We start from the raw sequence: 66928 nt of genomic DNA, 5'->3' as shown, positions 1-66928 counted from the left end.
GCACTGTGCCTGTATAGCGGTGTAGAGCACTGTGCCTGTATAGCGGTGTAGAGCACTGTGCCTGTATAGCGGTGTAGAGCACTGTGCCTGTATAGCGGTGTAGAGCACTGTGCCTGTATAGCGGTGTAGAGCACTGTGCCTGTATAGCGGTGTAGAGCACTGTGCCTGTATAGCGGTGTAGAGCACTGTGCCTGTATAGCGGTGTAGAACACTGTGCCTGTATAGCGGTGTAGAACACTGTGCCTGTATAGCGGCGTCACTCTTACAATCACTGCACACTGCACTTATTCACGGGGCCAAAACTGACCAAATAACTCCAGTGTGACCTCAGCCTCACAGGTCGATGTTAGCGCCAAGAAGAAGCGCACTCCTGTTACACCGCCGTCAGCTGATTCCACATAGATGTCTACAGAACCTGTTCTGTTAACCCCTTATACAAGTGGAGCCCCCGACAGAGTGGAGAGGGGGTCAGTGGTAAGGTTGTGGTGACCTCACTGATTATTTTGCCCGTCCTCTGATCCGTCAGAATAATAACCGACAGAAAACGGATCCCGTCTGTGGAGCCTCCGCCTTCACTCGGTCAGTATCTGGTCAGTAATCCATCAGTATTGGTAATGCCTAAAAAACAGGAGTAGATCCAAAACAGAGATGACCGAGTCAACCATTCAAGAACCTCTGGGTTGCTGGTCAGGACACGGCGGCTAGCTGACACCGGGAGCTCAGGCCTCTCGCTGCCACGACCCCTTACTCTGCTGCGACCTCTGCCTGTGCCAGAAACATTGAGGCCTCTGCCCCCATCCTCTGTGCCGGGCACGTCTCTGCCTGACATACTGTTAGATCAAATACATGAATAAAAAGGAAATTAAAGCCCTTTTTCCCACTAATAGAAGCCAAAGAAATGCTGTAGAACATAGAACTGCCCCGCACATAAGACATAGACATATCTCCTGTAATAACCCTGTTATTGGCGGTATCACACTGCACCTGCACCCCAATAAGAACGGTTTGCTGGAATCACAGAGCTGTATGATGGCAATGTGGCTGCGCAGTCGGTGCAGCAAGGTGTAATAGGATTGCTCCTGTTCCCCCAGGCTGTGACCTCCCCTACTGATCCCTGTTCTACATAATGATGTGGATGATTCCTCCCTGTCCTTTCCCTGCACCTTTACTAATCTTTCCCTGTACTTGTAAATCGTTGTTTTCAGCACCAAGAAGTCTTCCCTCGCACTGTCCCTAGCGCCTGCCGACGTCTCTCCCTGCACTAAGTGCACTGGAAAATGGCAGAATCCAAGATGGCTGAGGCTATTTATAGGGCTGTGACATCACAGGGCTGGCTGCTGATTGGCTGCATGCATGGCATTGTGGGTGATCCCGCCTTCCCAGAGCTCCTTGCTCCATGTCCTCACACGTGCAGCAGCCATTTTAGGACAAAAAGGCGATTCGTTACCACGAAGTGTGAGGAAATGAACCTTCGGTGCAAATTGAATTTTTCCTGAAATTCGGATCAAATTCCACTTCGTCAACTTCAATTCGCTCATCTCTAATGATGACGTGTGTGTCATGGTGACATGTGTGTGTGCAATGGTGACGTGACGTGTGTGTCATGGTGATGTGTTTGCAATGGTGACGTGTGTGTGTGTGTGTGTGTCATGGTGACGTGTGTCATGGTGATGTGTGTGTCATGGTGACGTGTGTGTGTGTGTCATGGTGACGTGTGTGTGTGTGTCATGGTGATGTGTGTGTGTGTGTCATGGTGATGTGTGTGTGTGTGTGTCATGGTGATGTGTGTGTGTGTGTCATGGTGATGTGTGTGTGTGTCATGGTGACGTGTGTCATGGTGACGTGTGTGTGTGTCATGGTGACGTGTGTGTGTGTGTGTCATGGTGATGTGTGTGTGTCATGGTGATGTGTGTGTGTCATGGTGACGTGTGTGTGTGTCATGGTGACGTGTGTGTGTGTGTGTCATGGTGATGTGTGTGTGTGTCATGGTGATGTGTGTGTGTGTGTGTGTGTCATGGTGATGTGTGTGTGTGTCATGGTGATGTGTGTGTGTGTGTGTGTCATGGTGACGTGTGTGTGTGTGTGTCATGGTGACGTGTGTGTGTGTCATGGTGATGTGTGTGTGTGTCATGGTGATGTGTGTGTGTGTGTGTCATGGTGACGTGTGTCATGGTGACGCGTGTGTGTGTCATGGTGACGTGTGTGTGTCATGGTGACGTGTGTGTGCAATGGTGACGTGTGTGTGCAATGGTGACGTGTGTGTGCAATGGTGACGTGTGTGTGCAATGGTGACGTGTTTGTCATGGTGACATGTGTGTGTGCAATGGTGATGTGTGTGTGTGTCATGGTGATGTGTGTGTGTGTCATGGTGACGTGTGTGTCATGGTGACGTGTGTGCAATGGTGACGTGTTTGTCATGGTGACGTGTGTGTGTGCAATGGTGACGTGTGTGTGTGTCATGGTGATGTGTGTGTCATGGTGACGTGTGTGTGTGTGTGTCATGGTGATGTGTGTGTGTGTGTGTGTCATGGTGACGCGTGTGTGTCATGGTGACGTGTGTGTGTGTGTGTGTGTGTGTGTGTCATGGTGACGTGTGTGTGCAATGGTGACGTGTTTGTCATGGTGACATGTGTGTGTGCAATGGTGATGTGTGTGTGTGTCATGGTGACGTGTGTGTGTGCAATGGTGATGTGTGTGTGTGTGTCATGGTGATGTGTGTGTGTGTGTGTCATGGTGACGTGTTTGTCATGGTGACGTGTGTCATGGTGACGTGTGTGTGTCATGGTGACGTGTGTGTGTCATGGTGACGTGTGTGTGTGTGTGTGTGTCTTGGTGACGTGTGTGTGTGTGTGTGTCATGGTGACGTGTGTGTGTGTGTCATGGTGACGTGTGCGTCATGGTGGTGTGTGTGTGTGTGTGTCATGGTGACGTGAGTGTGTGTGTCATGGTGGTGTGTGTGTGTGTGTGTGTGTCATGGTGACTTGTGTGTCATGGTCACGAGTGTTAATCGGCCGTGGACATCTGTATAATATGCACAGTCTCATCACTCTGTGCTATGAAATGTAGAACAGCTGCAGTGCAGACGGAAAGTGCGTCTCTCATGTAGTAAGACTGCCGGGTGTCCGGGCGCCTACACCGCACACGCTCCACCACTGATCACATGTGGCACCCGGAGCTGCGCCTGCGTGTTTCCCTCACACGTCACCCCCACATGCCCATACTAGAGCTCGCCGGGGAGACCATCTGCGCATGCGTTGTCCAGTGATGTGCTCAATGCATTACTGTGACCAAGATGTGTGACACAATCAGGTGATGGCTGTAAATAGATTCATTATATATCATGTGACGGTACGTTTATGACAACTGCCCTCAGGTGTCACCTTCTTAGCTCCGACAATCAGTGTATGTTATACATTACCGCCTCCACCTGATGACAGTTGGTGTTACATGAGATTTTCTATATATTTGTGCCATCAAAAGAGCCCAAGCGGCTTGGAGTCTGCCGTTCTAACCCCGATGATCCTCCAGCTGCATGTCAGCATCCTGGCCAGGTTCAGTGACCCAGGCTCGCCAACCAAGGAAGCGTGACCACACGGTGACACCGTCAGTGTCACAGTGGGTCCCATTAACTATATTACAGTTGTGGAACATAATCATGGTGTCACCAACTCATTTACCACCATAGATTAACGTAAGTCTTGTCAGGAGGTAGTGAGAACAGAGCAATCTTCTGAAGATGATTAGAGAGGTCAATGGGTAATAATCTGCAGGTTACGGTATATCACTATGTCAAGAGGTGGAGAGGATGGAGTGATGTTCTGCAGATCTCCAGATCTTCCTCAGACTCCACTCATCATTGTGGACAAGCTCATTAGGAACACCAAGGTGAGGACTATAAGAAAGGTCTGTGTAACGGATCTCCTAGCACCCCGACCGGGTACCTCAGTCGATAGATGCTCCTAGTGCTTTCCGAGGACTCCAAGCACTCCACTTGACACCGTACGCCCTACAGACCCCACGAACCGCTGCAGCTTGGTTGGGGTCTCACCGTCCTCCACCCACGCTGGACCTACGACAAGGCTCCAGGCTCCAGTGGGTGAACCTCTCCTACAGCCAGAGAGCAGGAACAGCTCTTACAAGAGCTAGTAGTTATGCAGGGGGAGTATAGCAAATCTTCAGCGTATAGCAATCCCCCAGTTTGATCAGTTATCCAAACACCAGTCTCAGCATGATGAAGGATAAAACAGGAACACTTTATTGAGGGCTACCCGCCCGTATTTATGCAGGTCCCCATCTGGTGGCCACGCCCTTAGGGGACCAGAATGGAGACTGCGACACAGGACAGATATGCAGAAATTCAGGATACACAGACACAACACATCCCCACAATGCATCATGGTTTCCTCCTCTCTGCCTGGCGACACCCGAGGAGCAATCCAATTATGTCTCAGGACAAAGGGAAAACACCAATACACACGTGGAGACAACAGGACAGGAATCACCACCCAAACACACAATGGCACACCCCCACAGCAAACACAGACATTTAACATATCCCCAGATAGCTCAAGTCTGAGTGCATATCATTAGGTGACTGGCACTCAGAATACACGAATACAATAATATTAGCTATCTGGGTGCCCTCACATAACATACAATTTAACTGAACGCATAATAACATAAAATCAATTCCAAAGACAGATTTAAGCTGTGCGGCCGGCCTGTTTTCTTTAAAGTTAGTATGGGCCATAATCCTGAGGCAAGAGGCTAGAAACCAGCCCCCTCCAAAACACCGTGGCGAGGTTGGTTTCGTCACACATCTCCCCCTTCCAGGGAAGACTAACCAGATACCTGACCTCACGGTCAGTACCTGAGTTAGTCTGGCAGTCCAACCACAACCCCATACTGGACCTGTTGAATTTTGGGGCCTGGCTCTGTTCCGTATGTCCCCAGCTGTTTAGTGGGCATCTGCGACTCCTTGCTGCCTTGTGGTTCTCCAGCTTGGAGCTGTAGGTACTTGGTGGGCAGGGGCTGACTGCGCTCTGCCCAGATGCCAGCTCTTCCGCTGGGGTAGCCGGTGGGGAGTCCAGCTCTGGAGAAGAGGATAAGGGAGGGCAGAGGCCGACTGCACTCTGCCCAGATGCCAGCACTTCCGCTGGGGTAGCCTGTGGGATGTCCGGCTCTGGAGAAGAGGATAGAGAAGGGCAGAGGCCGACTGCGCTCTGCCCTGATGCCAGCTCTTTCGCTGGGAAGAAATCAGTGGGTAGCGCAGGCTCATCCCCTGCCCCCAGAACTCTGTTGGGAAGTAGCTGGGAAGGGGAGGGCTCGCTTACCTCCTCCTCCTGGTATCCCTGCGGAGATGGATGGGGATCTGGACCGACTGTCCAGCATCCCTGTAGGACTGGCACCGAGCCCGCGGTCTCATCTGCGCCCATGCAGAGGGGCTTGTGTTCCCCTTTTCCCGGTATCTCCGGCTGCTGGTGGAAGGTGAGGCCGGTTGCCTCTCCTCCCCAGGACTCTGGTTGCTGTAAGGCAGAGGGACCCCGCATCTCCTCCCCCTGGAACTCAGGTTGCCGCTAGGGAGAGAGACCGGTTGTCTCCTCTCCCTGTGATATGCACTGCCGCTGGAGATCTGGGCAGGCGGCCCAGCATCCCTGTAGGGCCAGTAGAGAGACCTCGGTCCCATCTCCACCTGCCATCTGTGGGTCCTCCCAGGACCAGTCTGTGAGGTCGCTCAACATTTGCGAGTCAGGATCACCTGCGTCCACACCTGGCAACTCCGGCTGCTGCTGAGGGTCTGGGCCAGCATCCCAGCATCCCAGTGGAGAGACCTCGGTCCCGTCTCCACCTGCCTGTTGTGGTTCCTCACCGGACCAGTCTATGAGGACCCCTACCTCTGTAGCTGGTACTGAAGCAGGGGATACTTCAGCCGGGTCTTCCCAGCTGTAGGGTTTTAGGTCTGGGACTGCCACCCAGCTCTCTGGCAGTGTATATTGGGACCGAATTGAGCTGAAGAAGTATTGGTAGTCCTGCTCCAGCTCCCACTCCTTTGTCACTAGAGATGCCAGGTCTTGTCTCACCTCTCTTGCTGTAGCCCAATCATGCATAGCCTCTCTGTAGTCATAGATATCCCAGAACCGGGACCCTCCAGCATCTCCGAACTCCGGTTCTGCGAAGGCCTCAAACAGGCCAGGGCCATCATAATCCTCACCCTCGGGTCTGTCGTGCTCAGCCCTCCAGGGAGAGTGCCGAATCACATACCACCAGAGTGCCTGGTAGGCGTCCTCTAGCCAAAGCTCCTTCCATACCAGGCTCTCCAGTTCTGTCACCCACTCATTCAGGGGCTCCTCTCCCAGAAGGGGCATTCGCAGGGCCACTCGCATCCGCAACTGCTGCTCCTCACTGGGGAGACACTCGCCCCGCCGACGCTGTACATCTTCCAGGGCCTCGTGCCAGACGCCTTTCCGGACTGCATCCCTCCAGTCCGGGTCATCATCCTCCTCGTAGTGGAACGCTGTTCGAAGACTAGCCGTTTCCATCCTGCTGTAGCCAGGGGCGCTGTACGGATACTAGCGTTGCCCTCAATATACTCCACGAACGGTGTCTCCGAGCTGCTTCTCCTCACACTAGGATGCCATCCCACTGCTTGCCACCAATGTAACGGATCTCCTAGCACCCCGACCGGGTACCTCCGTCGATAGATGCTCCTAGTGCTTTCCGAGGACTCCAAGCACTCCACTTGACACCGTACGCCCTACAGACCCCACGAACCGCTGCAGCTTGGTTGGGGTCTCACCGTCCTCCACCCACGCTGGACCTACGACAAGGCTCCAGGCTCCAGTGGGTGAACCTCTCCTCCAGCCAGAGAGCAGGAACAGCTCTTACAAGAGCTAGTAGTTATGCAGGGGGAGTATAGCAAATCTTCAGCGTATAGCAATCCCCCAGTTTGATCAGTTATCCAAACACCAGTCTCAGCATGATGAAGGATAAAACAGGAACACTTTATTGAGGGCTACCCGCCCGTATTTATGCAGGTCCCCATCTGGTGGCCACGCCCTTAGGGGACCAGAATGGAGACTGCGACACAGGACAGATATGCAGAAATTCAGGATACACAGACACAACACATCCCCACAATGCATCATGGTTTCCTCCTCTCTGCCTGGCGACACCCGAGGAGCAATCCAATTATGTCTCAGGACAAAGGGAAAACACCAATACACACGTGGAGACAACAGGACAGGAATCACCACCCAAACACACAATGTCACACCCCCACAGCAAACACAGACATTTAACATATCCCCAGATAGCTCAAGTCTGAGTGCATATCATTAGGTGAATGGCACTCAGAATACACGAATACAATAATATTAGCTATCTGGGTGCCCTCACATAACATACAATTTAACTGAATGCATAATAACATAAAATCAATTCCAAAGACAGATTTAAGCTGTGCGGCCGGCCTGTTTTCTTTAAAGTTAGTATGGGCCATAATCCTGAGGCAAGAGGCTAGCAACCAGCCCCCTCCAAAACACCGTGGCGAGGTTGGTTTCGTCACAGTCTGAGCCTCTCAAAAGGTCTCCAGCCTGGGGAAAGGAGCAGGTCTATAAGAAGGTCTCCAGCCTGGGGGAAAAAGCAGGTCTATAAGAAGGTCTCCAGCCTGGGGAAAGGAGCAGGTCTATAAGAAGGTCTCCAGCCTGGGTAAAGGAGCAGGCCTATAAGAAGGTCTCCAGCCTGGGGAAAGGAGCAGGCCTATAAGAAGGTCTCCAGCCTGGGGAAAGGAGCAGGTCTATAAGAAGGTCTCCAGCCTGGGGAAAGGAGCAGGTCTATAAGAAGGTCTCCAGCCTGGGGAAAGGAGCAGGTCTATAAGAAGGTCTCCAGCCTGGGGAAAGGAGCAGGTCTATAAGAAGGTCTCCAGCCTGGGGAAAGGAGCAGGTCTATAAGAAGGTCTCCAGCCTGGGGAAAGGAGCAGGTCTATAAGAAGGTCTCCAGCCTGGGGAAAGGAGCAGGTCTATAAGAAGGTCTCCAGCCTGGGGAAAGGAGCAGGTCTATAAGAAGGTCTCCAGCCTGGGGAAAGGAGCAGGTCTATAAGAAGGTCTCCAGCCTGGGGAAAGGAGCAGGCCTATAAGAAGGTCTCCAGCCTGGGGAAAGGAGCAGGCCTGTGGCGAAACCAACCTCGCCACTGGGTTTTGGAGGGGGCTGTTTAAAAGCCTCTTGCCTCAGGATTATGGCCCATAGTAACTTTAAAGGAGAAGACAGACCGGCCGCACAGCTTAAATCTGTCTGTAGAATTGTATTTTATGTTATTATGCGTTCGGTTAAATTGTATGTTATGTGAGCATACCCAGATAGCTAATATTTTTGTATTTGTGTGGTCTGAGTGCCATTCACCTAATGATATGCACTCAGACTTGAGCTATCTGGGGATATGTTAAATGTCTGTGTTTGCTGTGGGGGTGTGCCATTGTGTGTTTAAATGGTGATGTCTGTCCTGTTGTCTCCACATGTGTATTGGCGATCTCCCTTTGTCCTGAGAGATAATTGGATTGCCTTCGGTTGTCTCTGGGACAGAGAGGAGGAAACCATGATGCATTGTGGGGATGTGTTGTATCTGTTCTGTATTTGCAGAACTGTAATAAAAACCAGGCTGGGTGTGCCAGCACATCAGACCACTGCTGACCCTCAACACGGAGCCTTGTCTCGTTATTGGGGGGATTCCCTGTATGCTGTTGGAGACTGATTGCCAGGAGTGTAAGCTGATTGGATGCTTTTCCTGTTCGTCTGCTAGCAGGTATTTGTGAGGTTCCAGTTTGGAGTGCTATTTTGTATCCAGTTCGGGAGGTTGGTATTCTGCAGTAGCTGTGCCTGTCTCTCAGAAAGGGGCATATCGCCTAAACTGATTTTAACCCCTTGTCTGCTGAAACGGTCCGTTACAAGGCCTATAAGAAGGTCTCCAGCCTGGGGAAAGGAGCAGGTCTATAAGAAGGTCTCCAGCCTGGGGAAAGGAGCAGGTCTATAAAAAGGTCTCCAGCCTGGGGAAAGGAGCAGGCCTATAAGAAAGATCTGATCTGCTATTGCTATTTGTATAAACTGCATCTATCTACAGTTAGTACTGCCTTAACAGCAGCTGCTCCTCTGTATACTATATTGTAATGCGATCTTTTGCATGAATTTTCTGACATTTTTATACATGTTACTAATTGATTTTACTGCAAACTATATCTAGGAATGTTCAATTGATTATGCATAAAATACCCATGTATACTATTTTTACTTTACCCCAGGCCGTGAACAAGGTCCTGTGATAGGACCGATACGTTGGCCAGTTTATATATTATTTATTCCTGGATGGATTTATGATTAAAATGCACAATTGATTCAACTTACAATAACGAGTGCCGTGGTTTATCTTTAACCATATAAGAAAGGTCTAAGCCTCTCAGAAGGTCTCCAGTCTGGGGAAAGGAGCAGTTCTATAAGAATGGTCTGAGCCTCTCAGAATGTCTCCAGCCTGGGGGAAAGGAGCAGGTAAAAAAAAATAATAATAATGTCTGAGCCTCTTAGATGGTATCCAGTCTGGCGAAAGTAGCAGGTCTACAAGAAAGGTCTGAGCCTCTCAGAAGGTCTCTAGCCTGGGGGAAAGGAGCAGGTCTATAAGAAAGGTCTGAGCCTCTCAGAAGGTCTCAGTCTGGGGGAAGGAGCAGTTCTATAAGATTGTTCTGAACCTCTCAGAGGGTCTCCAGCCTGGGGGAAAGGAGCCGGTCTATAAAAAAGGTCTGAGCCTCTTAGATGGTATCCAGTCTGGGGAAAGGACCAGGTCTACAAGAAAGGTCTGAGCCTCTCAGAAGGTCTCCGTCTTGGGGAAGGAGCAGTTCTATAAGATTGTTCTGAACCTCTCAGAGGGTCTCCAGCCTGGGGGAAAGGAGCCGGTCTATAAAAAAAGGTCTGAGCCTCTTAGATGGTACCCAGTCTGGGAAAAAGGAGCAGGTCTACAAGAAAGGTCTGAGCCTCTAAAAAGGTCTCCAGCCTGGGGGAAAGGACCAGTTCTATAAGATTGTGCTAAGACTCTCAGAGGGTCTCCAGTCTGGGGGAAAGGAGCCGGTTTATAAAAAAGATCTGAGCCTCTTAGATGGTATCCAGTCTGGGGAAAGGACCATGTCTAAAAGAAAGATCCGAGCCTCTCAGAAGGTCTCCAACCTGGGGAAAGCAGCAGGTCTATAAAAAAGGTCTGAGCCTCTCAGAAGGTCTCCAGTCTGGGGAAAGGAGACGATGTTGTGAAGCTGTGAGAACAGGGACCTGAACAGATCAGGTTGCATGGATTGTGTGGTGGATGATTTTCCCATATGGTCCCCGATACGAGGCCGACACTGTATCAGTCAGGAGCTGTGGGCGTTTAGTCAGTGCCGGATCAGCAGAGGTTTTCTTATCTGTTTGTTTTGCTTTATTTTAACCCCATAATGAAACTGGCTGCAGTCAGCGTCCACAAAGCTGCCATGTGAACTGTGACTTATTGCGCCGGTTGCAGAGAGAGAGACACGTCCTCCCCAGGAGACGGCCGTCCTGCTACCTTATCCCTTACAGAAGGGATTGTAGATCTTTGTGGCCCATACAGTAGATTTCAGAAGAGGTCCATGTGCAGCACGCCAGACTTGCAGAGTATTGCGATAGTGAGGTCACGGATATGGGCAATCGAGGGTTACTCACTTTTCTGAGGAGACCCCTGGGCAGGCATGCGGCAGTGAAGGAGAGGTAGACACAAGTTCCTCTGGGGCACACTCTGGATGTAGAGACCAGACCTGATGGTGGATGAGGTGCCCTGGATGTTGCAGGTATTTTGAGTGCCTGAGGTAAGGTCCCTTTAAGTATTGTGACGCCAGTGCCTGTAACGGTGGCACACTGATTTATAGGAGTATTAAGAGAGTACACAGATGGTAAACCAAACGTTGCTTTACTTTGGGAAAACAGTCCAACTTTGTACATACAGTAGATAATGATGATGAAGTCCCTTGTAACAATATTCCACAAGCAGGCTTACTTCCTAATATGGCAGGTATAAATCTTGCAAGATACTTGGAGGGTAAACAGTTAATGCTTTGCAGTGCAATGCTGCTCTATCCCCTCAGCTATTCTAGCTGGCTGGGTCCCAAGGCCCGGATGCCTAAATGATGGCTTTAATCCTTGGTACTTAATCTTCCTCCAGTATTGACCCTTGCTCTTATTTTATAGTACCTCTGCCCCTCAGCTTACTTCTCTGAGCTGGTTGTACTGTTCCTGTTGTGAGGGAAGCTGCAGGTTTCTCCCAGGAGGTAGATTCTTCTTCTGGGGTGTCTCTACTGAGCTAAGCTTAGCCTCAGGAGCTTCAGGCTGACTAGGTGACTCCTCTAGTCCCCTGGAATTAGTGATGTCCGGATCATGAACAAATCGTTCTTTTGAACCGATTCAGTTCACTGATCCGGAAGAGTCGGTTCCTCTGACTGAGCCGATCCGTGTGAACCAGCTCAGTCAGATCATCATAGAGGCAGCAGCAGGCAGTGAAATAGGAGCCGGCAGTGGACGCTAGCCCCGCCCCTCCCCGCCCTCCAACCAATCAGAGGCAGCAGCACTGCCTACCAGCACAGGAGGAGTCGCAGGGACTCAGAGAATCGGCTGAGTCTATTAGTTAAAAGAATCGAATGTGTCAGAGACTGAGTCACCGAGTCCCTGCCAGGCTCCCTGCTCTGCAGCTCCCTGTAAGTCCCTCCGGGGGGAAGGGGGGCATTGATCTAGCATGTAGCAGAGCAGGAAGTCTGGTAGGGACTCGGTGACACGATTCTTTTAACTAAAACTCTCAGACAATTATCACAGTCTGCTCCACTGCAGCAGAGCTGTGTTTGCCAGGAGCCAGTCCCTCCTGACCTTCGGTTCACTTGAGAGCCGACTCAGCAAGTGAACCGAAGATTCGATGAGCTGAGCATGCGCATTGATCTTCAGTTCACTTGCCTCTGCCGGCTCAGGAAGTGAACCGAAGATCCGATTCATGAATCGGTTCATTTGAATGAGCTGATTCAAATGAACCGATTCAGCTCAAAGATCCGAACTTCCCATCACTCCATCACTACCTGGAATACACTGCCTCTCCCCTGTCTGGGCCTACCTATATATACTCAGGGCTCTCTAGCTCCCTCTAACGTCTGGGAGGCTAAACTACACCCTGACAGGCCTGACACCCAGATAATACAGGGAAATGAACAGTAAACATCACATTAATGCAATAGACATGTTAACCCTTGTGTAGTGCCCACCTTTACCTAGTGGGACACTACATATGTCATGGGTCGGTTGTGTTTTGAGAAGGGTCCGATAATGTCTTTTAATTTTAAACGTGGCGATTATGTCGGGGGGAAGTAAGTGGGGAAAGAAGCAGGTCTACAAAAAAGGTCTGAGCCTCTCAGAAGGTATCCAGTCTGGGGAAAGGAGCAGGTCTATAAAAAAGGTCTGAGCCTCTTAGAAGGTCTCCAACCTGGGGAAAGGAGCAGGTCTATAAGAAAGGTCTGAGCCTCTCAGAAGGTCTCCGTCTTGGGGAAGAAGCAGTTCTATAAGATTGTTCTGAACCTCTCAGAGGATCTCTAGCCTGGGGGAAAGGAGCCGGTCAATAAAAAATGGTCTAAACCTCTTAGATGGTATCCAGTCTGGGAAAAAGGAGCAGGTCTACAAGAAAGGTCTGAGCCTCTCAAAAGGTCTCCAGCCCGGGAAAAGGACCAGTTCTATAAGATTGTTCTGAGCCTCTCAGAGGGTCTCCAGCCTGGGGAAAGGAGCCGGTCTATAAAAAAGGTCTGAGCCTCTTAGATGGTATCCAGTCTGGGGAAAGGACCAGGTCTAAAAGAAAGGTCTGAGCCTCTCAGAAGGTCTCTAACCTGGGGAAAGCAGCAGGTCTATAAAAAAGGTCTGAGCCTCTCAGAAGGTCTCCAGTCTGGGGAAAGGAGCAGTTCTATAAGATTGTTCTGAGCCTCTCAGAGGGTCTCCAGCCTGGGGAAAGGAGCCGGTCTATAAAAAAGGTCTGAGCCTCTTAGATGGTATCCAGTCTGGGGAAAGGACCAGGTCTAAAAGAAAGGTCTGAGCCTCTCAGAAGGTCTCTAACCTGGGGAAAGCAGCAGGTCTATAAAAAAGGTCTGAGCCTCTCAGAAGGTCTCCAGTCTGGGGAAAGGAGCAGTTCTATAAGATTGTTCTGAGCCTCTCAGAGGGTCTCCAGCCTGGGGAAAGGAGCCGGTCTATAAAAAAGGTCTGAGCCTCTTAGATGGTATCCAGTCTGGGGAAAGGACCAGGTCTAAAAGAAAGGTCTGAGCCTCTCAGAAGGTCTCCAGTCTGGGGAAAGTAGCAGATGTTGTGAAGCTGTGAGAACAGGGACCTGAACAGATCAGGTTGCATGGATTGAGTGGTGGATGATTTTCCCATATGGTCCCCGATACGAGGCCGACACTGTATCAGTCAGGAGCTGTGGACGTTAAGTCAGTGCCGGATCAGCAGAGGTTTTCTTATCTGTTTGTTTTGCTTTATTTTAACCCCATAATGAAACTGGCTGCAGTCAGCGTCCACAAAGCTGCCATGTGAACTGTGAATTATTGCGCCGGTTGCAGAGAGAGACACGTCCTCCCCAGGAGACGGCCGTCCTGCTACCTTATCCCTTACAGAAGGGATTGTAGATCTTCGTGGCCCATACAGTAGATTTCAGAAGAGGTCCATGTCATGGGGCTGTGGTGTTTTGAGAAGAGTCCAATAATGTCTATTAATTTTAAACGTGGTGATTATGTCGGGGGGAAGTAAGTGGTAGAACTTGGTGAGGCCTGTAGCCCTGGAGAGTCTTGCCCTGGGGGAAGTAAAGGGAGGAGAATGGGATTAATAAGAAAAGGCCGAGAGCAGGGGCATTACTAAAAGACCCGGGGCCAAAGCCCCAATATGGACCAATTATCTAAGTCGCACTCAAACCCCTCCCCCGCATTGCACTGTACTCGCTCTACAGCAGCACCTACCTCTCACACCAGGGCCTCCAGGTGATGTCTCCTCGTTCACCTCACATTAGCAGTAAGTAACCCCATCGTGTACCTCACATTAACAGTAAGTAACCTCATCGTGTACCTCACATTAACAGTAAGTGACCCCATCGTGTACCTCACATTAACAGTAAGTAACCCCATCGTGTACCTCACATTAACAGTAAGTGACCCCATCGTGTACCTCACATTAACAGTAAGTAACCCCATCGTATACCTCACATTAACAGTAAGTAAGCCCATCGTGTACCTCACATTAACAGTAAGTGACCCCATCGTGTACCTCACATTAACAGTAAGTGACCCCATCGTGTACCTCACATTAACAGTAAGTGACCCCATCGTGTACCTCACATTAACAGTAAGTAACCCCATCGTGTACCTCACATTAACAGTAAGTAACCCCATCGTGTACCTCACATTAGCAGTAAGTAACCCCATCGTGTACCTCACATTAACAGTAAGTGACCCCATCGTGTACCTCACATTAACAGCAAGTAACCCCATCGTGTACCTCACATTAACAGTAAGTAACCCCATCGTGTACCTCACATAAGCAGTAAGTAACCTCATCATGTACCTCACATTAACAGTAAGTAACCCCATCGTGTACCTCACATTAGCAGTAAGTAACCTCATCGTGTACCTCACATTAACAGTAAGTAACCTCATCGTGTACCTCACATTAACAGTAAGTGACCCCATCGTGTACCTCACATTAACAGTAAGTGACCCCATCGTGTACCTCACATTAACAGTAAGTAACCCCATCGTGTACCTCACATTAACAGTAAGTAACCCCATCGTGTACCTCACATTAACAGTAAGTGACCCCATCGTGTACCTCACATTAACAGTAAGTGACCCCATCGTGTACCTCACATTAACAGTAAGTAACCCCATCGTGTACCTCACATTAACAGTAAGTGACCCCATTGTGTACCTCACATTAACAGTAAGTGACCCCATTGTGTACCTCACATTAACAGTAAGTGACCCCATTGTGTACCTCACATTAACAGTAAGTAACCCCATCGTGTACCTCACATTAACAGTAAGTAACCCCATCGTGTACTTCACATTAACAGTAAGTAACCTCATTGTGTACCTCACATAAGCAGTAAGTGACCCCATCGTGTACCTCACATTAACAGCAAGTAACCCCATCGTGTACCTCACATTAACAGCAAGTAACCCCATCGTGTACCTCACATTAACAGTAAGTAACCTCATCGTGTACCTCACATTAACAGTAAGTAACCCCATCGTGTACCTCACATTAACAGCAAGTAACCCCATCGTGTACCTCACATTAACAGTAAGTAACCCCATCGTGTACCTCACATTAACAGCAAGTAACCCCATCGTGTACCTCACATTAACAGTAAGTAACCCCATCGTGTACCTCACATAAGCAGTAAGTAACCTCATCATGTACCTCACATTAACAGTAAGTGACCCCATCGTGTACCTCACATTAACAGCAAGTAACCCCATCGTGTACCTCACATTAACAGTAAGTAACCCCATCGTGTACCTCACATAAGCAGTAATTAACCTCATTGTGTACCTCACATTAACAGTAAGTAACCTCATCGTGTACCTCACATAAGCAGTAAGTGACCCCATCGTGTACCTCACATTAGCAGTAAGTGACCCCATCGTGTACCTCACATTAGCAGTAAGTGACCCCATCGTGTACCTCACATTAACAGTAAGTAACCCCATCGTGTACCTCACATTAACAGTAAGTGACCCCATCGTGTACCTCACATTAGCAGTAAGTGACCCCATCGTGTACCTCACATTAGCAGTAAGTATATCAGATTTCCAAGTGCCTCAATTTTGCGGATCGGGTGCCGACCCATTCATTTTCAATGCTGCCCGCATCCGCACTTCCGTTCCGCGGCCCCACATAGAACACGTCCTATTCTCGGCGGCTGCCAAGCCACAAGACTTGCGGACATGTGACTGGACCCTTAGTGACCCCATCAAGTAATGGGCAAAGACACACACAAGTACCCATTAACCCCTTGCTTCCTGACAAGAGGAGGCTGATGTGTGGGTATGAAGTGTGGTACGGATTATTGCAATATCTTTTCTTGATATCAAAATCGAATCAAATTCTGTTATCGGGACGACTCCAGTGGGATGTGGTTCGCACCAAATATCCACCAAGTGGCGCCCCGTGGTCTGAGAAGGGGGTAAGGAGGGTGAGAAGATTTAGTTTAGTGTGAGAATGGACTTGGAATCTCCTGGGCCCCTGCGTCCACCAACACAAACAGATCTGCTGAGTGTTAGGGGCCACAATCAGCGGCCCTCAGGCAGAATGGGGCCACCTTGGCAATACAGATGTTGACGCCTTTTGTTTTGGCGCCAGCCGTAGACATTTGGGGAGAGATAACGAGGGGCCGACATGTGGGAGATGCTCCTCTAATACCGGAAAGCCCTGGATCTATCGGGTGAGTGAGTGAAGCCAGAGGGTGTGAAAGGGGTGCTATTACTTACACAACACAGAGGGGACTGTGCTGTATGAGACATTACAGCGGGGGGTGTCCCCCTGGACCACTGGTTGTCTCAGCCCTTGTTCCCCTCACAGAAGTGATTTCAGATGATTCCTCCATCCCTTCCCCTGGCTGGGACACTATACAGACCTGAATAATTCATAGAAGCAATACAGCATTAAAAACCTCAAGCGCCAGAGCAGGTGCGGCTGCAGATCGAGTGCCTGGCGGCGGATAGAAAGAAGATTCCATACATTGTAGACATGAGCGGCGGGAGGAGGAGCAGGAATCTCTAGATTCCTGTAAACCACAGTGAGACTCCTCATCTGATCCAGAAGAAAGAAAGGACCACGATGGGGAACCCTGGGCTTATGACCCATCTATAGGGCTCAGATCAAGTCTTCCTCTAGAGACCCGCACAGTGAGACCACTAACATTATGGAGCAGTACAGTACACAGGGGCAGCAGAAAGAGTGGGGCCGTACACAGGGGCTGCAGGAGGAAGAGAGGGGCCGTACACAGGGGCAGCAGGAGGAGTGGGACCGTACACAGGGACAGCAGGAGGAAGAGAGGGGCCGTACACAGGGACAGCAGGAGGAAGAGAGGGGCCGTACACAGGGGCAGCAGAAAGAGTGGGACCGTACACAGGGGCAGCAGGAGGAAGAGAGGGGCCGTACACAGGGGCAGCAGGAAGAGAGGGGCCGTACACAGGGGCAGCAGGAAGAGAGGGGCCGTACACAGGGGCAGCAGGAAGAGAGGGACCGTACACAGGGGCAGCAGGAGGAAGAGGGGGGCCGTACACAGGGGCAGCAGGAAGAAGAGAGGGGCCGTACACAGGGGCAGCAGGAGGAAGAGGGGGGCCGTACACAGGGGCAGCAGGAGGAAGAGGGGGGCCGTACACAGGGGCAGCAGGAAGAGAGGGACCGTACACAGGGACAGCAGGAGGAAGAGTGGGGCCGTACACAGGGGCTGCAGGAGGAAGAGAGGGGCCGTACACAGGGACAGCAGGAGGAAGAGAGGGGCCGTACACAGGGGCAGCAGAAAGAGTGGGACCGTACACAGGGGCAGCAGGAGGAAGAGAGGGGCCGTACACAGGGGCAGCAGGAAGAGAGGGGCCGTACACAGGGGCAGCAGGAGGAAGAGAGGGGCCGTACACAGGGGCAGCAGGAAGAGAGGGGCCGTACACAGGGGCAGCAGGAAGAGAGGGACCGTACACAGGGGCAGCAGGAGGAAGAGGGGGGCCGTACACAGGGGCAGCAGGAAGAGAGGGACCGTACACAGGGACAGCAGGAGGAAGAGTGGGGCCGTACACAGGGGCTGCAGGAGGAAGAGAGGGGCCGTACACAGGGACAGCAGGAGGAAGAGAGGGGCCGTACACAGGGGCAGCAGAAAGAGTGGGACCGTACACAGGGGCAGCAGGAGGAAGAGAGGGGCCGTACACAGGGGCAGCAGGAGGAGAGGGACCGTACACAGGGGCAGCAGGAGGAGTGGGGCCGTACACAGGGGCAGCAGGAGGAGAGGGGCCGTACACAGGGGCAGCAGGAGGAGTGGGACTGTACACAGGGGCAGCAGGAGGAGCGGGGCCGTACACAGGGGCAGCAGGAGGAGCGGGACCGTACACAGGGGCAGCAGGAGGAGTGGGACTGTACACAGGGACAGCAGGAGGAGCGGGACTGTACAGAGGGGCAGCAGGAGGAGCGGGACCATACACAGGGGCAGCAGGAGGAGAGGGGCCGTACACAGGGACAGCAGGAGGAGCGGGACCGTACACAGGGGCAGCAGGAGGAGAGGGGCCTTACACAGGGGCAGCAGGAGGAGTGGGACCGTACAGAGGGGCAGCAGGAGGACCGTACACCGTAATACAGACACTTCACAGTGTAATATTGATAATCATGTGTAATGTCACACGCTGTACTATATATTTGATCTTATACTTATTTGAGGCTCCTATAGTCCTTTTTGGGGGGGATTCGTCGTCTCTATTTCTCTGTGGTGTTCTTTATGGTTGATCTAGATATGAGGCTTTGTGTAGGATGATGAGTGTAATAATTGTTCCGGGAATCCTGCTGCTCTGTCATTATGATAATGGATGATGACGATTACTCTAATTGTCTCTATCACCCCATTCAACCTGGAGGACACGGAGATCACTTCCTGTTCTGTATCATCAGTGGGAGGGTGGACATAGACTACGGAATGGACACTGTCTATGTAGTAGTGTTAGCTAGTGGAGATGTTAGGTGCTGCTAGCAGGACACAGTCAGAGGGGCATCACAGTCAATGAGGCCAGTGGAAGCTGGTAGGTCAGCTCACTAACCTGCTGTTATAGGGATGAAACTTCACCACCATAGTAAAGCCTAGTAGAGGAGGGAGTTAAAAAGTAAAGGTCCATTGTGATGAAGAAGTGGAAGGCAGCAGGTTAAAGTCCACCACAATGGTGGTGCCATGAAGAAATGGGAGACAGCAGGTGAAGGTCCACCATAATGAAGAGGTAGGAGACTACAGGAGAAGATCCAACACAATGAAGAGGAGGGAGAGAGCAGTTGAAGATCCACCACCATGATAGTATTATGAAGAAGAGTAAGATAGCTGGTGAAGGTCCACCACCATGATAGTACCATGAAGAAGAGTAAGAGAGCCGGTGAAGGTCCACCGCAATGGTAGTGCCAGGAAATAGAGGGAGCTAGTTGATGAAGGCTGACCAACATGGTAAAGCTTAATTTATAAAAGGGGAAATGGTAAGTGAAGGTTCACCACAATGGCAGTACCACGAAGAAAAGGCAGACAGAAGGTGAAGCTCCAACACAGTGGTCAGGGCCGTCTTTACCAAGGGGCAAAAGGGGCAGCTGCCTCTTGAGCCCTGATAGCTACTGCCCCGGGTGTCAGGCTGTCGGCTACACAGGCATCATGATCGTACTGTGCTAATGATCTTAATTCTAGGACCTTAATGAGTTTTGCTCTAGGACCTTAATGACATCATTACCATGTGACCAGTAACCTAGCAATATTACTGGTCACATGGCTATGAGGTCATCACAGGTCCTAGCAGGAGTGTTGCAGAAGTTAACTGTGGAGCTTTTTTGTGTGAAGATTACATCAGAAAAAGGTGACAGGGGCTGTTATGTTAATATACTGTAAACTACTGTATAGTGGGGTGCTGTATACTGTGTGGTGGGCTGTATACTGTGTGGTGGGCTGTATATTGTGTGGTGGGCTGTATACTGTGGGGGGGGGGGGTGGCCTGTATACTGTGTGGGGGCCTGTATACTGTGTGGTGGGCTGTATACTGTGGGGGGCCTGTATAGTGTGGGGGGGCCTGTATAGTGGGGGGAAGTGCTATTCTGCTGTACTGTATAGTGTGGGGGGCTGTATCGTGTATAGTTTGGGGTGCTGTATACAGTGAGGTGCTGTATACTGTGGGCTGCTATACTGCTCTACTATATACTGTGGGGTACTGTATAGTGTGGGGTGCTATACTGCATACTGTGTGGTGCTGTATACTATAGGGTGCTATACTGCATACTGTGGGGTGCTGGGGTGCACTGTAACACTAGGGTGAGCCGAGCCCTGGTCTCCTTCCTGCAGAGCGGTGCCCACTTCCAGCCTGAGCCCAGCTGCCCAGAGCACTGATCCTGAGCCTCGGTCTCCTTCCTGCAGAGCGGTGCCCACTTCCAGCCTGAGCCCAGCTGCCCAGAGCACTGATCCTGAGCCGCTGGAGTCTTCAGAACTGGAAGTATTTACAGTCATTCACTGGACTCTACCAGATGTGAGGATTTTTTTGTGTGTTGTGGTGGAGGCCGTGATTGCCTGCTAAGGTGTGGGAAGGCGGGATCCAGGGGGCCCAAGTAAATTTTTGCCCAGGGTCCAATCAATATTAAAGATGGCCCTGACAGTGGTAGTGCCAAGAAGAACAAAGTGAGAAGAGTTAAAGGACTACCATCATGCTAGTGCCAATATCAAAATGAAGAGAGTGGGTGAAGTTCCCTGCAGTGGAGGGAGAGAGGGAGTTAAGGTCCACCACAGTGGTAGTGCCAAGATGTTAAAGGGGAGGGGAGGTGAATATCCAACACAATGGAGTGCTAAGAAGAGGAGGTAGAGGACAGGTGAAGATCCACAGTGATGACAACACAGTGAAGAGGAGAGAGAGAGGAACTGAAGAAGCATCACTATGGCAGTGTCAAGAAGAGGAGGGAGAGAACAGGCAACAGGCGGAAATTCAACTCTGTGGTAGTACCAAGAAAAGGAAGACGAGAACAGGTGAAGGTCCACCACAATGGTAGTACTATGACTAGGAGAGAGAGGAACTGAAGATACACTACAATAGCCATAGTCCCTCACCTCACAGCAGTGTCTTTAAAGGGGTTCTCTGGGAATTAAGAAAATGAACATCCTTAAATACTACTTTCTAATAAAACTATTCCCAAATACCTTTCATTAGTTTCATTAGCACTGAGCTGAAGAGCTGCCTCATCCTCCTCTCTACTTGTCAGGGATTATGATCCTGAATACAACTGATAAGATCTTCAGCTGAATCTCTGTAGGAATGGAGTCCATGAGGAGACATGAAGTACAGAGGGGATGGACCGGACAGACTGTGGTAATGTAGACTGCATACAAGAGCTGCTGCTCACCAGCCACATCCCCACCTCCTCTCTGTCCTACATGTCTCCTCATGGACTCCATTCCGACAGGGATTCAGCTGAAGATCGTATCAGCTGTAGCAGGACCATAATCCCTGAGGAGCAGAGAGGAGGAGGAGGCAGCTCTTCAGCTGTGAAGTAACTTGTCCTCCTGTGTGATTAGGATGGGACTTGTGTGCACTAATAGGACAGCGGCCATTTTACTTCTCCTAATGATCGCTCCCTATATATAAATCGAGCCGTTATAACTAATGAAAGGTATATGGGAATCTATACTAATGTGTGCATGCTCAGGGCTGGTGTCCATGCGTGTGTGGCGATTATTGATGTGCGCATGTGCGGCGCACTGGACAATCAACACACGGCGCACCAAGCACTGCCCACACCAGCGCGCCGTTCTATCACAGCTGCCCCACACACCGCGGGTACTGCCCACACCTGCGCCGGCCAATCAACACACGGCGCACCAAGCACTGCCCACAGCAAGGTGCCATCCTATCACAGCTGCCCCACACACCGCAGGTACTGCCCACACCTGCGCCGGCCAATCAATGCACGGCGCACCACACACCACTCACAGCAGGGTGCCATCCTATCACAGCTGCCCCACACTTCGCCCGTACCACCCACACCTGCCCCGGCCAATCAACGCACGGCGCACCACACACCACCCACAGCAGGGTGCCATCCTATCACAGCTGCCCCACACTTCGCCCGTACCACCCACACCTGCCCCGGCCAATCAACGCACGGCACACCACACACCACCCACAGCAGGGTGCCATCCTATCACAGCTGCCCCACACTTCGCCCGTACCACCCACATCTGCGCGCCGGCCAATCACCATCTCCTATGGTGTGCTCTTATCAGAGCGCCGCTATTACATCCGTCAGAGTCACACAAATTCCAGTACTGTCTGACACACAGCGGCTGCTGCCAGCAGTATCAGCCACCAGTCAGTGCCAGCAGTCTCAGACACCAGTCACAGGGCCAGCAGTCTCAGCCACAGTCGCAGTCTCTGCACCACCAGTCAGTGCCAGCAGTCTCAGACACCAGCCTCAGTCAGCAGTCTCAGCCACAGTCGCAGTCTCTGCACCACCAGTCAGTGCCAGCAGTCTCAGACACCAGCCTCAGTCAGCAGTCTCAGCCACAGTCGCAGTCTCTGCACCACCAGTCAGTGCCAGCAGTCTCAGACACCAGCCTCAGTCAGCAGTCTCAGCCACAGTCGCAGTCTCTGCACCACCAGTCAGTGCCAGTAGTCTCAGACACCAGCCTCAGTCAGCAGTCTCAGCACCACCAGTCACTGCCAGCCATCTCAGCCACCAGTCACAGGGCCAGCAGTCTCAGCCACCAGTCAGTGCCATCAGCCACAGTGCCAGCCATCTCAGCCACCAGTCGGTTCCACCAGCCACAGCCACCAGTCACAGTGCCAGCAGTCTCAGCCACAGCCAACAGTCTCTGCCACAGCCACCAGTCTCAGCCTCCAGTTAGTGCCAGCATTCTCAGCTGCAGCCAGCACTCAATGTGAGCAGTCTCAGCCACAAGCCGTAGCCAGCAGTCTCAGCACCACCAGTCACTGCCAGCCATCTCAGCCACCAGTCACAGGGCCAGCGGTCTCAGCCACCAGTCAGTGCGATCAGCCACAGTGCCAGCCATCTCAGCCATCAGTCAGTTCCACCAGTCACAGTGCCAGCAGCCACAGCCAACAGTCTCTGCCACAGCCACCAGTCTCAGCCACCAGTCAGTGCCAGCAGTCACAGCCACCAGTCTCAGCCTCCAGTTAGTACCAGCATTCTCAGCTGCAGCCAGCACTCAATGTGAGCAGTCTCAGCCACAAGCCGTAGCCAGCAGTCTCAGCTACAGCCACCAGTCAGTGCCAGCAGTCTCAGCCACAGTCGCAGTCTCTGCACCACCAGTCAGTGCCAGCCATTTCAGCCACCACTCACAGTGCCAGCAGTCTCAGCCACAGCCAACAGTCTCTGCCACCAGCCACAGCCACCAGTCTCAGCCTCCAGTCAGTGCCAGCAGTCACAGCCACCAGTCTCAGCCTCCAGTTAGTGCCAGCATTCTCAGCTGCAGCCAGCACTCAATGTCAGCAGTCTCAGCCACAAGCCGTAGCCAGCAGTCTCAGCTACAGCCACCAGTCAGTGCCAGCAGTCTCAGCCACAGCCACCAGTCAGTGCCAGCAGTCTCAGCCACAGTCGCAGTCTCTGCACCACCAGTCAGTGCCAGCCATTTCAGCCACCAGTCACAGTGCCAGTCGTCTCAGCCATAAGTCGTGCCAGCAGTCTCAGCCACAGCCTACAGTCCCGGCCACCAGCCATGACAATTAATAAAGCTCAGGGACAAACCTTAGAAAAAACCTTACTTGCCAGAACCAGTATTCAGCCACGGTCAGCTATATGTTGTATTATCAAGCGTTCAAACTTTTTCAGATGTGGTTGTAAAGGTTGTAGATTGTCCTGAACAAGGCAAACTGTTGCCAAATTCAGACAGAATATTTACAAGAAATGATGTCTATAAAGAAATTTTATAGAAAACTTTCCTATAGGTAAAAAAAAATGCAACATTTTTCTTGAATATCTGCTTCATATATTGTATATTGCAGATTGTTACAAAGTTTTACACTAAGGCAATACAAAATTATAATTACTGCATTGTGATACATACGTTTCCATTTTATTTCTATTATTTACTTTTGACTTCTTGGCAAAATATTTTTGGAAAAAAAGAAATACAATGTGGTCAAATTCCCTTGCAATTTATTAGACTGCTCCTACTAATGTTTATTGTAAGGGGCTTAATGTCTAGTATATTTATAATAAAGACAGGATTTTCTTAATTCCTAGAAAACCCTTTTAACCTCTTGGGGACACATGACGTACTGGTACGTCATGTGTATTTCCGATCACCGATGTGCGACAGGTGGTGATCGGAACTGGGTGTCTGCTGGGACAATGCCGAGGGGTGTCCGGTGACCCCCTCATATTGGCGATCGCTACAAACTGCATGTTAACTCAGACCTGCTGTTTGCAGTGCTTTCGGAAGTTTCTGATCCTCGCGATCTGTGACCGCGGGGATCACAAACTTCAAAATGACCTAAATTTTATTTTTAACCCGGGCAGGCGGTGCTCGGGGGGGGGGGGGGCGGTCAGACGCATGATCATCCCGCCCGCCACTTCTCATTTCCAGGATGGCTGAGCGGTTAGCAAGCAGAGTGTCAGCACATTGCTGACACTCTGCTTGAAATGGCTGACATTTGTGCTGTGATGTCAGCCGTTTAACCCCTTCCATGCCGCGGTCCATAGGAACCGCTGTATGGTGGGGGTTAACTGGGAGGGAGCTCCCTCCGTCTCCCATTGGGGGCTGCTGTGCCATTTCAGCCCCCGATTCTTGATGGGATCACAGAGGGAGGAGGCTCCCCATCACCTGCTGCTCTGTTGTAGCAGCGGGTGATGGTTACCATGGCAACTGGACGCCTTCACAGGCCTCAAGCTTTCCATGGTGCTGATCAGACTTCTGCTAAAGGTAGAAGTCTGATCAGACTAAGTGTAAAGTGAAAATACAGTACAGTACACTATATAGAGTACTGTACTGTATTGTACAAAGCCTAATGGGGGAATTCATATGGAAAGGTTCTATCCCCAGGTTAAAAAAAGAAGTACTTCAGCTCCCAGTGAGAGAAGGTGGGTTGGCGGTTCCTAACTGGTTTATGTATTATTTGATAACACAATATAGCCAGATAAGAGATAGTTTGAATAGTTTAGTGGGAAGACAGGAATTAAATAAAATGGGTTGGGGAGGGGAACTCAATCACTTAGAGATAATGGAATCCGGTACACTCGATAAAAATAATACAGGAAATAGAATTATGAACACAATGGATCACATTTGGGGGCAGATTAAAAAATTACTTGGGATAAAAGGTTTTCTTCAATATACACCTATTTGGAAAAATTTAAACCTGAAGGAACTTCAAACGATTAGGAGCTATATTGACTGGAAAAAAAAGGGGATAAATTACTTAGTTCAGGTATTTGAGGATGATAAACTGAAGGACTTCAATACACTGGTTAGGGAGTTTGGGATCCCCCAAAAGGATATTTATAAATACTTCCAGTTCAGGAACGCTCTAAGGACAGGGGTAAATGTAGATAAATACAGAAAGGAACAAACAGATCGAATATATAAATGTACTGATGCCGGAGAAAAAAGGGTACAACTAAACACAGATATGGGCTACTGATGGAGGGAAAGAAGGAACGGATTACAATACTAGCTAAAAAAAGGTGGGAAGAAGAACTCCAACCCTTTTTTTCCGACGAGAAATGGAAAGATGCCCTTAGAAGTTATCCAATGGTATCGGATAGGGGTTCACACAAAATATCACAGTTCTTTATAGTACATAGATTACACCGATCCCCTAAGATGTTAAAGAAAATGGGGGTCAGAAGCTTGGATAATTGTCCAAAATGTAGGGAGAATGATGCAGATTAAATTCATTGCTTTTGGAGATGTCCCAGACTTATCAGATACTGGAGGGAGATCGCAGAGATTCTATCGGTGTTCCTGGATGTTCAGGTGATTGACGATCCTCTAGTTTGTATATTGGGAGCAACTGAACATCTGAAATTAAAGAAGGAAGTGCGACTGGTTTTGGGGAAAGTACTATTCCAGGCTGGACTTCTTATACTTAGGTAATGGCTAAAAGACGATCCGCCTACAGTGAGACAGTGGCGAGTAGCAGTCTTATTAAGATCCATCGGATTCCTGGGTGCTACGCTAAAGATTCTGTGGGACTAGACGAGATTTGGAATAAATGGCCATACTAGCTTGACTTTTTTTTTTTTGTTGTTTTTCTCTTCCTCTCTCTCTATCACATGAACCAACCGCTTAGTTAAATACCGTAAAAAAATCAAAACAGTGTACAAAAAGCTATTTTTTTCACCTTACAGCACAAAAAGTGTAATAGCAAGCGATCAAAAAATCATACGCACCCCAAAATAGTGCCAATAAAACCGTCATCTCATCCCGTAAAAATCATACCATACCCAAGATAATCGCCCAAAAACTGAAAAAACTATGGCTCTCGGACTATGGAGACACTAAAACATGATTTTTAACCCCTTAAGGTATGTATCATCTGTAGAGTCAGCGTGTCAGCAGCCATGGACACTGCATGTGTTATCTATAGAGTCAGCGTGTCAGCAGCCATGGACACTGCACGTGTTATCTATAGAGTCAGCGTGTCAGCAGTCATGGACACTGCATGTGTTATCTATAGAGTCAGCGTGTCAGCAGCCATGGACACTGCATGTGTTATCTGTAGAGTCAGCGTGTCAGCAGCCATGGGCACTGCATGTGTTATCTATAGAGTCAGCGTGTCAGCAGCCATGGACACTGCACGTGTTATCTATAGAGTCAGCGTGTCAGCAGCCATGGACACTGCATGTGTTATCTATAGAGTCAGCGTGTCAGCAGCCATGGGCACTGCATGTGTTATCTGTAGAGTCAGCGTGTCAGCAGCCATGGATACTGCATGTGTTATCTATAGAGTCAGCGTGTCAGCAGCCATGGACACTGCATGTGTTATCTATAGAGTCAGGGTGTCAGCAGCCATGGTCACTGCACGTGTTATCTATAGAGTCAGCGTGTCAGCAGCCATGGACACTGCATGTGTTATCTATAGAGTCAGCGTGTCAGCAGCCATGGACACTGCATGTGATATCTATAGAGTCAGCGTGTCAGCAGCCATGGGCACTGCACGTGTTATCTATAGAGTCAGCGTGTCAGCAGTCATGGACACTGCATGTGTTATCTATAGAGTCAGCGTGTCAGCAGCCATGGATACTGCATGTGTTATCTATAGAGTCAGCGTGTCAGCAGCCATGGACACTGCATGTGTTATCTATAGAGTCAGCAGCCATGGGCACTGCATGTGTTATCTGTAGAGTCAGCGTGTCAGCAGCCATGGATACTGCATGTGTTATCTATAGAGTCAGCGTGTCAGCAGCCATGGACACTGCATGTGTTATCTATTGTCACTGCCTACCCGGTGAGAGATGTGAGAAGATCGGATATACTTTGCAGCACATGATTATCTGACAGGTCTTTCTGTGTTTCCCTTCTGTTTGTTGTTGTGGGCAGGATCCCACCTCTCCACAGGTTCTGCTCGTTCGCTGTTTTTGAGGTTCTATTTATGTCCGCCTCTTACTGCTGACTTTGCAGTTGCTATTTTCCTTCTGGAGTTCTATACTGGTTGTTTATGGATCCTCTACTTCCCGCTCGTCTCAAGCTATGTCCTCCTGTATTTCCTTTGTGCGTGTTTTGCTTCTAGGTCTCAGGGAGACGCTGGTTTCTTTACTTGGTGTTCCTCTTATCCCCACTTGCCGTGACATTATCAACTGCCCCTACCGTCATTATATTCCTTGCTTTGCGCAGATATGGATACTGTTGATGCACTGGTGGATCGCATGCAGGGATTATCTTTGGAGGTAGCTGACCTCCGTAATTCAGTTGCACAGTTTCACAAGTCTCAGAAGTCTGGTTCCGTCAGTGGGATCCAGGGCAGCCTTGAACCTAAGGTCGCCCTCCCAGATAGGTTTTATGGGGGAGTGATAATTTTGTTTGCTTCAGAGAATCTTGTAAACTGTATTTTCGACTGCGTTTAAAGGGACACTGACAGGCAAATTCAGCATATTGTGTTATATATCTGACATTACAGGTCTTATACAGTCTATTAAAATCATCTATGTATCCTCCCTGTCCACCTTTTAAATACCGAAAAATAAAGATTTATAACTTGCCTGTCTCCTCACCAATCTGCCCAAGGGGCGGCGTTTCATCTCAAAATGCGCCCAGCCAGCCACTCCCAACTGCCGCTCTGAAGCCCCGCCCAGCTCATCAATATTCACTTCACTGGGCGGCGGCTACAACTCTCCCCAGTCACGATCCTGCGCATGGGTAATAGAATCCTCCTGGCATCGTTCATGTCTAATCTTCTGCGCCTGCGCCCCGCCGTGGTTAGATCGCGCCTGCGTACACACCCTGCCTGCGTCCCCGAAGCCGCTGCAGCCTCTGCCTCATGCGCATGCGATGATGATGATACGATGCCAGGAGGATTCGATTGCCCATGCGCAGGATCGTGACTGGGGAGAGTTGTAGCCGCCGCCCAGTGAAGTGAATATTGATGAGCTGGGCGGGGCTTCAGAGCGGCAGTTGGGAGCGGCTGGCTGGGCGCATTTTGAGATGAAACGCCGCCCCTTGGGCAGATTGGTGAGGAGACAGGCAGGTTATATAGCTTTATTTTTCGGTATTTAGAAGGTGGACAGGGGGGCTACTTAGATGCTTTTAATAGACTGTATAAGACCTGTAATGTCAGATATATAACTAAATATGCTGAATTTGCTTGTCAGTGTCCCTTTAATCTCCTCTGGGGACGAAAATCAAAGAGTGGGGATTATTTCTCTGCTGAAAGGTGATGCTCGGTCCTGGGCCTTTTCTCTCCCGATCGGTTCCAAATCCCTCTGATCGGCGTAGTTTGTGTCAGAGAGAACGTTCTGCAGTCATATTGCTCTGAATTTAGGAGATGGGCGACTGATTCGGAGTGGAATGACCCAGCTCTCCGTAGTCAGTTCTGTCTGAGAGACTAAAAGACGCCCTGGCATTCCACAAAAACCCTGATTCTTTGGAGGCGGCCATGTCCCTGGCCATACGGATTGATAGACGCCTGAGAGAGATGCAAGGTTCCCCTCACTCGGGATGCACTACCATATGGGGAAGCAGTCTCTTCTCTCCGCGGGGTACAGGGACATTCGAGCTCGTATCTGGTGATGAGCCTATGCATTTGGGACAGGTCTCTTCATGCCCTGGTAATAGGAACTTCAGGGTTCAGAGAAGACTTTGTTTCTTCTGTGGAAAAGAAGGACATTTTATTAACGTATGTCCTTATATGAAACCTCAAGGTGAAAAAGGAAAAAAAAAGGTTGTAACTAATGGGTCTAGTTCTCTTACCCTTGGCAGTGTGGGTGGGCAGTCTGAGAAGGTATTTTTGTCTTTTACCGGTAGTACCCGATTTCTCCTGCCTGCCAGAGTGGCGCTAGACTCCAAAAAATATTGAATTAGAAGTATTTGTTGACAGTGGTGCAGGGGTTAACCTTGTGAAATATCAGTTCGTTCAGAGTCATGGTTTAAAAACAAGCGCATTAATCAAGGGAATAACTGTTTGCTATTGATTCCGCTCCTCTCTCGCAAAAGTCTCTGACTCATATGGGGCACGATATTCATTTGAGGGTGGGTGATTCCCATGTTGAGGCCATTTCCTGTTTTGTACTGAAGGGTTTGCCTGCCCCTCTTAGTGCTGGGTTTACCATGGTTGACCCGACATAATCCTACCATAGATTGGTAAGCGAGACAGATCAGTAATTGGAGTAATTTCTGTATAGACAACTCGGCACATTACTTCCTGTGGTATCCACTAAGGCATTACCTCCATTTGTTTCTGATTTTTCGGACGTATTCACTGAGGATGGAGATCAGGAGTTACCCCCTCGCCGAGAGTATGATTGTCTGGTCAACCTTATTCCCGGAGCTAAATTGCCAAAGTCTCGGTTGTATAATATTTCCCAACCCGAAAGAGTAGCTATGCGAAAGTATATTACCGAGAGTTTGGCAAAAGGACATATTAGACCATATAAGTCACCGATGGCTGCCGGCTTCTTTTTTTAGATTTCCGGGAGCTAAATCTTATCACTGTCTGTGATCCTTATCCCCTTCCCTTGATCCCAGATTTATTTGATCAGATTGGTGGAGCCAAGACATTTTTCATCATTTGGTGTGGAGGTTTGTTGTTATTTACCTTGATGACATACTAATTTACTTGCCAGACTAATTTACCAGGATCATTTAAGATAAGTATTACTGATCCTCCGGGAGAATAAGTTATATGCTAAGTTAGAAAAATGTGTGTTTGCTGTTCAGGAGCTGCAGTTCCTGGGTCATCTGCTTTCTTCCTCAGGTTTTCGTATGGATCCCGAAAAGGTCCGTGCAGTATTAGACTGGGATCGACCTGAGAATCAGAAAGAGCTGATGCGGTTTTTGGGGTTTACTAATTACTACAGAAAATGTATACTGAATTATTCTACTATTGTTAAAGCTTTGACCAATATGACCAAGAAAGGTGTGGACTTCTCAGTCTGGTCTGAAGAGGCATTACATGCTTTTTCTGCAATAAAGAAATGTTCTGCTTCTGCTCCCATTCTGGTGCAGCCTGATGTGTCTCAGCCTTTCATTGCGGAGGTTGACGCTTCAGTAGTGGGAGTCAGAGCAGTTTTGTCGCAGGGTCCTATAGAGTCAGCAGCCATGGGCACTGTTTGTATCATCTGTAGAGTCAGCGTGTCAGCAGCCATGGACACTGCATGTGTTATCTATAGAGTCAGCGTGTCAGCAGCCATGGACACTGCATGTGTTATCCATACAGTCAGCGTGTCAGCAGCCATGGGCACTGCACGTGTTATCTATAGAGTCAGCGTGTCAGCAGTCATGGTCACCCGATGTATGATCTGCAGTCAGCAGCCATGGGCACTGCATGTGTTATCTATAGAGTCAGCGTGTCAGCAGCCATGGACACTGCACGTGTTATCTATAGAGTCAGCGTGTCAGCAGCCATGGACACTGCATGTGTTATCTGTAGAGTCAGCGTGTCAGCAGTCATGGACACTGCATGTGTTATCTATAGAGTCAGCGTGTCAGCAGCCATGGGCACTGCATGTGTTATCTATAGAGTCAGCGTGTCAGCAGCCATGGGCACTGCACGTGTTATCTATAGAGTCAGCGTGTCAGCAGCCATGGACACTGCATGTGTTATCTATAGAGTCCGCGTGTCAGCAGTCATGGGCACTGCACGTGTTATCTATAGAGTCAGCGTGTCAGCAGCCATGGACACTGCATGTGTTATCTATAGAGTCAGCGTGTCAGCAGTGATGGACACTGCATGTGTTATCTATAGAGTCAGGGTGTCAGCAGCCATGGACACTGCATGTGTTATCTATAGAGTCAGCGTGTCAGCAGTCATGGACACTGCATGTGATATCTATAGAGTCAGCGTGTCAGCAGCCATGGACACTGCATGTGTTATCTATAGAGTCAGCGTGTCAGCAGCCATGGACACTGCATGTGTTATCTATAGAGTCAGCGTGTCAGCAGCCATGGGTACTGCATGTGTTATCTGTAGAGTCAGCGTGTCAGCAGTCATGGACACTGCATGTGTTATCTATAGAGTCAGCGTGTCAGCAGTCATGGACACTGCATGTGTTATCTATAGAGTCAGCGTGTCAGCAGCCATGGACACTGCATGTGTTATCTATAGAGTCAGCGTGTCAGCAGCCATGGTCACCCGATGTATGATCTGTAGTCAGCAGCCATGGGCACTGCATGTGTTATCTATAGAGTCAGCGTGTCAGCAGCCATGGACACTGCATGTGTTATCTGTAGAGTCAGCGTGTCAGCAGCCATGGGCACTGCACGTGTTATCTATAGAGTCAGCGTGTCAGCAGCCATTGACACTGCATGTGTTATCTATAGAGTCAGCGTGTCAGCAGCCATGGGTACTGCATGTGTTATCTGTAGAGTCAGCATGTCAGCAGCCATGGACACTGCATGTGTTATCTATAGAGTCAGCGTGTCAGCAGCCATGGGCACTGCATGTGTTATCTGTAGAGTCAGCATGTCAGCAGTCATGGACACTGCATGTGTTATCTGTAGAGTCAGCAGCCATGGATACTGCATGTGATATCTATAGAGTCAGCGTGTCAGCAGCCATGGACACTGCATGTGTTATCTGTAGAGTCAGCGTGTCAGCAGCCATGGGCACTGCACGTGTTATCTATAGAGTCAGAGTGTCAGCAGCCATTGACACTGCATGTGTTATCTGTAGAGTCAGCGTGTCAGCAGCCATGGGCACTGCACGTGTTATCTATAGAGTCAGCGTGTCAGCAGCCATTGACACTGCATGTGTTATCTGTAGAGTCAGCGTGTCAGCAGCCATGGACACTGCATGTGTTATCTGTAGAGTCAGCGTGTCAGCAGCCATGGGCACTGCACGTGTTATCTGTAGAGTCAGCGTGTCAGCAGCCATGGACACTGCATGTGTTATCTGTAGAGTCAGCGTGTCAGCAGCCATGGGCACTGCACGTGTTATCTATAGAGTCAGCGTGTCAGCAGCCATTGACACTGCATGTGTTATCTGTAGAGTCAGCGTGTCAGCAGCCATGGGCACTGCACGTGTTATCTATAGAGTCAGCGTGTCAGCAGCCATTGACACTGCATGTGTTATCTATAGAGTCAGCGTGTCAGCAGCCATGGACACTGCATGTGTTATCTATAGAGTCAGCGTGTCAGCAGCCATGGACACTGCATGTAGTTATCTATAGAGTCAGCGTGTCAGCAGCCATGGACAACTGCATGTGTTATCTATAGAGTCAGCGTGTCAGCAGCCATGGACACTGCATGTGTTATCTATAGAGTCAGCGTGTCAGCAGCCATGGCACTGCATGTGTTATCTATAGAGTCAGCGTGTCAGCAGCCATGGACACTGCATGTGTTATCTAGTAGAGTCAGCGTGTCAGCAGCCATGGACACTGCATGTGTTATCTATAGAGTCAGCGTGTCAGCAGCCATGGCACTGCATGTGTTATCTATAGAGTCAGCGTGTCAGCAGCCATGGACACTGCATGTGTTATCTATAGAGTCAGCGTGTCAGCAGCCATGGACACTGCTGTGTTATCTGTAGGAAGTCAGCGTGGTCAGCAGCCATGGACACTGCTGTGTTATCTATAGAGTCAGCGTGTCAGCAGCCATGGACACTGCATGTGTTATCTATAGAGTCAGCGTGTCAGCAGCCATGGCCACTGCATGTGTTATCTATAGAGTCAGCGTGTCAGCAGCCTGGACACTGCATGTGTTATCTATAGAGTCAGCGTGTCAGCAGCCATGACACTGCATGTGTTATCTATAGAGTCAGCGTGTCAGCAGCCATGGACACTGCATGTGTTATCTATAGAGTCAGCGTGTCAGAAGCCATGGGCACTGCACGTGTTATCTATAGAGTCAGCGTGTCAGCAGCCATTGACACTGCATGTGTTATCTATAGAGTCAGCGTGTCAGCAAGCCATGGACACTGCACGTGTTATCTATAGAGTCAGCGTGTCAGCAGCCATGGACACTGCATGTGTTATCTGTAGAGTCAGCGTGTCAGCAGCCATGGACACTGCATGTGTTATCTATAGAGTCAGCGTGTCAGCAGCCATGGACACTGCATGTGTTATCTATAGAGTCAGCGTGTCAGCAGCCATGGACACTGCATGTGTTATCTATAGAGTCAGCGTGTCAGCAGCCATGGACACTGCACGTGTTATCTATGAGTCAGCGTGTCAGCAGCCATGGACACTGCACGTGTTATCTATAGAGTCAGCGTGTCAGCAGCCATGGACACTGCATGTGTTATCTATAGAGTCAGCGTGTCAGCAGCCATGGACACTGCATGTGTTATCTATAGAGTCAGCGTGTCAGCAGCCATGGACACTGCATGTGTTATCTATAGAGTCAGCGTGTCAGCAGCCATGGACACTGCACGTGTTATCTATAGAGTCAGCGTGTCAGCAGCCATGGACACTGCATGTGTTATCTATAGAGTCAGCGTGTCAGCAGCCATGGACACTGCACGTGTTATCTATAGAGTCAGCGTGTCAGCAGCCATGGACACTGCATGTGTTATCTGTAGAGTCAGCGTGTCAGCAGCCATGGACACTGCATGTGTTATCTGTAGAGTCAGCGTGTCAGCAGCCATTGACACTGCATGTGTTATCTATAGAGTCAGCGTGTCAGCAGCCATGGACACTGCATGTGTTATCTATAGAGTCAGCGTGTCAGCAGCCATGGACACTGCATGTGTTATCTATAGAGTCAGCGTGTCAGCAGCCATGGACACTGCATGTGTTATCTATAGAGTCAGCGTGTCAGCAGCCATGGGCACTGCATGTGTTATCTGTAGAGTCAGCGTGTCAGCAGCCATGGACACTGCATGTGTTATCTATAGAGTCAGCGTGTCAGCAGCCATGGTCACTGCATGTGTTATCTATAGAGTCAGCGTGTCAGCAGCCATGGACACTGCATGTGTTATCTATAGAGTCAGCGTGTCAGCAGCCATGGACACTGCATGTGTTATCTATAGAGTCAGCGTGTCAGCAGTCATGGACACTGCATGTGTTATCTATAGAGTCAGCGTGTCAGCAGCCATGGATACTGCATGTGTTATCTATAGAGTCAGCGTGTCAGCAGCCATGGACACTGCATGTGTTATCTATAGAGTCAGCGTGTCAGCAGCCATGGGCACTGCACGTGTTATCTATAGAGTCAGCGTGTCAGCAGCCATTGACACTGCATGTGTTATCTATAGAGTCAGCGTGTCAGCAGCCATGGGTACTGCATGTGTTATCTGTAGAGTCAGCATGTCAGCAGCCATGGACACTGCATGTGTTATCTATAGAGTCAGCGTGTCAGCAGCCATGGGCACTGCATGTGTTATCTGTAGAGTCAGCATGTCAGCAGTCATGGACACTGCATGTGTTATCTGTAGAGTCAGCAGCCATGGATACTGCATGTGATATCTATAGAGTCAGCGTGTCAGCAGCCATGGACACTGCATGTGTTATCTGTAGAGTCAGCGTGTCAGCAGCCATGGGCACTGCATGTGTTATCTATAGAGTCAGCGTGTCAGCAGTCATGGACACTGCATGTGTTATCTATAGAGTCAGCGTGTCAGCAGCCATGGATACTGCATGTGTTATCTATAGAGTCAGCGTGTCAGCAGCCATGGGCACTGCACGTGTTATCTATAGAGTCAGAGTGTCAGCAGCCATGGACACTGCATGTGTTATCTATAGAGTCAGCGTGTCAGCAGCCATGGACACTGCATGTGTTATCTATAGAGTCAGCGTGTCAGCAGCCATGGTCACTGCATGTGTTATCTATAGAGTCAGCGTGTCAGCAGCCATGGTCACTGCATGTGTTATCTATAGAGTCAGCGTGTCAGCAGCCATGGACACTGCATGTGTTATCTATAGAGTCAGCGTGTCAGCAGCCATGGACACTGCATGTGTTATCTATAGAGTCAGCGTGTCAGCAGCCATGGACACTGCATGTGTTATCTATAGAGTCAGCGTGTCAGCAGCCATGGATACTGCATGTGTTATCTATAGAGTCAGCGTGTCAGCAGTCATGGCCACCCGATGTATGATCTGTAGAGTCAGCAGCCATGGACACTGCATGTGTTATCTATAGAGTCAGCGTGTCAGCAGCCATGGATACTGCACGTATCATCTGTAGAGTCAGCGTGTCAGCAGTCATGGCCACCCGATGTATGATCTGTAGAGTCAGCAGCCATGGTCACTGCATGTATTATCTGATGAGTGTCATACATCTGATGATCATGGCTGCCATCTGTAGAGTGGCGTGTCAGCAGTCGTAGTCTTGTGGAAAGTCTTCCCAACCAATGGCACCAACTCAATAACAGCCATGGTTATGGGCCGTCCAACAAGCTCATGTAGGTGTGATGGTCAGGGGTGGGTAGAGTTTAGCTGTGCTGACGCTGGTCCTCGGCCCTGGGTTAGACACGGACTCTCACACATGATGGTTTCACATATTTACTGATACAACAGTCACAGTATAAAAGTGCTTCCGAGAAAACGTACTTAGAGAGCGGCGAGAACAGCAGGTGTAGTGTTCAGTGAGCGGCGGACGCCCATACGGCGGATGCATCGCCCTCTACGAGTACTTATAAATAATAGTGTCATGTGTGACGATCCTTCACGCTAGACCGGAGCTGCAGCTTATGTCCTCAACAACGATCTCAAAAACCAAAGAGCAGGTCTCAGGACCATGGTTGTGTTTACGTTGTGCTCCAGCCATATCTGGAGAACATCTCATGAGTGTACAGGGTTAGTGATGGAGCCAGGGCTGGAGGTATGCGACACATGATTCCCACCCCCCAGACAAAAGTCATGGCGTCGGGGACAGAAGGTGTGGACTCTCCAGAGTTCTGCTTCCCACCTTACACATCCCTATCCACAATCCAACAGGATGTCACTAAACGAAATACTGGGATGTAGGCCTGTACAGGAATCCGCTGCAGGACTCACCGTCTCATGTGAACACAGGCTAGAGTCAGATACTGCACGCAGTGCCGCTGGGAACCTCCACCTGTTCTCCACATGACACCTGCAGTGAGTGGTCACCTAGCAGGCCTCCTCATGTACCAACCACACAGGAAGTCTCTGCTGACCTCTTCTGCCCCCTTGACTCTTGTCTGGGATGACGGGACATGCACAAACCATCTGGAACACACGCCCCGGACTCCCCCATGTAAAGCAGCAAAGGCTGACGGGTCAAAGTTTAGCAGAGAACTGACTAGGTTAGACATGGTTCACTGGCTGAGATAGTGGCATGCAATCAGGACTACACAGCTTAGGACAGCGACTCTACCCGAGACTGCCGACGGGCTTAGGCTTCCAAGCTAACCATCAAGTATAAATAGTGGGGGAGGGGAGGGACAGGCACACCATACGGCAATAAATGACCTGAAGTGAGTGCACAATGAGGAAACGGATGGGGCAGTCACGGGGGAGGGGTCTTCTAGACTTCTGCATTAGCACCGCGAAGTTCAGGACCTCAGCTTGTTGACGAGGGTGGTTCACACCCTATACAAGTTGGGCCATTATGCAAGTTCCTTCTTTCCTATGCAATCCTCTTTGGAAGGGGGTGACCCCAACAGTTCTCTCTGGTGCACCGACAGCACCAAGAACACTATGCAACCTCTCACATCATGGCACGAAGCGCCAGGTGACTGTCTGGAGTATGTGTCCTCTGGTGGATGAGGAGGTGGGAACTTTGGCGGAAGCTCTTTCCACATTCTGCGCAGGTGTATGGCCGCTCGCCGGTGTGCACCCTCTGATGTGTCACCAGTGAAGAGTTGCGGCTGAAACACTTTCCACAATCATTACACACAAATGGTTTCTCTCCGGTGTGGATGCGCTGGTGGATGACCAGGTAGGAGCTCTGGCTGAAGCTCTTCCCACACTCTTTACAGGTGTAGCGCTTCTCTCCACGATGGACGCGGTGGTGACGGTTGTAGTCAGAACTGTGGATGAAGCCCTTACCGCACTCAATGCATATATAAGGCTTCTCGCCCGTGTGGGTCCTCTGGTGGGTCACCAGGGTGGAGTTACAGCTGAAGCTCTTCCCGCAGCGCAGGCAGGTGTAGGGCTTCTCACCGGTATGGATTCGCTGGTGAGTTACCAGCTGAGAACTCCTCCGGAAACACTTACCACAATCGGTACAACTGAAGGGTTTCTCGCCGGTGTGCGTCCTCTTGTGCCGTAGATAGGCAGACTTGTAACGGCTAGTTTTCCCACACTCCACACAAATATACTTTTTGTCCTTCGAGTCCGTGTCCTGCAGGATTTTAATTGCTTTAAAAGCTTTTAGGCGTTGATCTGAGGAGTGTGAGCGCCCCCTGGGGGAGGCCAAGTGCTCGGCGTGATCTTCAAAGGGAATGTCCTGTGTGTCATAACCGTAAGAGCTTTCAGCCATCTGAAAAGCGACGGTCTCCTCCACCCCAGTCTCCCTGCGGGACGACTCCCGCTCGCTGGCCAAGCTCTGCAGATGGGCTATGATGTTAGACAGCTTGCTCGTCCCTTTGCCGCTGGGGCCCGCTTTGGCTGAGCTGCTGTGAGGTGAGCAATTCTTCTTCTCAGAATCAAAGAAGCTTTCCTCGCTCTCTTCACCTGGAGCCGACTGAGAAATGTCGTCAACGTCGTCGTGACAGTCTAAGAGCACGCCGCACTGCTGGATGTACAACGTGTTCTCGTCTTCAGCTCCATTCATCGGCCCAAACGCGTCTGCAGAGGGAGAAGATGATGTCACTGGTGTACAGCGGAGCATCGTCCCTGCAGACACTTCTCATCACTTGTGTCCCTCCTCTATCCTGGCCCTTCACCCCCATCCCTCCTCAATCTATGCCCTTTGCCCCTATCCCTCCTCTATCCATGCCCTTCACCCCTATCCCGGCCATTCACCCCCATCCCTCCTCTATCCCTGCCCTTCATCCCATCTCTTCTCTATCCCTGCTCTTCGCTCCCATCCCGACCCTTCACACCCCTCTCTCCTCTATCCCTGCCATTCACCCCCATCCCTTGTCTATCCCTGCCCTTCGTCCCATCTCTTCTCTATCCCGGCCATTCACCCCCATCCCTTGTCTATCCCTGCCCTTCGTCCCATCTCTTCTCTATCTCGGCCATTCACCCCCATCCCTCGTCTATCCCTGCCCTTCGTCCCATCTCTTCTCTATCCCTGCTCTTCGCTCCCATCCCGACCCTTCACACCCCTCTCTCCTCTATCCCTGCCATTCACCCCCATCCCTCCTCTATCCATGCCCTTCGCCCCTATCCCTTGTCTATCCCTGCCCTTCGCCTCCATCCCTCCTCAATCCCTTCGCTCCCATCCCGACCGTTCACACCCCTCTCTCCTCTATCCCGGCCCTTCGACCCCATCCCTCCTCCATCCCGGGCCTTCATCCCCATCCCTCCTTCACCCGCATCCCTCCTCCATCCCTGTCCTTCGCCCCCATCCCTGCAGCCACCACTAGGGGGAGCTCCCTACATATTGTAACTTCCCAATGACAGCAGGGGGCGATCCCCTTTCCCCGCCCCCACCTCCTGACTTACTCATCTCATCTCTCTACCTGTGTAAGGTATGGGGCAGTCATCGTCGTCTGAGCCGGGAGGGTCCCACATGTGTGCGGCTTCTCTCCGCTCGCTCATGGCCTCTTCCTAGGACTGGAGGCGAGAGCTGACAGCACAGAGACGTATCAGTGCACGGGACAACTCTTCATCCCCCCCCCCAGCATACGCGGGGTTAACCCTCTGTACACTCTCTATACGCCACCAGCACACACAGGGGTTAACCCTCCGTACACAACCGGCACACAAGGAGTTAACCCTCATTACACACACACCACCGCTCACACGGGGTTAATCCTCTGTACATCCCCCCTTCCCCTGCACACAAGGGGTTAACCCTCATTACAACCACTGCATACAATGGATTAACCCTACGTACACCCCCCAATCACACAAGGGGTTAATCCTCTGTACACCCCAGCACACAAGGGGTTAACCCTCCGTAGTCGTCCACACCCCCCGCACACAAGATGTTAATCCGCTATACAGCACACCAGGGGTTAACCCTCCGTACATGCCAATCACACAAGGGGTTAATCCTCTGTACACCCCAGCACACAAGGGGTTAACCATCCGTAGTCGTGTCCCCCCTCCACACACAAGGGGTTAATCAGCTATACAGCACACCAGGGGTTAACCCTCTGTACACCCCCAATCACACAAGGGGTTAATCCTTTGTGCACCCATGCACACAAGGGGTTAACCATTTTTGGTCTCCCCCCCCCCACACACACAAGGGGTTAATCCGCTATACAGCACACCAGGGGTTAACCCTCCGTACACCCCCAATCACACAAGGGGTTAACCCTCCCTACACCCCCAAGGGGTTAATCCGCTGTACACCGCCAGCACACCAGGGGTTAACCCTCGTACACCCCCCCAGCACACAAGGGGTTAATCCTCTGTACATCCCCCCGCACACACGGGGTTAACCCTCCCTACACCCCCAAGGGGTTAATCCCCTGTACACCCCGGCACACACGGGGTTACCCCTCCGTACACCCCCGCACACACGGGGTCTCCCGGGCACAGCGCAGGGGCGGGCAGGGCTGGGGCAGTTATAGGTTATTGTTATTACCTGAGCGTTACCTTGATGGGATTTGCACAGGGAGGCTCCATTCACCGGAAGCAGCTCCAGCGCCCCGCCTCTTCCGGTGCGGTGTCCCGCCTCCTTCCTGGTCTCGCTATTCTTTCTGAGGCTGTTGCATTCTGGGACTTGTAGTCTTTTAGGCTCCTCCATTGTCTTTTGCCCCCTGTTCTACAAACTACTTGTCCCGGCGGTCTGTGCGGCCGCAGGCAGCCTGTCAGGACGCGCTGCGCGGTGCTTTCTGGGAGTTGTAGTCACAATGAATGAGCTGTGCCTGAAATCAGGGGGAGGTGGACTACAGATCCCAGGAAGCAGCGCTGCTCCCTATGTCCTGTGCGGAGTCCCAGCTGTAATCCTGGACTGCTTGTGAGGTGAGAGGGGCCCCAGGAGGTGGGGGGGCTGAGGGCAGGGTGCCCATCAGGGGTTGTCACCAGTGAGGCCCAGGTAAGTGGCTGTAATCCTGTGGGGACAGTGTGACCTGAGACATATGGAGGGTGCGCTGTGCTGCATGGCAAAAGTCAGGTGACCACGGTGTGTCAGAGGTGCGTCTAACCCCCCGGGCCACGACTAACCCCCCCTCACCCCCCGCCACGACTAACCCCCTCACCCCCCGCCACGACTAACCCCCCCCTCACCCCCCGCCACGACTAACCCCCCCTCACCCCCCGCCACGACTAACCCCCTCACCCCCCGCCACGACTCACCCCCGGGCCACGACTAACCCCCCCTCACCCCCCGCCACGACTAACCCCCCTCACCCCCCGCCACGACTAACCCCGTGACCCCCCGGGCCACGACTAACCCCCCTCACCCCCGGGCCACGACTAACCCCCCTCACCCCCGGGCCACGACTAACCCCCCCTCACCCCCGGGCCACGACTAACCCCCCCTCACCCCCGGGCCACGACTAACCCCCCCTCACCCCCGGGCCACGACTAACCCCCCCTCACCCCCGGGCCATGACTAACCACCCCTCACCCCCCGCCACGACTAACCCCCCCTCACCCCCCCGCCACGACTAACCCCCCTCACCCCCCCGCCACGACTAACCCCCCTCACCCCCCGGCCACGACTAACCCCCCTCACCCCCCCCCCCCCGCCACGACTAACCCCCCTCACCCCCGGCCACGTCTTACCCCCGGGCCACGACTAACCCCCTCACCCCCGGGCCATGACTAACCCCCCTCACCCCCCCGCCACGACTAACCCCCCCTCACCCCCCCGCCACGACTAACTCCCCTCACCCCCTGGCCACGTCTCACCCCCGGCTAAGGCTAACCCCCTCGCCCCCCGGCCACATCTAACCCCCCTCACCCCCCGCCACGACTAACTCCCCACACCCCCCAGCCACGTCTCACCCCGGGCCACGACTAACTCCCCTCACCCCCGGCCACGTCTCACCCCGGGCCACGACTAACCCCCCTCACCCCCCCCCCCCGCCACGACTAACCCCCCTCACCCCCCCGCCACGACTAACCCCCCTCACCCCCCCGCCACGACTAACCCCCCTCACCCCCCGCCACGACTAACTCCCCTCACCCCGACCACGTCTCACCCCGGGCCACGACTAACCCCCTCATCCCCTCCGCCACGAATAATCCCCCTCATCCCCCCCCGCCACGACTAACCCCCCTCATCCCCCGCCACATCTCACCCCGGGCCACGACTAACTCCCCGGCCACGTCTCACCCCAGGCCACGACTAACCCCCTTCACCCCCTGGCCACGTCTAACCCCTTCACCCCCGGGCCATGACTAACCCCCCCCCCTCACCCCCGGGCCACTGACTAACCCCCCCCTCACCCCCGGGCCACGACTAACCCCCCCTCACCCCCTGGGCCACGACTAACCCCCCCTCACCCCTGGGCCACGACTAACCCCCCCCTCACCCCCGGGCCACGACTACCCCCCCTTACCCCCGGGCCACGACTACGTCGGCACGGCCGCTGTAGACTGGAATATGGATAGACCTAGAGGAGCCGCTCCGAAACCGCGAGTCACAGAGGATAGCGCGTTCCAGAGTCAGCCTTCACTAATGGGATCCGGTGTCCAAGGCGGAGAACGTGGCGGGTTCCAGTGACTGCCGGGGGACAATCGTACGGCGCCGTGAGAGAGAGCGTGGCCAGAAGGTAAAGATGTAGCGGAATTCAAGGGGCAGGCGCATGTGCCCGGAGGACGCCATTATAACCGGATAAACCGTGTGCCCGGAGGACGCCATTATAACCGGATAAACCGTGTGCCCGGAGGACGCCATTATAACCGGATAAACTGCGTGCCCGGAGGACGCCGATATAACCGGATAAACTGCGTGCCTGGAGGACGCCATTATAACCGGATAAACCGTGTGCCCGGAGGACGCCATTATAACCGGATAAACTGCGTGCCCGGAGGACGCCATTATAACCGGATAAACTGCGTGCCCGGAGGACGCCGATATAACCGGATAAACTGCGTGCCTGGAGGACGCCATTATAACCGGATAAACTACGTGCCCGGAGGACGCCATTATAACCGGATAAACAGTGTGCCCGGAGGACGCCATTATAACCGGATAAACTGCGTGCCCGGAGGACGCCATTATAACCGGATAAACTGCGTGCCCGGAGGACGCCGATATAACCGGATAAACTGCGTGCCCGGAGGACGCCATTATAACCGGATAAACTGCGTGCCCGGAGGACGCCGATATAACCGGATAAACTGCGTGCCTGGAGGACGCCATTATAACCGGATAAACTACGTGCCCGGAGGACGCCATTATAACCGGATAAACAGTGTGCCCGGAGGACGCCATTATAACCGGATAAACCGCGTGGCCGGAGGACGCCATTATAACCGGATAAACCGTGTGCCCGGAGGACGCCATTATAACTGGATAAACCGTGTGCCCGGAGGATGCCATTATAACCGGATAAACCGTGTGCCCGGAGGATGCCATTATAACCGGATAAACCGTGTGCCCGGAGGACGCCATTATAACCGGATAAACCGTGTGCCCGGAGGATGCCATTATAACCGGATAAACCGTGTGCCCGGAGGATGCCATTATAACCGGATAAACCGTGTGCCCGGAGGACGCCATTATAACCGGATAAACCGTGTGCCCGGAGGACGCCATTATAACTGGATAAACTGCGTGCCCGGAGGACGCCATTATAACTGGATAAACTGCGTGCCCGGAGGACGCCATTATAACCGGATAAACTGCGTGCCCGGAGGACGCCATTATAACCGGATAAACCGTGTGCCCGGAGGACGCCATTATAACCGGATAAACCGTGTGCCCGGAGGACGCCATTATAACCGGATAAACCGTGTGCCCGGAGGACGCCATTATAACCGGATAAACCGTGTGCCCGGAGGACGCCATTATAACCGGATAAACCGTGTGCCCGGAGGACGCCATTATAACCGGATAAACCGTGTGCCCGGAGGACGCCATTATAACCGGATAAACCGTGTGCCCGGAGGACGCCATTATAACCGGATAAACCGTGTGCCCGGAGGACGCCATTATAACCGGATAAACCGTGTGCCCGGAGGACGCCATTATAACCGGATAAACCGTGTGCCCGGAGGACGCCATTATAACCGGATAAACCGTGTGCCCGGAGGACGCCATTATAACCGGATAAACCGTGTGCCCGGAGGACGCCATTATAACCGGATAAACCGTGTCTCCTGGGCACGGCCCTCTTCAGATCACTTACAGATTGCGAGTGCATCTCCTGGGCACGGCCCTCTTCAGATCAGCCCACAGACTGCGAGGGCGTCTCCTAGGCACGGCCCTCTTCAGATCAGCCCACAGATTGCGAGTGCATCTCCTGGGCACGGCCCTCTTCAGATCAGCCCACAGACTGCGAGGGCATCTCCTGGGCACGGCCCTCTTCAGATCACCCCACAGATTTTCAGTCAGATTCAGGTCTGGGCTCTGGCTGGGCCATTTCAAAACTGTAATCTTCTTCTGGTGAAGCCATTCCTTTGCTGATTTGGATGTCTGCTTTGGGTCGTTGTCCTGCTGAAAGGTGAAGTTCCTCTTCATGTTCAGCTTTCTAGCAGAAGCCTGAAGGTTTTGTGCCAATATTGACCGGTATTTGGGACTGTTCAGAATTCCCTCCAGCTTAACTAAGGCCCCAGTTCCAGCTGAAGAAGACCAGCCCCTTGGCATGATGCTGCCCCCACCATGCTTCACTGTGGGGCTGGGGTTCTTCTGGTGATGTGCAGTGTTGTTTTTGGGCCAAACATATCTTTTGGAATTAAAAACTACAAAGGGGCTTATTAAGCCCCCCTATATATCATAGAGAGAGGCTCTATATGTGGAGACATAGATTAAAGGGTATATATGGTGTAGAGCCACATGAATAAAGAATATGTATAAAAAAGGATTGGCATACAGTTACGACAATAAAATCAGTAGAGGACAACTACTGCGGTCTTCAATAAAGGAAAATACACAGAAACTTGTGTGCTACTCACGTCACCAGGGATGGTGGTGCAAGATGAGCTCAAGACACTTGACCCTCACTCGCCGAGATCGCCTATAGGATGGTAGTCCCTTCGTCGTCCTATTGATAGATGACTCGATGGACTTCAAAAGTAATACGAGGTGACTTTTAATGAAACTAGCTTGACGCGTTTCGGGGCAATCAAAAACTCCTTCCTTAGCCAGCTATTGCACAGCGGTGGTGACCAGTGTGATCAAGTGTCTTGAGCTCATCTTGCACCACCCTCCCTGGTGACGTGAGTAGCACACAGGTTTGTGTGTATTTTCCTATATTGAAGACCGCAGTAGTTGTCCTCTACTGATTTTATTGTCGTAACTGTATGCCAATCCATGTATACACTCACCTAAAGAATTATTAGGAACACCATACTAATACGGTGTTGGACCCCCTTTTGCCTTCAGAACTGCCTTAATTCTACGTGGCATTGATTCCACAAGGTGCTGATAGCATTCTTTAGAAATGTTGGCCCATATTGATAGGATAGCATCTTGCAGTTGATGGAGATTTGAGGGATGCACATACAGGGCACGAAGCTCCCGTTCCACCACATCCCAAAGATGCTCTATTGGGTTGAGATCTGGTGACTGTGGGGCCATTTTAGTACAGTGAACTCATTGTCATGTTCAAGAAACCAATTTGAAATGATTCGAGCTTTGTGACATGGTGCATTATCCTGCTGGAAGTAGCCATCAGAGGATGGGTACATGGTGGTCATGAAGGGATGGACATGGTCAGAAACAATGCTCAGGTAGCCCGTGGCATTTTAACGATGGCCAATTGGCACTAAGGGGCCTAAAGTGTGCCCAGAAAACATCCCCCACACCATTACACCACCACCACCAGCCTGCACAGTGGTAACAAGGCATGATGGATACATGTTCTCATTCTGTTTACGCCAAATTCGGACTCTACCATTTGAATGTCTCAACAGAAATCGAGACTCATCAGACCAGGCAACATTTTTCCAGTCTTCAACAGTCCAGTTTTGGTGAGCTCGTGCAAATTGTAGCCTCTTTTTCCTATTTGTAGTGGAGATGAGTGGTACCCGGTGGGGTCTTCTGCTGTTGTAGCCCACCTTTCTTTCCCATTCTGACATTCAGTTTGGAGTTCAGGAGATTGTCTTGACCAGGACCACAACCCTACATGCATCGAAGCAACTGCCATGTGATTGGTTGACTAGATAATCGCATTAACGAGAAATAGAACAGGTGTTCCTAATAATTCTTTAGGTGAGTGTATATAATATAGATGTATTGTAATGCATTGCACAGGGGATCAGATCCCAGAGTGGGACAGAAATAGAGTTTAAAAAAAGCAAAAACAAAAATAGTTTTTAATAAAAAAAAATATATATATATTTTTTTACGGTCTTACATAACAGCCGCTCTAACCTCAATAGGCCTCTCACTGCTGAAGATCTGTCTAGTGTATCTGGGGCTTTTGAGCCTGCTACACCTTCCCGGTGCATCTGGGGACACGAGCTGCGGTTGTGAGGTCTTTTGCTCCCAGACAAGAACCTTCTGGAATTGCGGGACTAAGGAGGGTGACCTGAAGCACGACCAGACCCAGTCTTAATAGCGAACACTGCCGATCATCAGACCACATTGCCTGTGGTACTACCACGTGGACAACTGCCTGGAAGTTCCAGCTCTCACCTGCTACAGTCGGAGTCTCCGCCGCTGCTCATCTCCTTAGTTGCTCCTGTAGAGAGAACAACATACAGTAGCCAAGACGCCTTGAGGTGGAGGAACCGGGGGAATCTAGACCACATGGGCTGCAGTAAGTCTCTCTATATACCCCACTATCATAGTTGCACCTCTGCCTGAAACTCATTTTAGGCGTGACTTTTGAATCTCACTTCCAACCCCCACCATCCTCCGTAGAAGCATAGCTCCAATTTTTCTTGACTTCGGTACAGCCCACTCTGCATCAATATCCCAGAGTTGCATCAACCTTAACATAAGGACATAGTCCTAATTTTTCTTGTGGCACTCCTCTACTACTAATTTCTACTACCTGTGTACCCACAGGCTCTGAATGTGATCATAAAATGAGGTCCCAAGAGACCCAACATCTCTTTAGCTTTCAGCCAAAGATAAAATGGTGAAAATAGGGAACACTAATATCAATTCACAAAAATCCACTTCTACACAAGGCGAGATGGACAAATACATGACAAAAAGAATTCCAATGCTGTTCTCCAGAAGAAGTCTACACCATCCAAAGAAGCTCTTCTTGGAGCTCAAGCAGATACTGGAGAGGACTCTGATAGCGAATTGGATGTCCCTCCCTATCTCCTGCTCATTTCTACAAAAATACTTAGATAAAGCACTTGCAAAAGCTCGTGACCCCTTTCAAAAGACTTGAAACAGATAGGGGTTAGTGTTAACCAGCTAGAGATGTCATATGCTGACATATGTGAATACAGTTCAGCTGTCACGGCCAAAATGTCGTCTTACCAAAACTACCTTAATGCTGCCTTTGATGCCATAGAAGACCAAGAAAATAGAAGCCGCAGGAACAATTTGAGAATAAAAGGTCTTCCAGAATCAGTTATACCAACAGCACTACACTCAACAGTCCTGCAAATCTTCAGCTCTTTCTTGGGAGTCTCTTATACTGAGGACCTCATAATAGAACGTGTTCATAGGGCGTTACGGAGAAAACCTAAAGAATCGGAGCCTCCGAGGGATATTGTTTGTTGCCTTCTCAATTATAAAGTGAAAGAGGAAATATTACGTCGCTTTAGATCCTCTTCCCAAATTTAATATGCAGATGCCCAAATACACATCTATCAGGATTTGTCCCCACAAACACTACAAAAGAGAAGAATCCTGAAACCCTTAATGGAAGCTCTCAGTGCTAGGAGGATCTAATACAGCTGGAAATTTCCTTTTGGCCTTATGTTCACATTACGTTTGGGAATAAACAGTTTCTGATCCGAACAGTGACTGACCTTCCAGGAATCTACAAAGCCTTAGAGCTACCAGACCTGCAAATCCCTGACTGGGCGGTGGTGAACGTCCTGGAAGATTTACCACACATTCAGCCCCCCACTCCTTGGGAAGAAGTGATACAAGGACGATCTGGGAAGTCCAAGAAGAGAGATGGGAGACGGACACCAGGCAGTGCCACTTCAGATAACACCTGAAACGCTGTGTTAATATTAAGGACTCTCCTTCCAATTTTTAGTACCCTGATTTGATGGAGTTCAGATAACACCTGAAATGCTATGTTAACATTAAGGTTACTCCTCTCATTATAGGTACCCTGATTAGACAGAGCTCTCTGATTTATTACACTCTCCTCACCTCTATCTCTTATTGCTGTATTCCACTCAGCCCTCTTGAACACGACTTTGCTCTTTTCTCTATCCCTTACTAGAGCAAGCTCCTATTTGGGCTTTGGACCGTGGCCGGCCCAAGCCCCTTCTCTAAGACACCCCTCCATATTCTTACTTCTCCTCAAGACTCCCCTCTAATGCACCATGCACTTGGGCTACCGCTCCTCTGGAATATTTATTGAATTACCAATCAACTCTACCTCTATCCCCAAATAACTACATGTTACAAAACTGTTAGTTACACTGTGTGCAGTTAAGTGCTATTTTGCCTCCCAGCTCTGTTTTCAGCCATTCGCATGGTCCGGCACGAGTCCTTTGTGTTGGGCATGGGTAGCCGCCATTTCGGGACCTTGCACGTGGTCGCGGCCGTCCTACGCCCGAACAGCAGTGGTTGCCAGCAGTCGCCTGGATCTAAGGGCGGATGCGCAGACAGGCGAGCACCGCTGAGTCCTCCAGGACAGCGTAGATTCGTGCTGGGGCTGCCGACCGGCCGTTCAGTGGAAGGACTAAACCTTGCATGGGGATTCCGGCGGACACCGAGGTGGCTGTGGGGGGGCAGGGGTTTTGTGGGGTTTTGGGCGCACAAGCGGAGACCGGCCGCAGGACCAAAGCTTGGGGAACCATTTTCGGCTGAAAAGTCTGTGCGGTCGGTCAGGACTTCAGGGACCCATTACTCCCGAACCCTTGGACCGACGGAGCCGGATTTTGGATATGTTGTTCCCCTACACCAGGACTGTCTGAGGATACCGAATGTAAAGATGTACCCCCTGGTTTTGGGGTACATCCAGAACTTGGGTAACATTGTGTGTGGGTTGATTATGTTAAAGGCTTATCTGAGGGCAGGAGACGTGGGGGCTGTACCAGACATGTAATTGTGTATTGTGGTAATCATGTAAATGTAGCCCTTTCCAGGGCAGGATTGCATAAAAGGAGACCCCGGGTCAATAAACATCAGTCTTGCTTAACCTTCAAATCGCAGCCTCGACTCGTTTGTGGAGGGGGGAAGGATTATCCTAGCTGAAAGATCGTTACCGGGATTGTTCTACATTTACAGGATCCTTCTGGATATCGCGACGAAGCGGCTCCTCTCTCTCTCCCTAAACCGAAATCCAGACTATCCAAGCGGTCCAGCTCCCAGCTAGCCGGGGAGTAACCGTAACACTACACTTCTCCTAAATCTTCTGTCTGTACCTTTCACACCCTTTACCTCATTACCTATATAACACCATATACACTAGACCAGTTGGGTCTCACTTGCTGGAGCATCTATAATTGAAATGTCTCCGGTTGTACCTGTTTATCCTACACCCTTGAGGTGTATTGCACACCTTAACATTAGCACTACACTATTTTTGTGGTTGCCACAACTATACTTGATTTACGTTATCTTTGTTGCTGTACTGCACTTGTTATGCATTTATATCCCATGTTCTCCCCCCCCCCCTTCTCCTTGTCTTTTCCTTCCCCCCCTCCATTACTGATACCTACCGGATACTGCAATTAATGGTCTCCCTCTTTCCAGTCTACCAATGACACACTTTAATATTGTTTCACATATGTGAGAGGTATGAACTCCCCATCTAAAAAGAGCACAGGTAATGTACTTTCTTTAAAAAAAAAATAATCCGATAGATGCTTACCGCAGGAAACGCACTTTAAGAAAAGGAACATTCCAAACATGAATAGACTACATTTTTCCTTGTGGTTTCATGCTAGCTCTGACAGTGGAGCATCAAGAGGTGTGAGTATAGGGTTTAGCAAGCATGTCTCCTTTTCGGTAGCAGATAAATGTGTAGACCCAGACGGCCGCTACCTTTTCATTAAAGGGAAGATATGTAATTCCATGTTCACTATAGGGAACATTTAGGCATCCAATAAGGCGCAGATTCCTTCGCTTACTAAGACTTTGGAAAAGCTATTACACTTCACAGAGGGGACCTTAGTCCTTGGAGGAAATTTTAATGTTGCACTGAATCCACTCATTGACACTTTTAACAGTAGATCGGCTATTCGATTTCGGGCATTGGCCGAAATCGGTTATACAAAAATGGTTATACAAAAATAACTTTCTGCCCATGTTACAAGAGATTTCCATTCAATACTGTCACTCCGCAGACATCAAAACACAGGTCCTCGCAGACCACTCCGTGGTCGAAATAACCTATACAATTCCCTTGTCTCCTGCTCCCTCCAGATGCTGGAGACTGAATGACCTTCTGCTAAAATCCCCCCAAAATGTCCAAAAAATCTGACGACTTCGAACGAAACGATAATGGGGGGTTTCTATACAGACACTATGGGAAGCTCACATATCACAGGAGAATTTATTTCTCTTTCAGCATATGTAGATAAGCAAAAATCCCAAAAAATAACGAATTTACAGCAAAAGATATCGCAGCTAGAGTGTCTGCTTAAAAAATCCCTGATAGCCTCTCATTTAAAAGAATTAACATCGTTACGGGATGAACTTAAAAATACCCTTAATCTTTGCTTTGCCAAAGCTTATCTTTATGCGAAATATAAACACTATGCTCATGGCGACAAGCCAACTAGATTCATGCTAGCACAGGCGAAGACAAACAAATCTTTCATTACTAGCCTTAAAAACTCTTTGGGTGTTCTATTACATAAGACAGAAGATATAGCAAAGGAATTTAGTATTTTCTATGTGCAACTATATAATTTTAAAACATCCCGCGACATGGTAGATCCTCACCTTAAAAAAGATCTAGTGGTCAACTTCCTTTCTACATTCTCTCCCGCAAATCATCTCTACACAGTCCCATCAGTTGTGTTCCAATATCTCCCACCAAGAAATTAAAGACGCTATTGCCTCGACACCCAAAAATAAATGCCCCGGTCCAGACGGCCTGTCCTCATTCTTCTACACTACATATTCAGATGTCTTGCTCAAACATCTTAGTAAGCAGTACAACGCTGCATTTGATGGCACTGCCTTTCATAAACAAACTCTGATGGCCAGAATATCTATTATTCATCAAAAGGGGAAGGATCTGGCACTTTGTAGCAATTATTGTCCTATATCTTTGCTCAACGTAGATCTCAAACTTTTTGCGAAAATTCTGGCTAAGAGACTGCAGCAGATTCTCCCTTCCCTTATTTCTCCGGATCAGGTGGGATTTGTCCCGGGCAGAGAAGGGAAAGATAATATTTATAGAGTTCTTCAACTAATCACATATGCCCAACAATCCAATAATCCGCTAATTCTACTAAGCACAGACGCCAAAAAGGTATTCGACTGGGTGGATTAGATATATCTGAGGTCTTCTTTGATGGCATTTGGTATCCACCCACCTTTGTCGAAGCCATTTTTACTTTGTACCAAAACCCCACTGCCAGTGTGAGGGTGAATGAGGTGCTGTCGCCCGTGTTCTCTAATGGCACCAGACAAGGGTGTCCATTGTTTCCTTTATTATTTGTGCTTACGATGGAGACCTTATTGTAGAAAATAAGACTGGACCCCCGTATTAAAGGCATCTTCTGTAAGGGTAGGGAGCACAAGGCGGCAGCATATGCTGATGATCTATTATTAATGCTGACTAACCCATCTGTCTCACGCCCAGTAATCAAGCTTTTATTTAATGACTTTGGTAAAGTATCAAATTTTAAGGTGAACATGAGCAAGTCGCAGGCCTTAAATATCTCTCTCCCCAAACGACAGTCCTCTATACTCGCAAATACCTCACTATTTGACTGGTCTCAACATTTTATTATGTTATTTGGTGTTAAGATCTCCACGGAACCTAGCCACCTATACAAAAATAACTTTCTGCCCATGTTACAAGAGATTTCCAAAATATGAACCTCCCGGCCTACCCCATGCATCTCGTGGTTTGGTTGTAAAAATATAGCAAAATGTCTCATATGGCTGAAGGTAACCTACCTGCTGCAAGCTTTGCCCATATATATATCCCTAATACCTTCTATACTAAGCTGAACCAGATCTTTTCCAAATATATATGGAATTTTAAGAAACTGAGAATAAAATATGCTACACTACAACTCCAGAAAAAATATGGTGGAATAGACCTTCCTGCACCTCGAATTTTTGTCAAAGCTGTGCATCTGTATAGAGTAGTAGATTGGATTAGAAAACCACCTCACAAACTTTGGGTTCCCATTGTAGAGGACATTTTACAATTCCCACTGCAGCACGCCAGACCTGCAGGGTATTGCGATAGTGAGGTCACAGTTATGGGCAATGGAGGGTTACTCACTTTTTGGAGGAGAACCCTGGGGAGGCATGCGGCAGTGAAGGAGAGGTAGACACAAGTTCCTCTGGGGCACACTCTGGATGTAGGAACCAGGCCTGATGGTGGATGAGGTGCCCTGGATGTTGCAGGTATTTTGAGTGCCTGGGACAAGGTCCCTTTAAGGATTGTGACCCCAGTGCCTGTAACGGTGGCACACTCATTTGTAGGAGTAGTAATGGAGGTACACAGCTGGTATGGTAAACCAAACGTTGCTTTTACTTGGTAACAGTCCAACTTTGTACAGACAGTTGATTATGCAGTCCCTTATATCATAGATGCCACAGCAGGTTTACTTCTCAATATGGCAGGTAATAAACATGCAAGATACTTGGAGGGTAAACGGTTAATGCTTTGCAGACAAGGCTGCACTATCCCCACAGCTATTGTGGCTGGCTGGATCCCAAGGCCTGGATGCCTAAATGCTGGCTTTAATCCTTGGTAATACATCTTCCTCCCATATTGACCCTTGCTTCTATTTTGTAGTACCTCTGCCTCTCAGCTTACTTCTCTGAGCTGGTTGTACTGTTCCTGTTGTGAGGGAAGCTGCAGGTTTCTCCCAGGAGGTCCATCCCTACTACTGGGGTTACTTCTTCTGTGCTTGTTGGGTTACTGGTCTCCAGGCAGGCTGTACTCCTTCACTAGCCTCCTGGGGCAACTAGAAGCCTGGACTATCCAGCTGCATGTCAGGAGGAGGCCCTCAGCATATCTTGGGCTGGTGCCTTCTAACTTCTGTCTCCACAGACTCCTGACTATGACCTAACCCCTCCCTGTCTGGGCCTGGACATTTATACTAGGGGCTCCCTATCTCCCTCTAGTGTCTAGGATGTCTAACTACACCCCCAATAGGCCTGCTGAGCATGTGACAGGGGAATCAACACATGTAAAAACACATTAAATGCATATAGGAATATAACATCACTGTCCCTTGTGAGCAGAAGTGACACGTGACCCAATTAACCCTTGTGTAGTGCCCACTCCTACCTAGTGGGACACTACACCACTACGTCACATTATTTTTTCCAATCCAGCGACCCTAACACCCTGTATAATAAATAATATCGTCTCTGAAACCCGAAGAATATGGAACATGAAGGAAGTAAGGTCATTGTGCTCTCCTTTTCAACCCTCTACTCAAGGTTAAGGATTTATTATATAGAACTGATGTTGAACACAATACTATAATACCAAAGGAGATTAAACCTAATTGTTCTACCATTGATTTGATTTTAGTAGATAGGACGCTCCCCTCTGACTGAGCAACTCGGTTGTACATTCATTATCCCCGTTATTGTACAATAAACTAACTCGCTCTTACAAGGTGTCTTACAGAGATCAGTAACAAACTTTGAATCCATCATATCACAACTTAAAACTGCAGAAAGTAGTGTCGACTATTAGTAAACCATTGCTAACCACCCTCCTTAGAGAAACTCCCCTTCATTAACGCTTGGGAGACAAAAAAATTCAGAAGAAGACTTGTGTAAACTTTTCTTAGCCCCCAAGCCATCTTCTAAATGCATAAGAATGCAAGAGTCTGGATATAAAACCCTAACTAGATGGCGTCTAACCCCAGTAACACTGAGTAACTATAACTCTAATTATAACCCTAATTGTTGGAGGTGCGGACAACACATGGGCGTAGGCTTCCATCTGTGGTGGACATGCCCTCTCATTGCTACATACTGGTCTTTAGTCCTCCCTCAAATTAATACTATTGCAGGTACGAATCTCTTATTGCTTCCGGAGATTTGCCTATTACACTTATTTCCAGAGAAGCTTCCCATACACACACTGAAATTAGTCAAACGCCTAATGGCAGCTGCTAGAATCTTAGTTCCGACTTATTGGAAGTCGACCTCCCCTCCAACTCTTGAACAATGGTCGGGGAAGGTAGATTCTTTGTTCCGACTAGAGGAATTAGCAAGTTGGGAGACTAGGACTCGCGCCAGCTTCCTGAAGATCTGGTATCCTTGGGCAAAATTCAGACGCTTCCCTAATTACAAAAGAGACATACATGTCCTTTCAATCAATGCAATCTGCTGATTACCTCCTCACAGTAATGCAGTAATCCGTTGGTAAAGAGTGATAATGAAGTAGCTCTTATTTCCCCCCTCCCCACTTTCCTTTTCATTCCTCCCCTTTCCCCCTTTTAGAACATAATGTTCTGGATTAGTACTGTTATCCTCGTTTACTGAATAATGGTATATGTTGTCCACCTATCTAATTCCTCTTACAGAAAGTATTTTTACACTTCAATATCAAGCTGTCCTGTTTACAATATATATACCTCCTTTTCGGATTCTACAACCAGAATATATACTTCTGTTATTGATAACTCAAGATGTATACCTATAAAAAAATTATACCGATGTACCGCTCTTCTTGTCCTTTAACTATTTCACAATAAAAATAATTTTAAAAGGCGTATGTCCCACAAAACGTCACAAAAAATGAGCCCCTACTTAAGAAAATCTAAAAAAAAATTATAACTATATTAAAACTATAGCTCTCAGAACATGGAGACACTAAAACATCATTTTTTTGTTTCAAATATGTTATTATTGTTAAAGTGAAAAACTAAAAAAAAGTATACATATTAGGTATCGCTGCGTCCGTAACAACCAGCTCTAAAAATATCACATGACCTAAGCCCTCAGGTGAACACTGTAAAAAATAAAAACTGTGCCAGAAAAGCTTTTTTTTTTTTTTTTTTTTGGCAGCTAACATCACATAAAGTGCATCACCAAGCGAGCAAAACGGCATATGCCCCCCAATATAGTACCAATTAAACCGTCGCCTCATCCCGGAAAAAATTTGTACCTACATAAGACAATCGGTCAAAAAATAAAGCTTTGGCTCTCAGACTATAGAGACACTAAAACATCATTTTTTTTTGTTTAAAAAATGCTATTATTGTGTAAAACTTAAATAAATAAAAAGTATACAGTCGTGGCCAAAAGCTTTGAGAATGACACAAATATTAGTCTTCACAGAGTTTGCTGCTAAACTGCTGTTAGATCTTAGTCTCAGTTGTTTCTGTGATGCAGTGAAATATAATTCCTCGCACTTCATACGTTTCAGAGGCTTTTATCGACAATTACAGGACATTTATGCAGAGTCAGTATTTGCAGTGTTGGCCCTTCTTTTTCAGGACCTCTGCAATCTGACTGCGCATGCTCTCAATCAACTTCTGGGCCAATTCCTGACTGATACAACCCATTCTTTCATAATCACTTCTTGGAGTTTGTCAGAATTAGTGGGTTTTTGTTTGTCCACCCGCCTCTTGAGGATTGACCACAAGTTCTCAAGGGGATTAAGATCTGGGGAGTTTTCAGGCCATGGACCCAAAATGTCAGCGTTTTGGTCCCCGAGCCACTTAGTTGTCACTTTTGCCTTATGGCACGGTGCTCCATCGGGCTGGAAAATGCACTGTTCTTCACCAAACTGTTGTTGGATTGTTGGAAGAAGTTGCTGTTGGAGGGTGTTTTGGTGCCATTCTTTATTCATAGCTGTGTTTTTGGGCAAAATTGTGAGTGAGCCCACTCCCTTGGATGAGAAGCAACCCCACACATGAATGGTCTCAGGATGCTTTACTGGTGGCATGACACAGGACTGATGGTAGCGCTCACCTTTTCTTCTCCGGACAAGCCTTTTTCCTGATGCCCCAAACAATCAGAAAGAGGCTTCATCGGAGAATATGACTTTGCCCCAGTCCTCAGCCGTCCATTCACCATATTTTCTGCAGAAGATCTTCCTCTGATGTTTTTTTTGGGAGATAAGTGGCTTTTTTTCTGCCCTTCTTGACACCAGGCCATCTTCCAAAAGTCTTTGCCTCACTGTGCGTGCAGATGCGCTCACACCTGCCTGCTGCCATTCCTGAGCAAGCGCTGCACTGGTGGCACTCCGATCCCGCAGCTGAATCCTCTTTAGGAGACGATCCTGGCGCTTGCTGGACTTTCTTGGACACCCTGAATCCTTCTTAACAAGAATTGAACCTCTTTCCTTGAAGTTCTTGATGATCCTATAAATTGTTGATTGATGTGCAATCTTAGTAGCCACAATATCCTTGCCTGTGAAGCCATTTTTATGCAACGCAATGATGGCTGCACGCGTTTCTTTGCAGGTCACCATGGTTAACAATGGAAGAACAATGATTTCAAGCATCACCCTCCTTTTACCAGGTCAAGTCTGCCATTTTAACCCAATCAGCCTGACATAATGATCCCCAGCCTTGTGCTCGTCAACATTCTCACCTGAGTTACCAAGACAATTACTGAAATGATCTCAGCAGGTCCTTTAAGCAATAAAATGCACTGGAAAGTTTTTTTGGGGGATTAAGTTAATTTTCATGAAAAGAAGGACGATGCAATTCATCTGATCCCTCTTCATAACATTCTGGAGTAGATGCAAATAGCTATTATAAAAACTTTCGAATATTTATGTAATTCTCAAAACTTTTGGCCACGACTGTACATATTAGGTATTGCAACGTCTGTAACGATCTGCTCTATAAAAATGTCACATGACCTAACCCCTCAGTTGAACACTGTAAAAATAAATAAATAAAAACTGTGCCAAAACAACCAATTTTTTTGGTCACCTTGCCCTATAAAGTACGCAGAAAAGACCGGCACTCGAGTGCCGGTCTTTTCTGCGTATTAAGTGGGCTGTCTTTCCCTGACTTGAGCACCGGGACCTCTGGAACGAGGAGTGCCGTCTGTACTTCACTATATTTGCCCTATAAAGTGTAATAATGAATGATCAAGAAATCATATGTACCCAAAAATGGTACCAATAAAAACGTCAACTCTTCCTGCAAAAAATGAGCCCCTGCACAAGACGATCGGCAGAAAAATAAAAAAAATAAGGCCTTCAAAAAATAGAGACACAAAAATATTTTTCAAAAATGCTATTATTGTGTAAAGCTGAATTGAAAATGTGAAAATTTAGTATTTTTCTAAATTTTTGGTAAATTTGGGATTTTTTCATAAATAAAGGTGAAATATATTGACTCAAATTTATGACTATCATGAAGTACAATGTATCACGAGAAAACAATCTCAGAATGGCCTGGATAAATAAGTGTTCCAAAGCTATTACCACATAAAGTGACACATGTCAGATTTGCAAAAAAATGGCCTGGGCAGAAGAGCGAAAACTGGCCTGGGGTATAAGGGGTTAAAACAGCAGAAACACGGTGGCTAAAGACTGGACATCCATTACATACTGTATGTATGCCAAATTTCCAGAAAGGGTTAACCAGCATGGCCACCACCACATTCTGCCACATTTGTGGTTTGCACTTAGTAGGACCATCTTTTGTTTTCCAACAGTACCATAAACCTCTAGACGTTTTAAGGGCCTTCTGACCAAGAAGGAAGGTGATGAAGCGTTCGTCCTAGGGCATGGCCTCCACAACCACTTGACCCTCACCCAAATGAGAGGGTTTGTGATGAAGTGGATGCAGAGTGAAGGAAGTGCTGAGCACTTCTAGGAACTCCTTCAAGACTGCTGGAAAACCATTCCAGATGACAACCTCCTGAAGAATGTCATCAGTGAAAGGGTCCACTGTGAAGACTAAAAGATATTTTTGTCTCTTCTTCATTCCATATAGGAAGCTGGTCAATACAGGGACAAGGACTGTGGTGACTGATGCCATCAGACTCATTACTGCTCCATCTTGTGGTTACAGATGGAACTGCAAGTTCAAGTGTCATTGAAGGGTGGTCTCCTGGTGCATCTGCCACTGTTATCTGACCCTAACCTCCCACTTCTACGACTTAAAGTCCTTCTCACTCATGATTGTCATCTTAATGATGTGACATGGCCTCCGGACACTGCTCCAGCTTTGTTGTACCTGCACAGGTGGTGGGCGGAGGTTGTGTGCTGCTGTTTTCATGGTGTATGTATGTGATATCTGAAGCATTCAGATACTGACCACTAGTTTCCTCCACAGGAATCCTGTGACTCTGAGATCCCCAGGAGAGTTTGCATGGACGCTACGAATGATGGCCGAGGGTGTTCTGCAGGGACGGGATGATGGTGTGTTCGACCTTGACTTTCTCTCCTTCTTTGGTACGTTGGGGATGTCACACTGAACGGTTTGGAAACCAGAGAGCTTCCATCATGTTGCCCTCTGCACTCTTATATATGGTTATAATCTCTTCTTCCAGGTGCAGAGCCTCCGGTTATGCCGTCTGAGATGGCGCCAGGGTCCATGTTAGAAAGAGGAGTTCTGTCCTGTGCAAGCAACATGCAGACAACTGGTGGAGCTGCCGTACATGTCTCATCCGGTGAGTAGATGACCGTGGCGTACATTCCTTGTGGACTGTCCTGTGGTAATAATAGGGAGGGCAACCCTCATGTTTTAGCACCGCACCATTGGGGTCATATGTGTTTCTAGCTGCTATCTCTGAAGGATTTTGTAGACCTCCCAGCAGGTTAGTTTCTGGGATCTGCAAGCCCATTTGCAGTACTATTTCACGTTTGCATACTGTCTGAGGAGGATGGGAGTTGCAGTTTTGCTTGAGTTATAACCTGGATCTTTATATGATGTTTTGGTTGTGTGTTTCAGGTGGTGGCACGGTGGGCTCTGCTCAGCACGGACTGGGATCCTCTCAGTTAATGTCCCATGCGGTTCCATTGATGAATAACGACCTCTCCTCATGCTTTCCCCGAGACTCATCTTGGGGCGTGTGCAGTTCCAGTAATCTTCCCCAAGCTCCTACAAGCAACTTAATAGACAAAGTAAGCCAAGAAGAGCGCAGTCCTAGTGACATCACCAGCATCATCGCACATCTCCGCAGCCTCGCAACAGAAACCTCAAATAATTATTCCAAAGCCGAAGCAGAGAAATGTGGGTCAAAAACAAGTATGGAGGCTGAGAGCGCCGGCACTGACGATGGTTCTTGCAGCCCAGAAAATATGGAGACCACTGAGTCTGGCTTACAAGACGGCACACTTGGATCAAACTTTAAGAAGAAATCCAATGCAAAGATTTATATCTGTTCAGAATGTGGAAAAACGTGTCCTTGCCAGTCCGCATACGTCCGACATCAGAGGATTCACACCGGAGAGAAGCCCTACGCCTGTGCTGCCTGCGGCAAGAGCTTTATACAGGTGTCTGATTATAACAACCATGTCAGATCCCACACTGGAGAGAAACCCTACACCTGTGCTGAGTGCGGAAAGAGCTTTAGTCGGAGCACTTACCTGGTGACGCACTCTAGAACCCACACCAAAGAGAAGCCTTACACATGCAATGTGTGCAACAAGAGCTTCATCCAGCACTCACACCTCTCGTTGCATCTGCGAATCCACAGCGGGGAAAAGCCCTATATCTGTATTGAGTGTGGCAACAGCTTCAGCCGCAGTTCAACCCTGGTAAAACATAAGAAGTCCCATCGGAGGAAGACTCTGCACTTAAGTAAGAAACAAAGGGAGGATGATGTCCCTAAAAATTTCACACAAAACAACCCACCCACGTGGGGGACAGTTACAGACCAGGCAGAACCAGCAGAGTCTCCTCCAAGAGCTGAAACTCCACATGTCAAATCCGAAACAGATGACACATCAGGGTGTGATCAGCAAACGGCAAACTGTGGAAAACCTCATAAAGAGATAAAAAAAAACGCCCACAAACCTATACGAATCACCTTGGAAAAATACCTCATCTCCGATGGGATAGCGGGAGATGATCATCCACCTTTTCCACATCATAAGAAGTTTATATGGAAGAAAAAGTCACAGCAACCATGTAAGGACAATGATGACATTCCCAACTTAGAAAAAATTCACTCCTCAGCCAACGGTGTGCCCGAAACCGACATTGAAATGATAAGAGTGAACAGTCCCAAGACAGAGTACAACTTTTCACCATCTCAGGAAGTGAATGGAATAAGTGAGAATAGCGAGAACCTGAACCCAGAAGGACAGTCACTGCAGCCAGACCATGTGAGGGACAGTCCATTAGATGACCTTGAAGCTCCTTACTCTCCAGTAAATAGAAAGATTGCCAAGTTTGAGGAATTGGATTCTCAGTATTCATATCCTAGTAATGAGATTGTGGAATCCACGTACAGTAATGTGTTTACGGCCTCAGACAACATGTCGATTATTAACACTTCACAGAAACCACACAAAGGGTCCATGTTCATCTGCAGTTACTGTGGTAAGAGCTGTCCATGCAAATCAGCGTTTATCCGACACCAGAGAATTCACACAGGAGAGAAGCCCTACTCCTGTACTGACTGCGGTAAGAGCTTTATTCAGGTGTCTGATTATAACAACCACATCAGGTCCCACACGGGAGAGAAACCCTACACCTGTGCAGAGTGTGGGAAGAGCTTCAGTCGGAGCACCTACCTGGTGACTCACTGTAGAACTCACACCAAAGAGAAGCCTTACACCTGCAGAGAATGTGGCAAAAGCTTCATCCAGCATTCGCACCTCGCTATCCACCTGCGCATCCACAGTGGGGAGAAGCCATACTCTTGTAATGACTGCGGGAAGAGATTCAGTCGAAGTTCGACACTTGTTAAGCATCAGAAATCACATGGTAGAACTATTCCAGGTGGAGAGACTAACGTGCAAAGGTCCAGCAAGCCCAGGCCAGAGGGATCATCTACAAAAGTCTGAACCAGAACATCTTGCTGATCTCTGCTCTAAGGGTAGCAGCACTGCTTGGTCTATGGTTGACCTGTGGTGGTGGAAACGGCACTGTTCTTGGTGAGGATCTGACTGACTGGACTGTCCTTGTATATCTGCTGCTCGTTTGCAATCCCATCTGTTATTTCACAGAGTGTGTAAAGTGACTCTGAACACCACAGTGGTCAACTAAAATCACAGCAGTGTCTTCCAATGGCCAGTTTATTGGAGCTGTTATTGCTGATCATTGCTTCCAAAAGTGAGATTGTTGAGCTGGCGTTAGTCTGATCATCCAAATGGTAGTTCTGAACTGAATCTTATGTGATTGCCTTGTTTCCAGCTCATGGTTTATACCTGCACTGTCCAGAATGGGTGGGATTTATCAATAAGATGTATAAACCATGAATTTGGTGAAAATATCCAGATGGTGCATGTGTCAGTACAGTCTGCACAGCTTACAAGGCGTGCTAGAGAGTTTGCACACCTCAAGGCTGTCATACATCAGTTATTTGCTTTTCCTAAATGTGGAGCATAAGTCTTGACTGCGCTCCTTGGGTGTAGTGTCCAGAATGCAATAAATTTGGTGCATTTTGATTGGTTTCTCTCCATTGCTTTGTGTAATTGAGAGGATTTAACCAGAGTTGATTTTCCGATAAATGGTATTGACTTCCATCCTTTGTGCTGGATGCTGACTGACCCATATGTTGCACAGTCCATTCCTTTTGTCCATACCCTTAGCTTCCCACAACCCAGTGTTTCTTGGATCCAGTCCTCCACAGATTGTGTTCTCAGGACCAGGATGGCATTTCGGTCTGTGCATCAGGCATGATTACTGATTATTTCTCTATGGGAGATCCTGACCTGCTGGGTGAACTTGAGGACTGAGAAGCAATGCTTTAGGGTGCAGTTGGGTTCCAACTTCCATTTCTAATATTTAATTTAGTAAAACATTACAGAAACGCAAATAACTGGGGATGTGACCCCACTTCTGTTTTGTTGTTTTGCAAGACTCCTTAAGATCAGAGTGCGAGCCCAAAATACTCAGTACATGGTCTGAGGTAGTCTTGACTGTGTTTCACCAAGCCTCTTCCCCAATATGCTGGAGCACATACAGTATCTTAGTTGATTGGGTGACCATGTATGGAAATGGTGGTCACCTAGATTTGTGGACATTGGTTGCTAGGGAACACTTTGAGAACCTGACTTTTGTGAAGCCATCATAATAGGATGTGCTGTGTATGATGACATTATCTTGAAGGACAGACAGAGGTTTATCCCTTGGTCTCGCTGTACAGGTACTATATGGTGCCCACCAGCACATGCCCCATGTTCTCCTCCACTTATGTCAGAATATTGTAGGGTCCCAGCAGATCACATAGAGGTCTGCCTGATTCCGCTGAGTTTGTGGTCCTTCATTGTCTACGTGTTATCACCACCAGGTGCTGTCATTAGAATTTTTCAGATGACGTTACGTTATAAGGCAGTCTCCTGATAATCTTCTCACTGCAAGTCTACTTGTAGTATATAGTCTTCTGTGCTTGCTGTAATATGTCTTCCATGTCATTACTGCTGAGATTGCTATAGAAAGCAGTGACTCTGAGCAAGCAGAGCTGTAGTGTAAAGTATGGGAGGGACTGAGCAGCAGCTAGAGCCTCTGGTCACTTTACATAAGGCAAACAAGTCAGTGATCAGAGCCGTGGCCTAATGTTTCAGAACCCCAAAAAAACATCCTCAAACTATCCTCACACATTTACAAGGGAGATCCATGTTTTTCCCAGAATTCCCTATTTTCCTGCATTCTAGAGCATGTGACAGATATAGCTTTACTCTAGAACACATTCAGGCCTGGTCATATTGAAGGATAAAATTGCTAATATATTTGGGAAAACTATTTAACATCTTGTCTGTTCTGTCTTCGTACACGTTCACACAGCGTGCAGTCTGACATTCAGCATAAGCCATTCCTGTCTTCCAAATAAGAGGACTGTTCTTTGTAGTCTACCTGGTTTATTGGTCAACAGGTCGTACTCTCTGCGCGGTGCGCGTGAGTGACAGGTGTAGTAAAAGAATACAAATAGCATGTATAAAGTATAAGATAGCATGTACTATGAGTAACAATTGACTGAACAGCTCTGCATAACATCATGTCCCTGAAACAGAGGTAGATCTCTCACCAGATATGCTTTTACAAGGAGACATGCATAGGACAGCTCTGTGTCCTGGAGACGTCTCTTCTCAATAACCCACAATGCAATAGTCTTGTAACAGGAAACCAAAGTGTAATACAATTTCACACCACTAGATGGTGCCGCACTGAACACATCTGAATTACCCTGACTGTGGCAAAGTGAACTTTAATGATTTTCTAGCCCTGCTGGGCTGAACACTCCCGCCTGGTGTCAACAGACGCCACTACTGGTTCCATCAGGTGAACACAACAAAACAAGTTTTGCTACTGGCCTGAGGAATAGCTTGCACTTGCCAAACTTCCACAATTTAACCTCGGCTTTGCATACGTTCCCATCCTTGCTTGGGAATGTGTTGCTGATGAGGTCCAATGGCTACTTGAACGTGGTGGTGTCCAGGAATTATTACGGGATGTTTCTCCATAAATTTCACTCTGGCTTCTTGAAGACTGCCTCCTATTCTTAGCAACCCATTTTGATCAATTATGGGATCAAGCTTTTTCAAAGCGCTATCCTTGGTGTCACGGACGTTCCCACTACAGGTGGCAGGAGATCAGTGAGACTGGCAACACGTGGTTTGATCTGACAGGTTTTCCTTGTGGATCAATTGTGTTGTTTCTGGTAACGGCCACACCCCTTGCCTGAGGTGTTGCTAATGTGGTCATTTAACCTTCCTTATTTATTGTTGCTTCTCCCACAATGTTGTGCGGTTTATAGTTTCAGTTGTGGATAGCTGGTGTGTGGATCTCGGCGGAGTTCCTGGTGCTTCTGTAGACCCTTTTGAATTTAAGTCTTTCCTTTCCCTTTTGTATTTTGTTTAGGTTCTGTGTGTTGAATTTCCCTATTGTTTGTATTAGACCTGAAGGAGACTCCTGTTCGTTCTTCCTTTTGGAGAAACAGGTAGTTTTGTCCCTGCTATTAGTACCAGAGTCCTATAAGGCTAGATGGGACTCTAGGTATTCCTGTGTATGAACACCCCTACCTCTGGGGTCTGTTCATACTGGTAGTCAGTCAGTATTTTGGTTAGGGTTTTACTAGGAGGTGTCCATCTTCCTTCCCTAGTTCTCAGGCCTGATTCCCTGTTTTTTCCCCTTCCCTCTTTTATGCTCGGTGTGCTGTTTCCCTCCCACAACGAAGCGTGACATTATAAACCGCCTAAACTGTCATTTTTTTGTTTGTGTGCAGCCATGGATCCTATTGCAGGTCAGCTGCAGGGGCTGTCTTTGGAGGTAGCTGACCTCCGCATAACCCTCTTGCAGATGCAGTGACCACAGACTGCTGGTCCTAGTGGTGGTGGTGGTTACCAGGTGTCACGGTGGACAAGCACTCAGACACACAGATAAACCAACAACCAGGCTCTAGGCGAGAAGTAGGGGAAGGGTCACCTCCTAGCTAATCCCTGACTTCTCTCCCTACACTGCTCAGCCCACATTCAGACCTTGGTGGTAGGAATGATGTGTCCCCGTGCCTGGGCTAAAACACCCTAAATTCCCTGAGATGGTGAAAAGGGAAAATAGGAGCAGCCTGCTCGCACAAAACCTAGATGGGAGAGATGACACAAACACAACCTAGACAGCAAACAACAAAAACTGAAACCACACTTATCTTTTCTGAGCTGGAACAGACAACCTTCCTTCCTTGCTTCCTAGGCCAGACTGATTTCTATAACCCGCCCAGAGCACTGGAATTGAGAGCCATTTAAACTAATGACCCCACCCAGTGCACCTGATGGGAGGCGGATCCAGCACAGCTCCAAAACACTAAACACGTGCTGCTATTCTGGCCTACCTCTGCACATAGTCAGAGAAGGGCATAAAACCAGGCCCGTCTTGAACCTAAAGTTGCCCTACCAAACAGATTATCTGGGGGACGTGGTAATTTCATTTTGTTTAGGGAGGCGTGCAAATTGTATTTTAGGCTATGTCCACACTCATCTGGGGATTAGAAACTGCGAGTTGGTGTGGCTATTTCCTTGCTTAAGGGGGATGTGCAGTCATGGGCTTTTTCTCTGCTGACCGGATCACAGTCTCTGGTGGGTAGATGAATATTTCGAAGCTTTGGGTCTTATCTATGATGATCTGGATCGGACCTCCCTAGCCGAAAACAAGCTGCGTGGCCTTCGTCAGGGTGATCGTTCCGCTGAGATTTATTAGTCTGAGTATAGGAGGTGGGCTACGAATACGGAGTGGAACGATCCTGCCCTCCGTAGCCAGTTTTGTCAAGTGTTATAAGAGTGGCTGAAGGACGCCTTGGCCTTTTATGAAACCCCAGTGTCTTTGGAGGCTGCTATGTCTCTGGCTATACGCATGGATAGACACTTGAGAGAGATCTAGGGTCCCCCACTCTCAGGACGTACTATCATATAGTGTATCGTCCTCTTCTGATACTTTGGGTGAAGCTACTCCTGGGTTTATGTCTGGGGATGAACCCATGCAATTAGGAGAAGCTACTCCTTGATCCGCTTTTAAGCATGCTGGTAATAGGAAGGGAGTGTTTTGTTTTTTTTGCAGACAGAAGGGACATTATATCAGAGTATGTCCATGCATTTAATGGCAAAAAGAAAAAAGAGGGACATTTAATCCCCATCTGACTCTTGGAGGGGTGAGAGGAGAGTCAGAAAATGTGCATTTGTCTTTTACTGGTAGTACCCGATTTCTCCTGGCTGCTGAGGTGGAGCTAGAGTCAAAATTGTAGGGATTGAGGTGTTTATCGACAGTGCATAAAAAAAACATTCCCGTATTTGCTATTGATTCTGCATCTCTAGCTGAGAAGTGTTTATCTCAAGTGGGGCATGATATCAGATTAAGAGTGGGTGACTTTAATCAAAAATTTAGCTTGTGTTTCGTGTTGGAGGGTCTCCCTGCATCGGTGGTTCTGGGTTTACCGTGGTTAAGCAACCACAATCCAATGATCGATTGGCAAGCTAGACAGATTCTGGATTGGGGTGATTATTGCATCGACAATTGTCTGAATACATCTTTTTCTGTTCTAACTACTAAGACATTATCCTCTTTTATATCTGAACCTGTTTTCTGAGAGCGGATGCCAGGATTTACCTCTGCATAGGGAATATAATTGTCCTATCAATCCTATTACCGGAGCTAAGTTGCCAAAATGTAGGTTGTATAACCTTTCTGGACCTGAAAGACTGGCCATGACAGAGTATATTACCGAGAGTTTGGCTAAAGACCTTCCAAGTCTCCAGTGGCAGCAGGGTTCTTTTTTTGTTAAAAAAAAAAGGACTGTTAAAAAAAAAAAAGGACTTTGGCAATGTCTGGATTTCCGTGAACTCAATCGGATTACTGTCCGTGATCTTTACTCTCTTCCTTTTGATTCCTGATTTGTTTAACCAGATTATTGGTGCCAAGGTGTTCTCCAAGTTGAACTTAACCCCTTAAGGATGTAGGACGTACCGGTACGCCCTGTTTCCCGAGTCCTAAGTATAAAAAAAGATTGCGGTTTGTGGCGGCGATCGGGTGATGCCATCGGGTCCCCATGCGGCTGTAGGGGGGACCTGATGGCATGGAAGGCAGCGCGATGTCTAAGGAAGGCATCGCGCTGCCTTCCGATGGCGAGCCTGTGAGATCCAAATTCAAAATAACTTGATGAATATGGGCAACAAGTATAAACGTATGGCTGACAGGAAACATATGAATGGTCTGGACCTAAAAGTGGGTGATTCTGTGTAACTGTCCACAAGAAACATTAAGTTGAAGGTACCCTCTTAGAAGTTGGGTCCAAGGTTTATTGGTCCATTTAAGATCACTGCCATTATTAATCCTGTAGCTTTTGGTCTTGAACTTCCTCAAATTCATAATGTGTTTTATAAATCTTTGTTGAAGAGATATGTTGAACCTTTGGAGCCGTCTTCCTTGCCACCCGCTCCTGTCATGTTGGACAGTAGTTTGGATTTTCAGA

At 48.9% G+C, this 66928-nt stretch overlaps 3 protein-coding genes across 7 annotated transcripts; 1 reads left to right on the top strand and 2 right to left on the bottom strand.

Annotated features, from left to right (window-relative positions):
* Positions 1-16973: 16973 nt before the first annotated feature.
* On the bottom strand, positions 16974-21008 carry LOC122923422 (basic proline-rich protein-like). Its single transcript, XM_044274234.1, has 2 exons — positions 20966-21008; positions 16974-18331 (listed from the first exon to the last, which is right to left on the bottom strand). Exons 1-2 carry the CDS (start codon positions 21006-21008, stop codon positions 16974-16976), a joined length of 1401 nt encoding a protein of 466 aa, XP_044130169.1.
* Positions 21009-35881: 14873 nt separating this feature from the next.
* Positions 35882-40120, bottom strand: LOC122923421 (oocyte zinc finger protein XlCOF6.1-like). 5 transcript variants are annotated; one of them, XM_044274229.1, is made up of 3 exons: positions 40049-40118; positions 38973-39079; positions 35882-38130 (listed from the first exon to the last, which is right to left on the bottom strand). In XM_044274229.1, exons 2-3 carry the CDS (start codon positions 39049-39051, stop codon positions 37049-37051), a joined length of 1161 nt encoding a protein of 386 aa, XP_044130164.1. In that variant the 5' UTR covers positions 39052-39079; positions 40049-40118; the 3' UTR covers positions 35882-37048. The 5 variants fall into 5 exon arrangements, with proteins under 5 accessions (XP_044130164.1, XP_044130166.1, XP_044130167.1 ...); XM_044274231.1 differs by having other exon boundaries at positions 40060-40115; XM_044274232.1 differs by having other exon boundaries at positions 38956-39079; positions 40049-40063.
* A 342-nt stretch (positions 40121-40462) lies between these two features.
* LOC122923420 (zinc finger protein 2 homolog) lies at positions 40463-61419 on the top strand. Its single transcript, XM_044274228.1, has 4 exons — positions 40463-40501; positions 58135-58253; positions 58352-58471; positions 58753-61419. The coding sequence occupies exons 2-4, from the start codon at positions 58184-58186 to the stop codon at positions 60813-60815; spliced, it is 2253 nt and encodes a 750-aa protein (XP_044130163.1). The 5' UTR covers positions 40463-40501; positions 58135-58183; the 3' UTR covers positions 60816-61419.
* The last annotated feature ends 5509 nt before the right edge of the window (positions 61420-66928 follow it).

This window comes from Bufo gargarizans, unplaced genomic scaffold, assembly GCF_014858855.1.
Source record: "Bufo gargarizans isolate SCDJY-AF-19 unplaced genomic scaffold, ASM1485885v1 original_scaffold_1589_pilon, whole genome shotgun sequence".
In the NCBI taxonomy this organism is placed as follows: Eukaryota; Metazoa; Chordata; class Amphibia; order Anura; family Bufonidae; genus Bufo; species Bufo gargarizans.
This window is presented reverse-complemented; position numbering and strand designations above follow the sequence as displayed.

Bases quoted from the DNA above. Each gene is read 5' to 3' on its own strand.
- LOC122923422 (XM_044274234.1), bottom strand. From the start codon at position 21,008: ATGAGGCAGCTCTTCAGCTCAGTGCTAATGAAACTAATGAAAG. The intron at 18,332-20,965 runs GTATTTGGGAAT...CCCCTGTGTAAG, and splicing joins GCTAATGAAACTAATGAAAG to GCCCCTCTCCTCCTGCTGCC.
- LOC122923421 (XM_044274229.1), bottom strand. From the start codon at position 39,051: ATGAGCGAGCGGAGAGAAGCCGCACACATGTGGGACCCTCCCGGCTCA. The intron at 38,131-38,972 runs GTAGAGAGATGA...CTCCCTCTGCAG, and splicing joins CTGCCCCATACCTTACACAG to ACGCGTTTGGGCCGATGAAT.
- LOC122923420 (XM_044274228.1), top strand. From the start codon at position 58,184: ATGATGGCCGAGGGTGTTCTGCAGGGACGGGATGATGGTGTGTTCGAC. The intron at 58,254-58,351 runs GTACGTTGGGGA...CTCTTCTTCCAG, and splicing joins TGACTTTCTCTCCTTCTTTG to GTGCAGAGCCTCCGGTTATG. The intron at 58,472-58,752 runs GTGAGTAGATGA...TGTGTGTTTCAG, and splicing joins TGCCGTACATGTCTCATCCG to GTGGTGGCACGGTGGGCTCT.